A 72,089-nucleotide genomic window follows, 5' to 3' on the forward strand; every position below is an offset into this window, starting at 1 on the left:
TGAAAATAACAACAGGAAAAAGAAATCCTCAAGCATAGGAAGTGGAAGCATCATCCTCAGACTCAGACTCAGACTCATAGCTACAGTATCGTGCATAGAAGTCACGGGCACCCCTAGCCCTCTTGGAGTCCCTCATAAGCAACCTATCTTTCTCTTCAATTTCTTTCCGAGCTTTAGCCAGCTCTTTCTTCAGTGTCAAGACCTCATGAGTCTGCTATTCATCCTTTCCATCCAAAGTCATAATCAAGTTCTCAGCCTCATAGTATCTAGTCCTCCACTGATGTTTCTCCCGACCCTCCATAGCTAGATGCTCCTGATACGTCTCCTGAGTAGGTGGTAGTAGAGGCAAAGGCATGGTAGGAATAGATGCATACACATATCTCATGGAGGGGTAAGGCATGCCAATCTCCTCAGCTTGGTTTATCACCCACTGTGTATAGGCCTCATGAGCAACACCGGACCTTACACCCATATGCTTCACCTCTTTCTTCCGAAGTTTAGACCAAGCTTCCATGAAATCCTCTCTTATTCCTGTGGGTGCATTGGAGTAGTGGAAGAAGTAAGGAGATGTAGCGAGATTGATGGGCTTTTCTTTCATCGGGAAACCAAATTGTCGCAAGGCGAGCTCCGGGTTATAGTTGATTCCACCCCGGGTACCAAGAAGAGGTACATTAAGAAACTTCCCACCACCAAAGATGATTTCCTTGACTCTAGAAGTTGGAGTGAGCCAAACCACTTCATTAGGAGTGAGAGCCATGATCCTCTATGAAATAGACCAATTCTCTGGATTATCATGGAAGGACTTCGGAAGGTGCGAAATAAACCACCTATAGAGGAGAGGCACACAGCAAAGAATGTATCCGCGACCCTTGCCGGATCGATCGTGAATAGCATGGTATGTGTCAGCTAGCAAAGTAGGAACCGGATTCTTGGAGTGGAAGATCATAATAGCATTCATGTCCACGAAGTCATCAAGATTTGGAAAGAGAATAAGCCCATAGATGAGGAGTGCAAGAATAGCCTCAAGAGTGTCCTAACAAGTGGTGTTGAGGTTAGCTTTCTCAAGTAGATACTTTGAGGTGAACCCTCGGATGTGAGCCTTAGTGACAAGATTCTTGGAAACATCGGTGGTCTTAAGATAGAGATCTTTAGCAATAACCAATGGAGTAGGAGGATTGTCAAGTCCCGCGAAGGGTACCCCCTTTGCAATAGATAAACCCATCAAGCAAGAATAAGCCTCTAAAGTAGGCACCAGCTGAAAGTCGGGAAAAGTAAAGCACCGATAGTCCCGATCATAGAATTGCACTAGAGTGTGCACAAGCTTCTCATCCGCATTAGTCTGGAGAATAGTAAGTAAAGCCCCATAACGATGTCGGAAACCAGTCGGATCCTCGACCTTGAGTGCCAAATCTCTCAAACTAGCCAAATCCACTTCCTTGAACTTGTAGGACTTAGTCTTCCCCATTCCTACAATGTTTACAAATTCAATTTGTCTAAGCCTTTCGATAACAATGCATGGAAAAAGGTTTATGCATGTATGCATGTATGCATGAATGCATGATTATGTTCAGGTTCGGAGAAAACATGATGGGTTGAAATTCAAAGTCGAGGAGTCATGGGTGGACACGGTGTCCGGTGAAACTAGGGCTTTAGGAAATGGTAACCGGGTTCTAAAAAGGTTCCCAAGTTGCAACCTCTCCGACGTATATCATGGTGCCACGAGACAAACACTCGCTCCATGATTATCCATAAGAAGGTCTAACTTGAGTGTAGTATCGCGTGACGACTAAAATTCGAGACAACACTCGGTTTAGCCTCCGCACTACATCCTAGAAAATGGCCATGGATGGGTTTGGTTATCTACGGTTCATAGCGTCATAGAACAATTAGAAGTAAAGTGCATAAACGCGACAACACGCGCCGACAACATCACCCCCAAAATGCCTTAGCTATGTGGGATTGATCGCATAATCCAAAACACGAGGCAACCCCCGGAATGAATTGTCGATTATATCCCTCTTAAATCCTAAGTTCACTCAGCCCGGGTGTAGGACTTTTGATATTCTCACCCCACACGTTTGCAAGAATTTAAACATTTATTCACATAAGAAAGCAAAAAGAAGCAAGAAAAAACAAAAGCGCAAGCGTGGAAATAAAGACTAGGCGTAACTCTCGAATCTCCCCAGTGAAGTCGCCAGCTGTTTTATCTTGGTTTTCGGGTGTCAAACATTGATTACGTTTGAACCTTTTAACCGGTGATATCTCATTTTTTCTTGGGAAGGGAAAAAGTAAGAAAAACCCTTGAGAATCGAGGTCCGGGAGTTGTTTTCGCTACGGGAAGGTTTTAGGCACCCATAACGACTATAGTATCCTATAGGAACCATCCTTATTTTCTACGCGCGCGCTTTATTTTTAAATGCTATTTTGAAAATGTTTATTTAAACCTAAGAGTTTACTAAGTCAAGAATTGGAGGGAGAAGAAAGTGTTTGAATTTTTGTTTTATTTGAATTGAAGGAATATTGTCCTTGCCTACGTACCCTTTTAAGGGATCAAATCCACCGTAGTTCTCTTCCAAAAAATGTTTTTGTTTTTGTTGGTTGATTTTAAGTTTGAAAATTGGAATTTGAAGAATGAGAGAGAGAGGCCTCAAGGGCATAAGATTGTGAAATTGTGAAGTTTGATTAGTGATTTTGCAAAAAAGTCAAAGTATGATTAAAATTCATTGAAATTTTGATTAAGAAAATAAAAGAGAAAATCAACGGGATTTTGATCCCAAGGTTTATTTAGAAAATGATTTGAGAGACGTTATTCATGTTTGTTTGAAAAAATGATTTTTTCTAAGTGTAAATCCTAGGCATTCATCTAAACATACAATCCTAAACATACATCTAAACATGCATAACCTAAGCATATACCTAAGGATATCTACGTGATGTGTGTGCATGTGTCGGTGCTTGTGTCGGTGTACATCATTAGAGTCCATTGTCCTTTACATCATGCCCTAGTTTACATTCTATGGTCTTGCAAGAATTTAAAAGCATTAAGAAAATTACAAAATTCCTAGGCCAAGAAATAAGAGATGAAAATAAGATGTGAAATGCTATGGAAATGAGGCATGAAACAAGAAAGGTTAGTAGCACACATGAAATAGAAGCTAGTATCAAAATGCATAATAAGCTATTGTAACTTGCAAGGGAAGTAAACTAACAATTTTAGCAAAAAAAAGTGACAAAAGGACTTGAAATTCAATATAATCCTAAAGCAAGCTCAAGACCTAGATTCTCACAACATTAAGACATTTCAAGTGATTCATTCCAAGGGAACAATTATGAGAACCAAGGAAAGTTAACATGCCAAAAATTATAAGATTTTCAAGCTTTTTATGCACTTTTATTTCACAAAAGATTTTCACATTATTTACCAAACACAAGGTCCTCAAGAACTAAACCAAAACAGCAAGCAAACACCACATTAAGAGGCAAATTCACTTTAAAAGTGACATGTTCAAAGCCACAAGTATGCACCAAAACTCAAGAATAAAATCACATCACAATTTTTACACGAAACATAACAAAAAGTACACAAATTAACAAAACACAAACGCATATATTTTGAAGCAAGTTTCAACATGTAATTGCATTCCAAAAACAAGTATCAAGTGCCAAAAATTGATCACAACAACTTCACAAAACTTTAGAAATTCTTATCAAGATTTGAACAAAAATTAACACATGGAATTAATAAAAGACCAAAATATTTTTCACATGTTGTGATCAAGATTTAACATGCAAGATACATTAAAAATTCATCAAATGACGCAAGAAAATTATTAGATTTTTTGTGAAATTTTCAAGAGGTTTTGAACATAAGCAGGGGTGTAGAGAACAAACTTGCAGCATACGAATAGCAAAGAAATCCTCAAAAATGAAATCAACAACACACAAGGGCCCAAGCCCAATCCTAAGAGAAAATCTGGGTCAAGATTATGGGTATGGATCGGTCTAAAGAAACTGGAGCAGGTCAACTAAGCTGGATCGGTTTAGAGAGGGAGTATAAAAGTCATATTGCTGGTTTTTTCCTTCATTTTCACTCATCGTTTCTCTCTCTAAGCCGATCTCTCTCTAAGCTCTCTCTACAAGAACACAACACCAGAAAAACATAAACACGCCGGAAAGCTCATAGTTCGCCGGAAACTTCATCTTCTCCGTCGAGAAGTGCAGTTTTCCGGCGAACACCAAACTTGTCCGACCTCAAAACTTTTTAACGATTTCCAAATCCTTTTTCAATTTTAAGCACAAATCCGATTTCGAAACTTCAAAAAAGAATCACATACTCTCCAAATCTAACATTTAAGTTTAGAGAAACACAATTATTGAGTAGATCTACGACTGTGCATCACAAATCGTTCAAGAATAATATCTCAAATTGAATTGGAGACAAAGTGATTTCCAGAACGGAAAATTTCTTATTCTTCTTCTTGATTCCACGCGATTCTGCTTCGTTCTTGTTTCTTCCTCTTGCTGCTGCGATTCTGATTTCCAGTTCAGTTTTGGTTTAGAAAATCGTCCCCAATTTGTTCTACAAAGAGCTTCTCATGATCAAAATCGTGAATTTGCCGCATGAATCTTAGTGTTCGAGATTCAACAACTGAATCGCAATGACTTGGGAGCAGAATTGAGCAATGTCGATTGATTAGGATTCAGATTGCTCGAGGAATCGATTGAATAAAAATGCGAAACGAATCGGATCGAAGGAATTGGGAGAATTACGGTTTTGGTGAGTGAGATTGGAGATTGAGAAAGAAAATGTGAATGGTGGTTATGGAGGTCGTTGTGGTGGTTTGTTTGGAGGTTGTAGGTTGTTATGGTGGTTTTGGTGGTGGTTACGGTTAGGGAAGAAAAGAGAGAAAAAAGAAATTGATTTTTTTGTTATTTTTGTGTATTTTGTGAAAAATGATTGAAAAAAATTGGTGTTGACCCTTGACCAATGGGACCCTATTTATAAGATGCCATGTGTAATGCTTGCCCAATGATGTGATGCCATGTGGCACTTGGACTTGTAACAAACTTTGACCAACTTTGAACTGCAAAAACAACAAACTAAAAGGACCAAAATGCAAATAACAAAACTTTAAGGGCTAAAATGCAATTAGTAAAAATTTTAGGACTAAAACGAAAATAAAAATAAAATTGAATTAAAATTGGTAAAATGGAAAATAACGTAAAGTGAAACGATTAAAAATGACAAAACGGACTAAAACGAACCAATTACTTAAATGAGGTACTTCAAAGTAACCTCTCTTTGTCGAAATTTCGTGTGAAATGACCAAAATGCCCCTAGGGACTAAAATGACTCAAAATGACTCAAATGCAATTTTAAAATGGTTTTTTAACAGGGAATAAAGCAAGAGTTTATACAAGCAAATTAAAAGACTCAGAGACAATTTTTTAGGGATTAGAAGGAATTTTAACACAGGAAATGACGAAAATGCCCCTAGGGGCTAAACTGACTCAAAACGACTCAGATGCAATATTTTGAAATGGATTTTGACATGACATTAAACAAAAACTCATTCAAACCGATTGAAATGACCCATGGACAATTTCTCAAGGATTGAAAGAAGTTTTAACATGGGAAATGACTAAAATGCCCCTAGGGGCTAAATTGACTCAAAATGACTTTAATGCGATTTTTGCAATGGATTTTGACATGAGATTGAAACAGAGACTTATTCAAACCAAATGAAAAGACTCAAACAATTTTTCAAAGATTGAAAGAAATTTTAACATAGGAAATGACTAAAATGCCCTTTTTCATGAACTTTGCAAATAACATTGAAATAAGATGCAGAGGAAGATGCAATTGATCAGAGACAAATTCAAATGACTTGAAATGCAAGAAAAGGAGAATTGAGCTAGTATTTTTAGGTCCAAAATTAGGGTATAACAGGGTTAACAGCTTTAGAGTTCTCACTCCATCTCATCTTCTCCATAGATGAGCATGAGTTCTAGTTTTTAGAGAATTAGAGTAAGATTACTTGGCGATACTTTTAGCTGACCGCTCTCCTTCAAGGATTGTGGTCTTGTACTAGCTATATTCAATCTATTAATTTAGCTTTTCTTGTTTTCATTTATGTTGTATTTCGTCTTTATCTTTGAGGTTCAACTCACCATGAGCCAAACCGTTTCTTGTGGTTTAGACATGGTGAGGTTATGATACTCTTTGTGTACGATTTATAAAGCTATAGTTTCATGCTTCTTTCAAACAAACTGATTTAACTCAATCTTTAAAAGAAAAAATTGATAACTTTTACTTGTAATTCTATAGTTTTTTAAAACTGACATAGTTAATAGAACATGTTTGTTTGATATGAGTTAGTACCTATGCAAACGGAAGGTGAAGGGAACAAGATAGGCTGCTTTGCACGAGTACTAGATCTTGGAAAATGTTTTATAGGTGTCAAGATCTAACTAGGAATCTTGTCATATGCCAAAGGCTTAGTAGAATAACACATATGTGGGAAATGTTGAGATCCTAACCTAGCAACGTTGCATATTTAGTTTTGTGTGATTGAACTTCGACCGATAGTCTTCACGGGCTTAATACGAAGGCTGAGTGCGAAACACTCTCAGTGGCCACCAAGTTGCAAGGAAGCCATAGAAAGCTATAGCTCCGTAGATCATAGTAAAACTCTCTCATAACTGAGCTTTGTTTAAACCACGCTTTTTACTTTGAGAATTTCTAAGTCTTATTAACTGTTTTCTCAAACCATTAAATTTTATTTTTATTGCTGTGACAAATGATTTATTTTATTTTTTTGCAAACAAGTTTTCCGCTAGAAAGCTAGAGAGCTATAGCACCCCAGTCCTTGTGGGATCGATATCTTTTTATACTATAACTTGGATATAGTGTATACTTGCACTAAATCTTTCCATGTTAAAATACTGATAGTATTTTGAGAGACACCAAGAAGCGTGATTGACCTTAGAAATAAGTTATAGAGGTACTTTTAGCTTATATTTTGAATCCTTGCATATGAATTTTATTCTTTCCCCTAATAAGATATGGTTAGGCCTTACCAATTAATCTACTAGTTACAAGGAAGGGTGTGTTGTGAAATTCTAAGATTCATTGGTAAAAGTGGTTCCTTTAGATGACAATTTAAGAATTTCTACTATCCTTATGTTTCAATTTCATGTGAGAGTGAAAGTCTTCGCCTTAAATAACTGAGTGACCACATATGAAACCCTAGATGATTGACGATCTTTTACCATATTGCAAGCACGACCTTTTAGGCGATTAAGGATCAACTTGACATTTGGAGGAACATTATATCCCACCAAACTAATCACTTAAATAGAAATCTTATTCCATAACTAATAATTGTTTTCATTAATCCAACAAGGGGATAGAGGGGGTTTTTAAAAATCGTAATCGCCGTTAAACTCTCCGATATCAAACCATTAATTTTCCGCAATCAACTCAACTGCTTTGAGAAATTAAATCAAACTTACAAACTCCCCCTATTTTATTTCTTTTATTTACTAGCTTAATAAGCTTAGCTAGTTGACTAGTTGAAACAACAATCCCTTTCGTGATGATTTTACTTACTACATCATCATTAAAAGTAAAGTATTGTCACACACACTTTAGAGATCTTGCAAAGTTATAAGTTGACATAAGTTAAGAGTGAATATATTTAGAAAAGTAGCCTTAAAAAAGAATTTGAGTTGAATACAAGTTACGAATTCTTCAACATTAAATTACCACCAACCTTCAATCTCTTTGTGAAAATAAAACAAGTACTAGTAGAACTACATATTCATTTTTTCCTTATTTGTTAACTCATGTTTTTTCTTTTTGTAGAGCAATTTTTACTAGAAACATCAGGGGATTATCATTTTACTACTTTATTCATCTATTTTAAATAAATAGGTAATATAATAGATATTTGGAGCATTGGTGCCAAAAAGGTGCTAGAAACTTTAAAGGATTAAAGTTTTGTTAATCAAGCCACAAGACCTAGGGCAATCAAAATCATTTTCAATGAACAAGAAGTGGGAAATCATTCAGAAACACTTCGTATTTTACATCATCAAGCCCAAAAAATGTCACCTAATTAATGATGGGAGAAGCCAAATGATCAATACATTACAGGTTAAAACAGAGTCTGTTACGACCAACCATAATGGAAGGCTACGACCGTAAGAGCTATATATACTTCTGCTTTGTGGTTATTCTTTTGGCACTTGAATAATCCTTGTGTAATTTATATTTAATCTAAGATTGTGTTGGAATATGTGTGGAAATTGAGTAAAAAGACTAAACACAAATTCCCATGTTGGGTAGAACTAGTGTTGTGTGAATTGAAAAAAGTGGAAGTCCCACATCGGATGGAACACACACATTAGTAGTGTTTATATAGTGGGGGTGTACCTCTAATTAATATAAGCACTAGAGAAAAATATATATTGATATATATTTTATTATTTGGAAATGATAAATTAAATAATTAATTTAATCATTATTAGAAATTTAATCATTATTAGAAAGTGCTTTCTTAGTCCCCATTATAATCATTATTAGAAAGTGCTTTCTTAGTCCCCAAGTTTTGCTAAAATATTTTTTTACTAAATATAATATATTTTGGTACTCAATTGAGATATTTTTGTACTAGATCTAATATGTGAATTACTTAATGACAAAGTAATGTATTACTTGTTCCCAAAGTTTCTCACTTATTAGTTGTGAATTTTTTCTATAAATAGAGAGCTCACACAGTACATTCCACACACCAAAGAGTTTCATTGAGTTGTCGGGAACTCTTTCTCTCTTCTCCCTTTTTTGACTTGTGTTGACGAGTCTTTCATCTCTTCTCCCTCCTTCGACTTGTTTGACAAGTCCTTCTCCTTTTTCTACTCCTTTCTGTCCCTTCGGAATTAAGAGTGTTCTTAAGACCATAGTCCCTTTTCGGTTTAATGTCCCTTCGGAATTAAGAATGGTCTTAAGTTCATAGTTCTTAAGTTCATAGTCCCTTCGGTAATATATGTCCCTTCGGAATAAAGAGTACTTTTAAGATCATAGTCCCTATTTGGAATAATAATGTCCCGTCGGAATAAAGAATGATCTTAACGGTATATAAATATTATAACAATATTTTCTATTTGAGGAGAAATGGTGGTAACACCATATTTGAGTGGTCATAGTACCATATTGATAGTTTGGAGAGCTTAAGGGTTAGAATGGTGGAAACACCATATTTGAGTGGTCTTAGCACCATATAGAATGGTAATAATACCATATTAAAGTGGTTTCAGTATTAAAGAGTGGTCTTAGTACCATATTTGAAGGTGTAATTCTCGAACGATTTTCTACAGTGCAGTAGTTAATCGAACAGTTGTAGCTGGGCTTGTTTTATCCTGGAGGCGGCGTGGTTGATCGTCTACCTTGCACAATTTTGGGTAGTGCCACGAAACGTCTTAAAGAGAGCGACCTGGTTGTGACTCAACCTAGTAACAACTTCGGTAGATAATAGAATTTGGAAATCCAAATACAACAGTTTGGAAATCCAAAAACAACAATTTTAAGACGTTTCGATATGCTATGTCTACCGAAGAAGTTACTTTATTGAGGTTTAATTGTCCCTAAATACATTAAGGATAAATCAAGCTATAGAAATACAACAGTTTGGAAATCCAAAAACAACAGATTGTATTCCACGAACATTGTAATGTTTATCCATTACAATCATGTTTTGAAATGGATGAATCACATATATCTCTTATATTTCCTTCGTCTCAGAATAAGTGTCGCATTTGAGCATATTAGCCAAATTTTAAAAAGAAGATAAATGAAATAGAGAAATAGTAATTTCACTAAATTATCCTTATAAGCTATTGGTGTATAATTATCATAAATACAAAATCTAGGAGTGATTCACACAATATTTAGTAGATGGTACATTTAAAAGAAAGACAAAAAAAGGAAATTAAAATTGCATTGGAACAAAATGGACTAAGGACATCAACTTCTTTTTTTTACCAGATTTTGTTTATATTTTGAGACTGATGAAATATGTCCATCTATTCTCATTTCTATCGTGGTTAACTATATATATCAAATATTTTTTAGCAAATAAGATAAAAATATGTTCATTTTTGTGCCCAAAAAAAAATATATATGTTCATTTTATAGTGTTAAATATTGTTTATATCATAGTGGATTATTTCTGTTTCACTGAGATTTAACTAATTGTTAATAATTCAATTAATGTTATAAAAGGATAAAAATGGAAGAAGAAAAGACGTATCAAAACCATATATCCTCATTATATATAGATATAAATAATAAACAGAAGACTTTCACATTCCTAAAAAAAGACTTTCATAAAGAAATAGAGTCAATAGATCATTTAGATTTAAACATCATAGCAAATCCTTTTATGTAATCCAATTACTAAGTTTTCTTAATTTAATTATGCAAAGTCAGAATTCAGTGTATATAAATAAAGGGAAATGTTAACTTGTGCCCTTGTGGCATAAGTTAAGGAACCAAAAGTAGAAGTTTTTCATTGAAAATTGTGCGTTCAATGTCTTGAAAGTTTCAAAGGTTATCTTTTCAACATAAACTTTATTACTTAATTCTATTTTAAGTTCCTTAACTTGTGCCCTTAGGGCACAAGTTAACATGACCCATAAATAAAAGACTTCATCAAGAAAAGGTTAAAATTAGAGTCAGTGCGTCATTTAAATTATGCTTTATTGGGATGACAGTTGAACAAAATTTAATGGCACCAAAGTCTCCGAAGCATGTGATAGTGTGATAAGCTAACTTGTAACATAGGTGTACGAATTTGGACTCTAAGCCGCATCCAACATTCTTACAAGAAGCAAAAAGAAATAAAATGCACAAGGTCAACCAAAATGCACCCCAAAGCACAAGTTATCTACTATATATCTACTATATATCTACTCTATCTATCTACTATCTACTATATATATATAAAAAGAATCTACTACCAAAATTATTTAACTGTCCTTTTCTCTAACTTTTTTTACTTCACATTTTTACAACTTACTAAGGTTATAATTGGTAATTCAAGTTCCAAGAATGCCTCACAATTCTTTTGTCAATTTGGACTAACAATACCCCTATCACAAACACTAACATTACTAAAGCAAAATCAACTTTCTAAGGCTATTTTGGATATTTTGCAACTAAAATCAACTTTTCCTCTTTTACGAATTCAACTTTATACCTTTTGAAGGTTTGAATTTGAATTTCAAATTCAAACTTCACTTACTAAAAATTTCCCTCTCTTCTTTTTCTTTATAATTTCATCTTTCCATAACATTTTATCATTAACTCATTTTCAAAAGTCTCAACTATGCTCTTTCTCATTCATTTCTTTCCTGCATATTTCTTTACCAAAACATCATTCATTTTTATTGTTCAAAACTCATATATGCTAACATCATTTTTCCTGCATATTTCTTTTTGTAGATTTAACAGGTTACAAAAGATCTACAAATATGGTGACATTCTATCTTCAAATAAATGGTAGTGTTACTAACTTTATTTCTTTCTTCAATTATGAATAATTTTCAGATTTTGTTTATTTTCCGTAGGAATACATGAGTATAATTATGAGATAACTCTCCAAGAAAAAATATATTGGTAAGTGTATGAAATTCATCTCATTCTCAGCTATCAACTATGTTACTTTCTTTTTCCTTACACAACTCTATTTTGATCAAAAGTGTGTTCTAACATTTCATTGATTTATTTTGCAGAAAACTTGAAAGTTGTTCATTCTTCAACTAAACAAGTAGCTAGAGTCCTATAAAAACAAGTTGTTCATTCTTCAACTACAATTTTTTGCAGGAAAGTATGTTGCTAATATAATTGAAAAATATTATATTTTGCAGGAAAAGATGAATGATGTTCTTATCACTTCAACAATCTACCAAAAAGACATGCTTCAACCAAAAGAAAGTAGATGAAGTTTATAGAATAAAATCAATGACAACAATTGTGTTATAAATGTTAAAAAAATAGTTTTTCTGCTCATTGTCCTTTATTGAGAGGTTTATGTTGGTTGTCTATCTTATTTGCTATAAAAATTCATGAACATATCAGAATATATACTACAATTTTTTTATTACAAACATTATACAATTTTATTATAATAAACTTTATACTATTATTGTTAAATCATAAATGTCACTAATTTTTTAACTTAGAAAATAACATAATCTCCTTGCATTTGTCAAAAATTATTTTTTAATGTCTCTAATCAATAAATCTTACTCTAAATCATGTAAGAGAATACAGTACTGTCAAATTTACATTCAAGCATGTAAAAAAAATACATTTCTGCATTAAAAAATTACAAAATACAAACAATAAAATAAAAACAGATATGCAGATCCAAAGGAAAAAAAAAGTTGTCTTAAATCAAATGGATCATTAAAAAGTTTGTTTTCTATATCAACATAATTAGTTTTAAAGACTTTTATTGTTGAAAAAACTCAAAGTTTTTGTACAAACTTACCAGAAGAAAAAAAAAAACACAATAGAAGAGTTTTTTTTTTTGTATTGAAGATGCACCGATTGCCATTATTTTTTGTGGCTTCTGTAGAGGAAAATGAAAGGGAAGGAATTGTTGTTTTGATTTTGATGTGTGGTGGTCGGAGTTGGTCGGAAATGAAGAGAGAAGGTGGTGGTTAATTGATGAGAAATGTTGTGTTGAAGAAGAAAAAAACAGAGAGAGAGAGAGAGAGAGAGAGAGAGAGAGAGAGAGAGAGAGAGAGAGTGTGTGTGTATTTGCCTGCGGCGGCTACTATTGGAGAAAAGAAGAGGACGTGTTGTTTTAAGGGTTTTATCCTTGAGTTGGGTTATTTGTGGGTTGACCCATTGAGCAAAGCCCAAATAGACATATGTTCTCATGGCAGACAATTTTATAATTTTTTTTAAATAATATATTTTACAATGAAATTAGATGTTTGATATAGATTAAAATTAATATAATCTTATTATTCCTCTCTAATAAGTCAAAATATTTTTTTTAACAATAATAATCTATAAAAAATTGTGTACACTTTAATTTTCCCCTTTTTATAGATTTTTTTTTAGAGATCCTTTTTTAGATTATTATTGTTAAATATTTTGACTTAACAAAAATTAGTAGAAAAGAATATTTTTATTAACAAATAAATTTATTAAAATGATCCTTAGAACCACTTATTTTCCCTATATACTAAGCAGAACATAAGTAGTAAACATGAAACTGAACCAAGTTAGGAGAAAAGAATCATTCCCATGGAGAAACATTATGAGCCTTCCAATTGATTTCCAAAAGGTTGGGAATCAGAGACAAATATAAAAGGTTCAAGGCTAGGAAGCTAATAACTCCAAATATGTTTATCTAATTCATGAGTCAAACTAACATATATAGGGGAATTCACTTTTTCTCATGCATGTCTCAACATTATTTCCTAAACAATTTCAGCCCATTAGTAAAATTAAGGGGGACACTAATAGTAATTATCAACTCATGCTCAGCTAATATAGGGGAATTCACTTTTTCTCATGCATGTCTCAACATTATTTCCTAAACAATTTCAGCCCATTAGTAAAATTAAGGGGGACACTAATAGTAATTATCAACTCATGCTCAGCTAATTATTGAATTAAACTAATTTAACATGAGAATTCCCATCACTATCTAATTTCATCATTCATACTAATCACAATATCTATTAATCTCACCTAAAATTTCAAGTTTAACTAATTAAATTCAAGCCTAAGAAAGGAAACCCACCTCAAAAGCTAATTTTCCACTTGATGCATCTTCTTCAAAGCTTCTTTGCTCCCTAACAAGTCCTCACTCCAGCTTATAACAACCCAACATCTATCTTCGATATAGAATTCTACATGCAAATAGCTTATTACTCAACTCAATTTGATTGAAAGGTGAATTTGGGTAAAAGGGGTTGGACGAAGATTGAGGGAAAAAGAGAGGAATTGAGTTTGTTCCAATTAACTTTGTTTCCTACTACTTTCAACTTCAAAGACTGTGGTTGGGTTCAACACATGCAAGCTTGAAGATTGACAAAAATGGAGGATTAGTGAATGAGGGTTGGAGAGAGCTTCACGAGAGAGAAGGAAGATCTCAATTTTTCTTCCTCATTTGTCTATTTCTTCCACTAATACAGCCACATAAAAATTAACATTATGCCATTGCCACTCATCAGTTTATATTTTACTATTTTGCCATTAGATTGTTGTATTGACCACTTTATCCTTCACTTTGGTGGTATTGATCCAATTTTTTTTTTTTTTTGATCCAAATATTTGTTAGGCTTTAGATAATTCTAATTTATTCCTTCTCCACTAAAATTTAGAATTGGGTTGTTACATATTTTCTACGGAAATATAAGTGACCTTATTTGTTTTCCTAAAAGAAAGTAAACCTATTTGAAATATTATAAAATTAGTATATTCTAAATTATAAATTTGTATCATTTGTAATATAATGCAAACTATATATTAATAAGATGCTTATGCTTGAATTACAACTCTTCCGTTAATAATTAAATATGCACTACACTTTAATCTATTTTAACATAAATAATTTTTTTATGATATATACTAATTTTGAACTACCATTTAAGAAAAAAAATTCATTTCTTTATAATTTTTTTGAAGGATCATTTCTTTATAATTTAAATGTCATTGATAATTAAATTAAAATATTTTGCTATTCATTTTATAATTTAAAGTATAAAATTAAATTTTAAATAACCATGATTTATTGTCTTTAGTAATTTTCACATATTTTAATTTTATTTTGTGTTGTTTCATATTTTATTATAGGATTTAAAACTACACGATAATGAAATTGCGAATAAAGAATAGCGTAAAATAAGTATTCAAATTATGTTTATATTAGAATAGACCTGCAGTATTTTTTTCCAAAGTGTGTTGGATATTTTTTATTGCTAGATTATTAGAAATAAAAAAAAATATTGAGGGAGTAAAGTGTAGATTTTAACATAAGAGGGGAAGAGAAATGTAATTCAGGCTTCTCTTAGGAGGGTGGAGTAAAAAAATTCTAATATGTTTTGAATAAGAGGGGAGGGGAGATGATTGTATATTTTAACATAAGAGTGGAGAGGAGGGTAATTCAAGCATCTTCGAGAAGAGAGTAAGAGTAGTGTAATTTACTCTATTTTATATTGGATGGTTATTTCATAAGATAGAAATAGTAGATGAGAAAAATTGGTAGATACATCGATATAATTCATCAATAGATAACATTAATGAATAAAATCTATTCAAAAGACATAAACGTATAAAATATCACTCTTATTTACAAAGATGTATAGATACAATTCATCAATAGATAACATAAATATATAAATATTTTAATGATATATACTAATTTTAAACTACCATTTAAGAAAATATATCACTATATGAGGAATATGTTCTTTTTTTTTTATAAATATGTCACTATATTTATTTATGAAATTCAATGTGAACCATATATCAATAAAGTAAATGTGAATGGATAAACTATACATCAAGAAAATATGGGATATGTATAAGATATATTTTAATAATACATATACTAAAATATGGGATAAATAATTTGTTAATAAATGAACTGAGTTTATAAAAATACTATATAAAAAAATATGAAAAAAATTCCATATGAAATTTCCACTACCAAAATTATCCAAAGAATGTATAATTGTTACACGGGACCCAGTTTGAACACTGATCTAATGTGTACATATACATAAGAATCTTTACGACTGACAAAGTTATTATATTGTCATAACCTAATACTTTGGTTTACTTTGATAACTCAGTTTTGAGGATTAATCGCGATATTTGCTAATAAAATAAACGAAAAGTTTATGAAAATACTATATAATTTTTTTTTAAAAAAAAAACTTCATATAAAATTTCCACCACCAAAATTATCGAAAGAGTTTATAATTTGTTACACGGGACCCAATTTCACCACTAATCTAATGTATAGATATACATAAGAAACTTAACGATTGCCAAAGTTATCGTATTGTCATAACCTAATACTTTGGTTTGCTTTGATAACTCAGTTTTGAGGATTAATTCTGATATTTGCTAATAAAATAAACAAAGAGTTTATGAAAATACTATATACTTTTTTTTTTTAAAAACTTCATATAAAATTTCCACTACCAAAATTATCCAAAGAGTGTATAATTGTTACACGGGACCCAATTTGACCACTAATCTAATGTATAGATATACATAAAAAAACTTAACGATTGCCAAAGTTATAGTATTGTCCTAACCTAATACTTTGGTTTGTTTTGATAACTCTGTTTTGAGGATTAATTATGATATTTTCTTATAAAATGAACTAAAAGTTTATAAAAAAAATACTATATAAAAAATAGTTTTAAAAAAAAAACTCCATATAAAATTTATACTGACAAAATTATCCAAAGCGTGTATAATTGATACACGGGACTCAATTTAAACACTAATCTAATGCATACATATACATAAGAAACTTAACAACTGCCAAAGTTGCCTGATACTTTAGTTACTCTGCAAAATTTAACTTCTTATCATATCTACCAAACTATTTACATAAAATTGGCTAATATACAAATTTCTATGTCCACTTAACAATCTAACAATTATCAAAAAAAGTACTTGCGTGGCGCTTGCGCCGCGCTACCCGTGCTATAGCACGGGTATCTCGACTAGTGCTAGAGTTAAGAAAGACAGTCATGAAATAGCTGTATCCAACTAAATTTACACAAGGTCAACCAAAAGAAACTAAATTTAAAGCTTGAATAAAAATTTAAGGTGTGAATCGTGCACTACTATACACACTAGATATAAAAGACTTTCATTAAAGAAAATAGAGTCAATGGATCTTTTAAATTTAAACATTGCAGTAAATCCTTCCATGTGATCCAATTACTTAAGTTTTCTTAATTTATGACGTGCAATGACTTCTGTAATATGATTTATTTAAATATTTTTATAGTGAACACGCAAGATTAATTAAATGAAAAATAAGGTCATCCAACTACTTCCGGTGACCTTGTGCCCTCCGGCGTACTTCCATTTTAGCTTTTGTGAGCTGTTTCCATGGGTTTTCTTCAGTGCGTTTTCTTCTCCACTCTCCTCTTCGTGTTTTTTCACCTTTTGTTTGGAGCTCGGATCTAGCTTATTCCGGCAACCTGGGCGATTTCCGGCGTAGTTCCGGTGACGCCTCTCTTTTCTGGGTTTGCTTGCAGTTAACCTGTTTGAAGTTTTCCTGGGTTTGATTCAGCAGTTCCTTCTTCCTGGATTTGTTCGAATCGCTAATGGGTTTGCTTGAAGTTTTCCTAATTGATTAATGTGTTTTGGGTTTCGGTAGAAGTTTTCCTGGGTTTGATTGAAGTTTTCCTTCGTAATTGAAGTTTTCCTGGGTTTGATTTTGTCTCTAATTCAGAGTTTGGCTTGGTATTTTACTGTTGCGAGCTAGTTCTTTGGATGTGTACTCATGGTATGCCCTTGGCCATTTATTGCTTCATTGGATTCCGGGGTAGCGTCGGCGAAGCCCCCGGAATCTGGAAAATCGTATGCTCAGGCACTATCTGGTCCGAAAGATTACCAGCTTACTCAACTTCCTCCGAAAGTTGTGATGGGGAAATCCGTTCGAGTCAAAATCACACAAGCTGAATACGAATCTAGGCTCATTGATAGTAGCAGCAATATTCATGGCCGCTTGACACTTCGCAGAGGTGATACTCATTTATCTATTATGGCTTTGAAGCTGAAATTGAGCAATTTGTGGCCAAATATACATAATTGGGACATAACTCCACTAGGAAAGGGCTTTTTTGAGTTTCATTTCAATACTGTTGAGGATATGCGAAGAGTTTAGGCAATGGAGGTCGTGAATTTGAACCCTGATCTGATGCGATTCTATCGTTGGTCTACTGATTTTTCAACACAGGCACAGGCTCAAACACACGCCCAAATATGGGTCCGTTTCTTACACTTGCCTCAGGAGTATTGGCGTAAGCAGACCTTATTGGAAATAGCATCCGGACTCGGCACACCTTTGATAATTGATGATACAACTTTATACAGGCGTTTAGGGATATATGCTAGAGTCTTGATTGATGTTGATCTATCCGAACAACTGTTTGAATATGTTATTGCGGAAAGAGAGGGACATGTTTTGTTTGTTAAGGTGCAATACAAAAGACAACCCTCATTTTGCGCTCACTGTAAAATGTTGGGACATGAAGTTCATAATTGCATAAAACTGAGCAATCTTAACATGGCAGAAGGCACACATCAAAGGTACTGAAGGCACAAACATGTTCACACCCTGTCAAGAAGCTACCTGCACACAATGGGAAAGGCAAGAAACCTGCTGTGACATCTGATAACAGGCATGCTGTCACTGCTACCACTGTCAAACCCGTTTACATGTCTGCAGCCAGTCATAATCAGCGCCCAGACACAGTGGATTTAGACAATTCTGATCAAGAAGAGACCGCTAAGGAAGGAGATAGGGGGGATGTGGCTGAGATTGCAGCAATCCTGATGATTGGGACATCTTCAACTCTATCTCTTCACAATTGATTTGAACTTTTAAATGAAGATGGTGAATTTTCTATAGGGGAGGCTAGGCAAGCTGGATTGGAGGAAAATCACAATCCTAATGGTGAGTTTATTGAAAAACCTGCAATGATCGATAATGTCCCCGAGGAGTTAGTTAATTTGACTCATTCACTCGAAGCTCAATGTTGATTGGGAAAAAGAGCTTCAGTCTGACACTTTGAGTACAAAACTAACAACTCCTGCACAGTGCAGCAAAGCAGGGATGCTGATAGGCTCCTTTTCTGCATCTGTTTCAGCTAGCCAGGCTATGGACCCATCACATGACTATCACTTTTTTACTGGTGAGTGCATTGGAAGACATGGTACGACAGGACACTCTGAGTCTCATGATTTGATAAATGCACCTCAGTTTAACACTTTGAGATCACACAATTCTGTACCTCTAACATCACCAGAAACCTGTAGCATGTCTGAGAAACTGCAGCATCTTGATAACACCCAAGTTGCAGATAATCACCCTTTGAACACAACTTCTGATAATACTGTCCACTGCCATGCTACTTCTGTTGCAAATCAATTGCCTCACATTGGTCACTCTGAGCAGTACAGCAAGACTGGGAGGCAATTTCTCCTCAGTACTGATACTGTGTCAGCTAACATTGATAGAGATTCTATTATTAATTTGCAAGCTGTCTTAACTGAAAATGTCACTTATGGTACACCCATCGTCATGCCTGTTACCACTTCTGATGAAGTGTTGAGGCCTGACAAAGGGAGGATTTCCAAACCTGTTAACAATACTAATAATTCTGAAGCTTGCAGAGGAAAAGTGAAAAAATTTTAAGCAAGTTCTGGGCCGATGATTTGGACACAGATCAAGCTTCTGATAGCACTCTTGAGCCTGACATAAATGTTGAGATTGAAGGGGATATTGAGGATGGGAGTTTATTTACTCCTTTTATGTCAAGAAGGCAGAAGAAGTGTAATAAGAAGAAACATGGCAATAAGCTAAATGATACAATGGTTCATAGCACAAGGAGTGATCACATACAAACTCGTTCCAAGAAGGGTGTGATCAAAAGCAATCCAAAATATTTGTAAAAGTATATCCAAAGCTTTTCAAAGTTGTTGTTATAGAATAGAATTCTAATTTGCTACTGTTTGTCTTGCCTTAGTTTGGCTTTGGTGTAATACTCTTGTGTACATGGGTTCAGGTCCCAAAATCTTGACTTTTTAGTGTTTTTGTGCCTTATCAAGAAAAAAATGAAAAATAACTACCCATGTCACTTTCCCTAAAAAAAATAAAAAAAATACCCATGCCAACAAAGAATGGATCTACCGTCTAACAAGGCGTAGAGTAAAATACCAGATAAACCAAATAGCTAAATCAACTAAATATAGCAGACTAAATTGGGCAGGATAATGCTCATATATATAACTCAAAGTGAAACTTCCATCACAGGTTATATTTGCAAGCACATCGACACAAGCATTAGTCTGTGAAAATGACAAATTTAGACCTCTCAATTTATACCCAACAACGGTCTAATATGTTGCAATAAACTCCAACATGTTGTCGTTCCCAGTTTCGAGGGAGAGAGAGAGTAGTAACCATTACCCAAGAATCAACATGAAGCTCGACTCTATTAAAACGCGTGCACTAGCCAACTTCAAATCTTTAAACACACCCTAAAGCTCATTTACATACACTTCACAACTCCCTAATCCCTTTCAAAAACCACAAATCCATTCGCCATTATCAACCCGCAATACTCCTCCACAACCTACTATAGATCTCCCTTTAGACTCGCCATCAATATTGAGATAGATCCATCCTATGCCAGGTGGCTTTGTTTCCAAAAAATATTCTCCACGATCAAATTGTATTGATTGTCCATCTAACAATTAACCCTCCTTGTGATCTCGATATATGTGTCAAGATGCATCGTAACTTCACTATCATGGGTCAACTTGTTTCTCCGTGACCACAAGGCATGACACGTTGTCGCCCAATACTCAGCCCAACAAGCTGTATCTTCCATGCCCAGTTCCATGTTCGTATTTAAGTCCATCCAATTATGCAAATCAACTTAAAAAAAGCCCTTCCTTTGGTTAATATTCAACCACGTACCGACTTCATGCGGAAAATCTTGAAAGACATGCATCGTATTTTAAACATCTCTACAGTGATAACAATAAGGATGTCATATTCGCATGTAGTTCAACCTACAATTCATCATGAGACGATCATGTTGTAACAACCATACCAAACAAAGAATTAGTTATTCAACCCGGAACTACTTATATACATGTGACCAGCGATGAACTATTAAAATCTTACTTAAAATCTATTATATTACAAGATACATTAATTGCTTTTACATGTGACCAAAATTGAAGAGATGTAAATTAATTGCTTTTACAATGATTGTTTTATAGGCCAGAATACGCTCTATTCTAACACCAATACTTTAAATTTTAATATTAGCATTATTAATATTGGCGTCATGTACCCGTCTGTCCGCTTTTTCTATTGCGCTAACGTGTGCAACTCATGAACATTATGTTTTTTTTGTTAAATGTTTTTTTATATATATTTCTTGAACAAAATCTATAACTATTAATAACGGCAAAACTTTTCTTTGGTGGAGCCTATTTTACATTTTAATAATATTACCCTTGACACAAAAAAATAACTTCCATTAGTTTTATTTTTTATATTTACAACTTACAAAAACTGTAATAGAGCACCGACCTGCCATGTGTAGAGTATTTGTTTCTCATATTTTCTACTGGCCTTTGTTGTACGTTATGGTAGAGGAGAAGGCCGAAGGCTTCAATTTTTTGCATTGCAAAATGGTAATTTGCATTATTTTTTTCTCTAAAATTTATTTTCAAATATTTTATTGTTCCTCAAGCGCTTTTTTATAATTCATTTGCTGAATTTTTTTTTTGAAAGAATTCATCTGCTAATGTTAATATATAACTAACAATTGCTGATATTAATTCATCTTATTTTTCAAAATAATAAATCTTGTGAACGTGCAGAGAAGAGACATACCATTGAAAATTTCAAAATAATAGAGAAAACAAATGTGTTTAATAAACAATGTACAATGAAATTCCCTAACATATTCAATGCCTAATTATCCTTACCTATCATTATCTCCCGATCGATGTTCTAAAAATTGTTCTAATTATTGCACCATTGTGATCCCAAAAAAGAAATGTCTTATACTATTCACCATTGGATAAAATATAATTGGGTGTCTTCAAACTTAGAAACTATTGTGGGATCTACCACAATATATTAATTGTTCTTAAAATATTTACACAAATCTACCATATGAATCAACACAAATTCTCTCATTTTTTAACAACACTCCTACTTTTCTTTAACAAAAAAAAAACTCCTATTTTAATATAAATTTAATATTAACATAATCATATCACATATAAATTCACTAGTACAAAAAATCCTCTTTAAGTCAGTTCAAAAGGGCTTTTTAAGTCGGGCACACGTCCGACCTAATAGCAGCCGTAGTAAGAAGTTTTTGCCTTTTAAGTTGGATTTAGCAACCGACTTAAGGCCTCATCATTTAAGTCGGTTATCTGGGAGCCGACTTAGGAAGTAAGGGTCTCCAAGTATAGAATGGCATATTAACCCGACCTAAGAAACCAATTTCTTAAGTCATCTAAATTTTAACCGACTTAAGAAGTTACTCTTTTTTTTGCATTACCTATATACAGAATATGCATCCTATTTTTCCCTGCATAAATGTAGAATATCCCGTACCATTACCTTGGCTAATAAAAAATACATCTACTAATGAAAAGTAGTACCAAAATACACATTAACTAATCAAAACAAAATCATATATTGAACTATAATGTTATAGAAAACTAAAACATAGTCACTGCACTACAAGGGTAAGAGTTATACTAACATGCAAATAGATAAAACACCTAGAATAAAAGAGCTACAACCTAAAATACTTCTTCAGTTGTTCTTGTGTCTCATCAGCAGTTAGTACCTCAAACTTTGGCTGCAGCAAACAAGCAAGAAATTATGGTTATCTAACATCCTCCATTAACTTCGAAAAAACTCCAGAGTAGTCAATTTCATTTATTTTTTGTTAAATGATTAACGCGTCCATCAACATCAACACAAATGAGCATTACAAATTAATCTATGCTCATGCACGAAAACCAAAGTTTGCTAATAGCCACTCTCATGAACAAAACATTGCCAATTATCAATTAATCAAAACAGATGAGTTATATTGCAAAAACTGTAAAGTGCAGCAAATTAAATTACCCATAGAAACAAAAAAATACTACTTACCCTAACTTTATATTGCAATTCAATACAACGTGCAAACTTGAGCTTATATGCATAATATGATTGACTAAGCATACACCTAAGGTCCAAGATAGCAAGGAATCCAAAACCAGAACAAGGCCGCAAACTAAAAGGGAACATGCCGATGTGTGTAAAAAAATTGATTTCCAAAGCCACAACAACACAGAAAAGACACAACACCCACACATTAAGAAATATTTTGTCACGATAATAAAGTTCTTTTAGTTAAACTAGTTTCTAGATGAGACCTTGGATTACTCATGTTTATGAGTGGGAGGTGTAATATATCATCTATTTGAACTGATAGTCGCTTGTGGTGTGGGTCGGTATAGTTCAAGCATGTGGTTGTTGGAGGACTGTTGGTGAGGTGAATGTTAGTGTTGGTTCTGGAGGCTTTTGTATTTTATTTTGTTGGTTTATTTTATCAACTCTTATACATGGACCACCATAAGTGGCCACACCACTTCTACCACCACACACAAATGTAACACGTGGCCATGTGGCCATCGTCCACGCCCTCCGTCTTCATCAGCCATAACCACCACAACCTTCTCCACGCCACCCACTGTCGTCCACGTCCTCCGTCCTCATTAGTCACAACCACCATCGCCGTTTCCATTCAGATCTGAGTTCCAATAACATTAAACAATATATTTCAGTTATTGATATGTGTTCCAAAAAATGTTATTGAAATGTTTTAAATCAGTTTTTCAGATCAATGCCGGAATGGAAAACGAAGGATCATATGGTTAGAGGAGAGAGCAGTGAAGGGGAGATAACTGGAGTGGACAGTGGTGATTGTTATGGACTCTTGGAGAGAAGAAGAGGTGGTGGTTATGGTGGTGTTAGGGTCAAAGACGGGAGAGAAGATGGGAGAGGGTAAGAGGCGCGAGGATGAGGGCGACAGAGCGAGAGGATGAGGGCGACAGTGGTGGTGAGGGAAGGATAAGGTGGTATGTGGGGATAGAACATTTATTAAGACCGAGAGAGAAAATAGTTAGTGATCTGAAATTACCAAAATACCCCTTATGCCATATGGTGGTCTCTATTGATGGTATGGAAAAAAATGGTGTCGACCAATAATTCTTCTTATTTTGTTCAATTGTTTTCTTCTTTTGTTGTCGCGGATTCCTCTGTGGTTCCTTTTTTGTACTGGGCAGCGTACCACCCTTTATACTTTTTCTTATGTAATATATAATTTGCTGCATAAAAAACTCTCATATTCATCTTTATTATATATATATATATATATATATATATATATATATGAGAAAATAAAACAGAATAAAATTCAATGATATCAAATGATGTGACTAAATTTTTTTTGTTTTAATTTTTTTCATTTCATTTGAATGTGCCTACCCAAATCAAATGATTTACACACACACATAAAATAAAAAAATTAAAAGAAAAATAATTTAGTCACATCAATTAATATCACTGAATGTTATTCTCTTTTAATTCATTCTATTTTGTGTGAGTGTTTCTAAATTTTTTTGATCTGGAGTTGTGACCATAGAAGACTTTCTCGTGAACATAGTAGACTCTCTCTCTCTCTGTATATATATATATATATATATATATATATATATATATATATATATATATATATATATATATATATATATAGCAAGAAACCTTTTTTCCTTTTGAAAAGACCAAAATATAATGTATTAAACAACACAATCACAACACAAGTAGTGCTAAGATTGAAAAATTATAATACTCAGAGAAAACAGAAAAGACACCAAAACAATAGTGCCACCCAATCAAAATCAAAATGAAAGAAATTATAATCAATTAGTAGGTAAAAACTGTAATATACCGCTAAATTCTAAATAGACTGCTGTATCAGTTGAGCATGTTAGAACGGAAATAATTTCTAAAGGGTTAATTAATTATTGTGAAATGCGAAGATGTTCGGTAGATATCTCGCATTATCCCAACGGGCTTGAGAAATTATATGGTTTCGAGTAACGGATGGAAATTGTCTTTTCCCTTGAAGGGCATTTTGGTAACTTGGAACTTGAGATTTTTTTAGGGTTATTTCAGTTATCAGAAAATCAGTTTAGTTATGATCCTCTAACTCCCCATTAGTAGTGGAGTTGAGGTTAATTTATATTTTTAAGAAATCAGTTCGGTTTATAATATTAAAACATGTTTAAGTCGTGGCTTTCGCTATCCCGCCAGTTGGATACGAAAGGTTCCCGCCAGTTGGAACGGGCACTATTCGTAAGGATGACTCCCATGACGACAAGAGGAGTCTGGTATCCCCGTCAGTTGGGTTCCCGCCAGTTGGAATTATTACCGGTTAGCAGTGGAATAAATTCCGGGGTTACTCCACCTGGGTTTATTCCGTAAATTCAATTCAGATAATATTGTTTGTTCAACGCTAACATTTCTAACATAATATGACAAACATTTTGAATATGGTTATGATTATGATTATGATTTTGGTATTAGTGTCAGAATTATATCAGTTGTTCAGACAGCGATCCTAGTTATCCCACGATCGCTCAGCTATGCATTAAAATACTGTATAAACCTGAAATGGGTTGAGTTTAGAAACAGATGGCAATCCTAGGTTCCCCGAGATTGCCTACAGCCTAGGATAGGTGGAACTCACTGAGACATCCTGTCTCACCCCAATCCCTTTTATTTTATTTCAGATGCACAAGTGGCTCACAAACAGGACGGTTCGTGATGAAGTAGCGGAAGTAGCTGGACATTTATGCTTACTTGTCTTGTACAATAAATGATTTATCATTCGTTTGTATAAAGTACACGTCAGTGGTACTATTTCAGAGGTATAAGACAAGAATGTTTATAACTGTGCGGAGAAAATTTTTATTATTGTAATTTTTAATGTATCCAGTGCCAAATAACGCACATACTAGATATCCTAGGTAATTTCTAGTATGGGTGTTACAAAAACACTCTTACACATATGAGCGGTTGAATGCTCCATTAATAGTAATCATAAGAAAACACTTAACCTTAACCTTAATCCATGACCATACCAATAGTTTAACCATGTTAAAAGATGAACTTGTTATCTTGAGCAGCAAGCTAACGGTACCAATTATAAGAATTAATTGTTCATAAGCAAATTCTTCACACGAGCCAAATTAAAATACAGCTGAAGACACACAAAAACAAGTGAATGCTTATAAGAAAAGCTATTGGCTCTCTCTGAGGAAGTGCTTGTTCTTCTTACAGTAGAATTATCATCGTTTGCATGGATGCATTCTCTTCTTTCTTCTTCAGAAATCCTGAAAATGAAGAAATTAATACAATGGTGCAATGTCGGTACCAATATGAAATGAATTACGATAAAAAAAAAAAAAATTGAGACAAACAAACTTATATCGGATATTATTAGAAATAACTTGATCAATGCAACGAATAATGAAACAAGAACTTTTAGGCTAGTGATACTTGGGCCACACAAGTTAAGTTGTGAAGCATTGCATGCATTAGTTTACCACCCTTAAAAAATTCAATGAATTTGGACCATAAAGTGACTTAAATGTATACATGATTTAGATATTAGATATATACAATTGTTAATTGTAAAATCAAAAAGATGACACATAAATATTACATGGATGATTGAACTTTTTTATTAACTGAAAAATTTATTAAAAAGCAAGTCATTGTTCAAGACGAACAAAGATATGTAAGACAGAAACAACATAGTAAGAGCGTCATATATAGGTTTAACTCCCAAAAGAACACCCATACATCTCATACATCAAATACAAATTCCGACAAACAAACCAAAGACACCCCTCATAAAGGGTAACCACCAAAACCATAAAACAATTAAACACCAAAACCAAAGCCAACTCCAAAAACAAAAACTAAACATGTGCACAACAACAACAACAAAAAACACCACTATTGATACTATATCATAACATGAATTGAGCAAAATAATAATAAAAAGAGAACTTGAATTAATATCAACCGACCTTTTGATTATATGGAACATATCTTGGCTTGATTTCTCGAAGTCCTAAATGTATGGATTAGTTTTCATGACCTGTTTATTTTTTATATGCTTAATTTGTGGCCAATCATCACCGGTATCTGGCTGACATCTTGGCAACAACAAGGTGCAATCCAAAATGATCAAAGTATGCAGATCCTCCAAATTTTTCAATGCTTTAGGAAGCGAAGCCAACTTGTCACATTCAGAAATAACCAATTTCTCAAGTGATTTGAGGTTGTCTATGGTTTCAGACAAAGAAGTCATTTGAGGACAGTTATGAAGCTGAAGATCTTGGAGAGATGTTGCTTTGTAAACACCCAATGGAAGAGTCTTCAGTTTTGAATTTTCCCTTATGGTTAAAGAACGCAGGTTTTTCAGACCTTCCCATTTAATACTTGAGAGGTGAAGATCAAGTTCTTGACAGTTTTCAATGTTAAGACTTTGGAGTGAGGTCAGATGATCGAAACCTTTGGGAAGAGACTTTAGATCCTTCCAATCTTTAATGACAAGTTTCTCAAGAGAATTGAAGTATTTGATCCAATACTCTGGTGGTGATCGACTGTCCTCGATGTTGGCAATTTTCATTGACTTGAGTTTAGAAAACTTATTACCCTTTCTCCTGCCATGACGTATTGTTTCAAGTAGTGGCTGCACACTTGAACCCGTGAGAACTAGCTCTTCATCAAGACCAGGAAAAAGTGGCATGCAAGTTAGGTCAGGGCAGTAATATACATGAAGTTTTGAAAGGCAAGCAAAAACAGGTAAATCTTTTTCGGTTTTATGCATTTTCCACCATTTCCTGAGGTTAGGACAATCTGAGATTGTGAGTTCCTCCAAGGATGGAAAGTAAACTGCAGCATCTTGTAAATTGTCATTGTCGTTGTCATTGTCGCCATCTTTTTCATCAGCAATATATTGCAGTTTCTCCAACCTTAGAAGTTCGAGAAATTTGAGGTTTGGAAGTTCATCAAGGTGTGGGAGAAATATGCAACTTGTACAGTCATACAAGCTTAACTTAACAAGCGATTCCATGTAAGGAAACCAATACGGAAGTGTTTTACCTATGTACCCCACAATAGAAATTGCTCTCAGTTCAGAGGGAGGAGCAAGACAAGCAAGTGTATATTCGTCTGCATTCTCTTCCTCCTCATCATAGTCATCCTCGTGGTTCCATCTTAACGTAAGACCCTGAAGTTGATTTTTACCTGTGAGATAATTATCATCATCGTCGTCCAAGCTGGATCTTTCAAGATGTGAAATTTCCAAGTGGCCTCGTAAGTTGTTGAGCCTTGCAAGTCCGCTAAGGTCACCCACGCTGTACCCCTCACTAACCACAAAGAGAGAAAGCGTTTGTAGAGAATTTTCCAGCTTGTATAGTTTGCGAGGCATGTGAATGAGAGCCAAGCATCCATCTAGCTCAAGATGCTTCAAGTTAATTAGTTCATCAATGTTCTTGGGTAATTCCTCGAGTAGATAACATTGAGACAATTTCAACGTTTGCAAATTGGTTAGCTTGATAATGGAATTTGGTAACTTGTCTATAGTATTAAGGGACAAGTCAATATACCTCAAATTATTCATATCCCCAATAGATTTTGGCAATGTCTTGATTCCCATGTCATGGAGATCCAGCATTCGGAGAGTGGTCTTGAAGGTTTTGAATATTTGACTATAAGTGGAAGTGCTCGTGTTCATGTCCTTCGGAAGCAACGTTTGCATCTTCCAAAAGAGAATGGCCCTTAGCTTCTTTGCCTTTTGAAACAAAGAAGGTGGAATTCCATGTGAAACATCCAAGCTAAAATCAAAAGAAGCTCTTAGGACTCCTTCACGAACATTTTCCCCTTCTGGATCCACCGTAACATTCTCCATTTGATCTGATACGAATCGTGCTAGGTCGTGCATTAAGGGTTGCATTCTACATCTTCTTACAGCGCCACATTCGTCTTCTTCCATGTCTTTGAAAATAGGCATCCCAACAAAGTCGTTGAAATACTCGCGTAAGTTTTCTTCTGTGGTTGAGTTTTCTAAATTCAATTGAAATCCTTCTGCTGTCCAGAGATGAATTAATCTCTCGACATCGATTAAATGATCCCGAGGAAACAATGAACAAAATGAAAAACACAACTTTTGATTCCTCGGAAGTTCATTGTAGTATCTAACCTTAAGATATTCTAGAAACTCCTCCTTAGTCAGATCTTTAACGACACGATTGTTCAGAAACATTGCTGTGAATGATATCAAGAAAGGAACTCCATTCCAATCCATCATAATTTTCTGTTCAATTTCCTCCTTCACATCAAACTTTGAAATACTTTCTCCACGAATTTTTGAAAACAATGACCAAGATTCCACTTCATTAAGCATGGGAAAGACATGTGGCTGAAACGTGGTAAAAATAGTATCTGGTGTTGTTTCAGTTTCACGCATGGAAGAAGAAGAAGCAAACAAGGGTTGTGGTGGTGTTTTTGTGGAAGTTAAGGAAATGTTACGCAACCTAACAGTAATATTGTTGGCAAGAATTTTACTACGCGTGGTTATGAGTATTGCACTTGAACCATTAGATGTCATTAATATCTTGTCCAAATCACCAAGCACCTCGTCAGTAACTATCTCAGTTTTCAAATTGTCCAGTACAACAAGGTTGCCTTTTCCTTCAACAGAAGTAGATGACTTGTGTGCAGCACGGTCTTTGAGGGTTCCCACATCATCAATCCAAATTTGCAAGCCAAAGTTATCTTTGATTTGCTTATCCTCGAAGATGAGACGGGCGAGTTTTGTCTTCCCGATTCCTGCAAATCCAACAATGGTAACCACAGAAACTTTTCCAGGTCCAGGATCTGTGTTGAACAAGATAAGTTGATCTATGATTTCATCTTTTCTCCCAATTATAGATGGGGCCAACTCTGTCTCCACCTCTGTCTTCTCCGATACTTCTTTAGGCGGACTACTGGTGGTAGTGTTCTTGGGCAGTTTAGTTGAAACTTCTTGGATGCCCTCTATGACATTTTTTATTTTTAAGTTGACGGCTTTGAGGCGACTATTATGATGACTGGTCTTTAAGAAAGAGAGACCACTTCTATGAGGCGTGGCATAATCCTCGGAGAGTTCCTCCACCAAATCATTCAGATCATTGACAGCAGTCTTAAGGTTTCGCAGCCAGACTGGCGGAACCTTTTGACCTGGGACGTGGTTCTTGACCGCGGTTTGAATTTTTATGAGAGGAGTATTAAGGTTGTTGGTGTCAGTTTTCGACAGCCCGATACGGGAGTTTTTCTTTTCAAGGGAAGGTATCCTTGCAAGGATTTCATCAATGGTTTCTTTCAGAACAACTATATCCATGGAATTTGGCTGATGGGTGAGACTTGAAATGGAATTGGAGGAGGAATAGTTAGAAGCAGACAAATTTAAACTGTTTGATGAAATGAGATTCAACGAGGTACTCACTTTCAGCTGGAGTACTTGTTATATAAAAAAGAAAAGAAAACAACAGGGTAAGGGTAATTATTAGTTAATTAGCAATAGGCTAATAGTTTAGTGGTGTGGCACATTGCCACTTGCGTGCACTCAAGCTTTATCTTAAATATAGAAAGACCTCATTAAATAAATGGTTAAAATACAGAGTCAATGGCCGTTTATAAATATAAGTTAAACTAACATCACAATAAAGTTACAAGTCTGACACAAGAAACTTTGTACATAAACAATGAAAAATATTAGATAGAGAGACTTTGTACATAAACAAATAGAAAATATTAGATAGAGATCTAAAATTCAATTTACATCTCGTGAGAAAAAAAATAATAAAGAGAATGATATGATCCTATAGGAAGTGGGAAAAAAAGATATTGAATGAGTGTATGATCGAACAAATGGCCACTACAACTTGTCAAAAAAAAAAAATGGCCAATACAAATTACATTAATTATATTTTGTGGGCGTTAGAATTTAAAAAAAAAATAAAAAATACACAAAACTGCGTCATCTAGTACAAAAAGTGGGATTTCGATTGATGAAACATTTGTTCAAAATCTTCCTAAATTTGATTGTTTTGCTTATCCGGTTTTTCTCCACAACTTTGTATATGAACAATGCTTAGCATGATCGTAGAGATAAAAGACACATGATTTTAGAAGATACATACTTATATAGCAGAAATAAATTATTTCTTCCCTCATTTTAAAGATCAGACATACTTATAAATTGACGAAACTCTTCGGAAGAGATTTTTTCACTATAAGAAAACAAAAGAGAATCAAAATCTTGATAGAGTAATTGGTAAAGGCTTGCGATTATCATTGGCAACTTCTGTATGAGAAATGGATTAATTTTTTTGAATCTGCACAATATGTTGGAAAGCCAAAAGGAGAAACTTATGGTTGGCCTTGTCCTGAAAAGTTGTAAGATTAATTTTGTAGTAAAAAATTCTCATAACAAAACGAGCCTTTATATGTCATAACAAAGAGTAATTGCTTTTCTCATCACGGCTAAGTTTTTAATTGGAGAGTATCCTCAGAACTTTATCATGTATGTAACTATATATATGCTAAAACAAAATAAACTTTCACTCAATAGCTAGATGAAATACTATTGTGAACTAATAAAGATTAAAATGGTACCTTATAATTGATTAATTGTTCATAATTGCTACCAATCTTCCGTCATTCTGTGTTTTATGCACTACTAATTTTTTCTATCAGGACAAATATTTACTGAATAATTCAGATACAAGGAAATTACGATGGACCAGTCATTCAAATGGTTCGTTACTGTCATGGAAAGTGTGATTTTAACACATTTATTTGCATAACATGTGATAGGGGAAATAATTATCACATAATGTAACCACCAATTTTTAACAGATTTATCTGCTCAAAAAAAAAAAAACCACCAATTTTTATTGTTTAAAATTATAACCAAAACAAATGTTATATATATAATAATAATTGAAGAAATCCCGTGAGCTTAGCTCAGTTGGTAAGGACAATGCATAATATATGCATAGTCCGGGGTTCGAATCCCGGACACCACCAAAAAAAAAAAAATTAATTGAAGAAGACATTATAGATTAATTGGCATGGCAGAATTAATTGGCATGGCAGAAGATATAAGGAGATGAAACAATATTAGATTAGACAAAGCTAGTAGAAGGTTAACCACCGATAGGCAGAGACGGACCAGAACAAATTGGCATGGCAGAAGATATAAGGAGATGAAACAATATTAGATTAGACAAAGCTAGTAGAAGGTTAACCACCGATAGGCAGAGACGGACCAGAACAAATTTTCACTCACTAGTCACTACAAGAAAGAAACTGAATGTTTAGTGACAGCAAAAAACGTAGTTCACTCACTAGTCACTACAAGAAAGAAACTGAATGTTTAGTGACAGCAAAAAACGTAGTAAATGTCATTTTACCATAGGTATGGCACCAAACACCTATGCCTACAGTAGCTTTTTTCGCGGTCAAAAGTTTGCATATACCTCTACATCTTATAGTGAAGGAATTTCTCCCGTCAAACAAAGCAATTTGGTTTTACCTACGGATATTGGCCGATGGTATATAGTTTATTCAGAACAAAAAATTTAAAAAGTACTTATGGCTCTTTTCCGTCACTACACACTTTAGCGATACCCAATACATTCATGGCACAATCCTGATGCTTAATTAATTAAAATCTTATTGATAAAATCAATTTAATTAAAGATTAAGTTGATGAATTTATGAAACAATAAAATAAAACTTCAACTATATTAAATATGTCAAGTCTTACCCGCATGCCAAATTACAAAATAGCTAAAAATTACAACATAAGAGTATCATAATTGTAATTTTATTGGAGTTTGTACTAGATTTTTTTAAGAGCAACAAACTGGCTCTTCTAATCATAAGCTTCTTGTTTCTTCTTTTTTTAAGGCATGCTTCTAGCTATTATTGGAGTTTGTACTAGATTTTTTTAATTGAGCCATCTCATCCTTCGACACACATTTCTGGTACGGGTTGATCCTAACACCACCTTAAAACCATAGCTCAAGGGAGAGGATTGTCCAATCCCATATATATCCTCATGTCAGATTCATGACTTTCGGAGTGGTACTCCAATTTGGGTTCATGGAGTCCTACTTGCACATCTGGGAATCAGTGACAAATCAATGCCCTAAACAACTGGCATCCTGATGATTTCATTCTTCCCCTTTATTTATTGGGTTCATTCCTCCAGATCAGTTGTAACGCCCAAGGATCGAACCTGCTCTTAATCTAATTGATACAGATTGAACCTAACTCTGCATGGCTAAAACAAGAGTATTTTCCAATTCTATATAAATCCTCACACCGAGTTCATGACTTCCGATGTGGTACTCCAAGTTGGGTCCATGAAGTCCTCCTTGCACATGGAAATCGGTAACATTTTTCCTAAACTATATGAGTTTAAAATACATTTCCAATTTATTTAAATATTTTCTCTTTGTTTTGACACGTGTTTTGCTTGATTTTGCTCTATTTTACATTTGGAAATTTACACCTTGAATCAAGAACAAGAGAGCAGGAAGTTTCAAGATTCAGAATATTTGCAAGTTATGATCAAATTCTATTTGGTTAAAAGGAAATCTTAAATCATTATACTTTGTACGATGTGGTTTACTACTATTTATAGTTGCAAAATATGAAGATACTTTTATCCAAAGAGAGACTCGTATCAAATGTGACTTTTCTAATTTGCTGAAATGGATGCCACATATTCCCCCATATCTCTTGGACTTTGGTTGGGGTGTTAAACCAGCATAGTATGCAATATTTTTTTGCTAAAGAAAAAAAAAACAAGGGCTTTTGCAATGAGAAGTACAAGATTATTCATTCTTTTAGTGAAAAATTACAGATGCATGAAACAATGGAAGGAAATAGGTGCATTAACAATGATAAGTACAAGATTATTTGATAAAATCTCTATCTTTCTCATAAGTAATATATACCTTTTATTGAGGCAAGTATGAATCGTTTGAAGCTGTTAAACTATTCATTATTATTAAATAAATAAATATTATATTTTATAATAGCAGTTATGGCGGTTATTGTGTAAGTTATTATGTAACAAGTAGTTATTAAGATAGTTATGTATTGTGTGTGAATAAAAGGGTAACCACAGGCTGTTGTGGATTATTCTGAAAAGTAGAAAAGGGTTATTTGGAAGGGAGAGACCAAGCTCTCTAATTCTTGGAGGGGAGAGAACCAAGACTCTCGAATTTCTTGGGATTCTATTGTAATCTTACTATTAATTTATATATTTTGATATCAGTTTCTATCAACTGGTATCAGAGCCTGGTTATTTGGAAGGGAGAGACCAAGCTCTCTAATTCTTGGAGGGGAGAGAACCAAGACTCTCGAATTTCTTGGGATTCTATTGTAATCTTACTATTAATTTATATATTTTGATATCAGTTTCTATCAACTGGTATCAGAGCAGTTCCGATCCAGGGCAAGAAATTCACTGTAGGGGAAGTTAATGGCGGTTTCCCGAGGAACAATGGAATCACGCATTGTTGCACTGGAACGTGGGTTTGAAAGTCTGTTAGAAATGAGACAAACCATGGAAGAAGAACGGATTGAAGGCATTGAAATGCGCAGACAAATGAATGATTTAATGGAAACTATGCGTGCAATAGTGGAACGATCTGCACAACATGATTCACACATGGATGATGATTCAACGTTGGATGGGGATAGTCCGCAACAGTACTATGGTGTTCGAACTAGAGAAAAACACTCGAGAAACACGGAAGTTACAGTTTTTAATGGTGAAGACGTATTCGGGTGGACCAACCAAGTTGAGCGCCATTTTCAATCGAAAGAAATGAATGATACAGAGAAGTTACAGGCAGTTATGGTAGCCATGGAAGGGAAGGCTTTGACATGGTATAAATGGTGGAAGTTTTGTGCACAAAATCCAACATGGGATGACTTCAAATCTGCAGTCATACAAAGGTTTCAACCGTCGATGCTGCATAGTCCCTTTGAATTACTGCTCAATCTCAAACAGACAGGAACGGTGAAAGAATACATAGAGCAGTTTGAATTATATGGAAGCCCTCTGAAATATACTGAACCGGCCTATTTGAAGGTAATTTTTTTGAATGGTCTTAAAGAAGGCATAAGGGCTGAATTAAAACTTCATCCACTGGAAGGATTATCTGAAATGATGGATTATGCACAAAGGATTGATGGAAAGAACATTGCAGCGAACAAGGGAAGTGTTGGACTAAGTTCTATCGGAAAACCCATTAGAACCTGTAATAATTCCAGTACTGTCACTTGGGAATCTGGAAATAAAAGTCGTGTATCATCCACCAATAGGGCTGCATGTATTATGGATGAGACCAGTAGCACAAAAATTTCTGGATCTTTTAGAGAAAAGGGATTTAGAGGATTATCTTATGCAGAAAGTGCACTTACCATTATCACAATGGTGAAGATGAAGCATGGACGTACAATCTATTGCTCTAATAATGATGAAATTGTCCCACTTCCACAACAAATTGATGCTTCAATTAGGCTGCAATGGGACCCTGGGGGGCACTTCATGTTCACCTTGAGGACAAGGTGAAACTTTAGGGGGGGAGTATTGTTAGACTATTCATTATTATTAAATAAATAAATATTATATTTTATAATAGCAGTTATGGCGGTTATTGTGTAAGTTATTATGTAACAAGTAGTTATTAAGATAGTTATGTATTGTGTGTGAATAAAAGGGTAACCACAGGCTGTTGTGGATTATTCTGAAAAGTAGAAAAGGGTTATTTGGAAGGGAGAGACCAAGCTCTCTAATTCTTGGAGGGGAGAGAACCAAGACTCTCGAATTTCTTGGGATTCTATTGTAATCTTACTATTAATTTATATATTTTGATATCAGTTTCTATCAGAAGCATACATATTACTGTCGTCATTTGTTTATTGAACGGATGGGATTTTTCCATGTTGAGCGGAAGATTTCATACATGAAGCTCACCTGTGATATTACAAGAACGATAATCGGAATACTCCCAAGTGCCATGATTGGTACTACAATGAACCACTTATGGGTTTCATATCCCTTTAAGATCATGTCGATAATGGCAGCGCTAAATGCAACTATCATAGAACAAACAGAGAGAAAAAGGAGCAAAAGACCAAACAATAACTTCCAAGGTAAGCTCTTGAGAAAGTCTGTCTCAGCATAACGCGATGTGAGTATACCAATGAAAATCAAGACGGAAGTCGCAGATGCGAAGAGAGATACTGCGTCTGCCATGAGAAATGCAGTGAATATGTTGTCATGTAAGAAGATGGGCAAACCAGTTTTGTCGTCGTTTCCACCTGGCACTGTAAAGGCTGCAGCAAACATGATGGTGGTGATGAGAGTACCTACAATTGTATAAGATGTTGCTGTGTCTTTTGCCCATTTCTCTCCATCTTTCACTAGCTCCTCATGGCTTTCAATGAATATCTCATAAGGCTTCTTACCATCATCATTTTCGGCTTCCTTAAACTTGGGATGTAAAACTTTCTCAACCGCCTGCAGTGGTATCATAAACAACTTATAAAGAAGCAAGAGACATGCATATACTGTAAATTAAATAGATTGGTGGAATTATGTGGTTTTGAAGCTTCTTTAAAATCACAATGTTGAAACACATGAATCTTGGTTCATTTGGAGGCTTTGTAACAACATCTGTAACGAAATATAAGCAAAAGTTGGTTAACGAAAGTTTGATGTATTTGGTCCAAAAAAACTAACTCATTTTTACTTATATTTCGTAACAGAAGGGGTGTTTCGTACCTAATACTGTTGGAGTGTAATTTTAGAGTACTGAACATATGGTGTTTCAACAACATTTATTAGGAAATGCTTAAGATGTATTTATAACATGTAATCTAAAAGGATTTTCCTATACCATGTTTTGTAAAATGGCCAACAAAGCTAGTATACGTTGATTATTTTGCACTTCTAATATTGAATTAAAATATGGAATATGTATCTTCAAGCAATTGTATATTTAAGACAATTAATTTAGATGGGTGACCTTAAACCATTGAATCTCTCTTTGCATTTGCAGAGCAGCACCGGATCTGCTATGACGATCAGATGAAGGACCTAAATGTGCTGCCAGGTGCAACAAATTATTGCCAAACGAGTCTATACGATGTCTAAGTATCTCCTTCCGTCCATTGACAGAATGTATGAGTTGAAACACATTTTGTTTGCGATGCAAGATTGCATACGAAAATATGCCTCTATGGCAGCTATCAACGGCTGAAAGAAAATTAGGATTAGCATCCCTCATGGCATTTATGAACTCGATTATTCCGTGTTGGGATGCATGCAACATTGCTTCATACGCGGAAGCCTCTTTGAGCTTTGAACTATTAAATTTTCCAACACTTCGGCAGAAGTAACTCAATATTCCTATAACTTCATAATGTGTGTATTTCTGATCATATATCTTCCTGATTCCTGACATAATTGAAGGGACCTAATCAGTCTTGGAGTTGTTAAAAAAAATCAATTCGAATTAAGCATATAAGGAAAGCTTTACATGCAACATCAATATCAAAAAATTTTCTTAACTATCAATCATAATGATTTTTTTAACCAATATTTTAAATGCTAAGACATCACTATGATCTGTTGACGTTCCAACTATATTAGTAATTATATTGTAGGAGGGATTATGTTTTAAATATGGTTCAATATTTTGCGGTTCGATCGATTTGTTGACTGGTGTATGGTTTATAGTGTATAATTGTATTCGTGTCTATTGCAAATTAGTATATCAATTGTTATTAGTATTGGTGCAAAGCGAATTGACTCGTGTGATAGCTGATGTTACATGTTTTCCTACTGATATAGGTTTCCGCATGAGTTGCAGACAGTTTTGCAGGTTGGAACATTGAAGTTTTCTAATTAGTGAAACCAATATTTGATCGTATATACAAAATTTCATGAATCAAAGTAATTTTTTTCAATTATTTAAACAACTTTTTAATTTGAGAGTAAAAGATAACTTTAAATTCGTCATGATGTGATTTATGAGTCGGCATCTTCCATGCTAACACGTTTTTTGAATTGATTTTTCAAAGCAGCTTGCAAAAGATAATGAAATTGATTTTAAACTCCCTTGTTCCAAATTTTGCCGACTTCACTCTTAGTGGCATGAGAAAGCTTTTATGTCAAGTTTGTTATATTTTTTATTTTTTAGTTTAATCTAGTTCTTTTTTCAAAGAAACGAGGGGAAATTACACATTTTTTTTTTATATCAATTTGCACTTCGTGAATTTTCGTATAAAAATCAGTCGTACTTTTTAACCGCTCCCCTAATTCATCACATATTTGAAATGTGAGGGAATAATTAATGAGTTTTTTTTACTGGATGATTATTGGAATGAATCAAACTTTTGCATTTGAATTTACGTACCATTACTATCTAGGTAATGGAAAACTTGAACCAACAAATATGCAACTCCACGGAATATCTTACAAAGTAGTTGACCTGAACAAATCAACAAAATCAGTGTAGAAATAGTAAAAAGAAATCCTTAAAAAAAAAATAATAAAAAGAAAAAATATCAGAGAAGAAATAAAAAATGATTAAAGCATGATATTGCAAACTGAGACAGTACACGACATACCCAAAAGCTTTACTGGCCAAAAGAGAAATATTGATACCAGCAGTTTGCAGAAGCGCCAACCTAAATGAAAGCTTTGAGCCATTTATATATATTCATGTAGGTAATAAAAAACAGGTTTCGCTAACTTGTGTCATAAAAGTACCGGATAAAAGGCATAGGTCTTGATTATTAATATGTGATGTTCGAAGACTGAAATAGTTAAAGAGAAAAAACATAGCGTACCGGAAAGCATTATTCGAACAACGAAATTCAAAACCTTTTTGCCTATGCCACATTGGACTGCGGAAGAAATCTTTTGTGGTCTTTCATTAGCAGCATCAGCAACACATGTTACCTTTCGGACGAAGTTCCCAATTTCGGCAATATCATACTCAATGTTGAAACTCCTTTCCACGCTCAAATCTGCAATGCAAATTATGTTCAAATATTTTCTTTTTAAAAGAGGTTTATTCAAATGGAGAAAGATAAATGGTGCGAGAGAGGAGTTGACGAATAACGACGAATGCACACCAGCCCTTTAGTTTTGCTTTAAGTGGTGTTTTACTTTATTTATTTTAAAAGTGTGAAAGCATTGCCCACGTTTTGTCGTATCCAGGTCGTGCATCATTTCCTTCGCAGCATATAGCAATCCTCCTCTATTCAAATATTTTATTACATTGTTTCTTTCTTTCTTTTATGATCTAATATTTAACTATCATTATATGGATAAATATCTACATACTCTCCTTTCGGTACTTTTTTATAAGAGAAAAATGGATCAACGAAAATTGATGTATTTAGTCAATATTATAAACTAAATACATCAACTTTTGTTGACACATTTATCTTTTATAAAAAGAACCGGAAGGAATAATGTAAAGTTAATCACTAATGTTGATAAAGAACTGGTAAATTTTAAATGATCATCGTCATGGATATACTAACATATCCCTTTACTTATCTTTTTTTTTTATTTTTGTTAATCCTTTAGATCTCAGGAAAAAGAGTCCCCCTAGTAATCTGTAGTTTGGTTGTGAGATTTTAATTGTTTCATCCAAAAATCCAACTTGTTCTCCGGAACGATTCATCATTTGATGAAGTTCATTAATCACTTGAGTTGAATCACTCGGTTACCTTTTTCTTATACTTGTTCCATATCCTTTTTAAATAACTTATTAATACGCGATAAATGTACAAATTACCATAACCATTGTATCATATTATATTTATGTATCTATTCTATTATTATAAATGTCTCTTAAATTATGCTCAACCCTAATCCCCTCTTAAGCCTAATTCCCACCCATAATCTCAGTAATTGCACCACATCACCAAAACCGTAAAAACTCACAACCCGCTTCTTATTATATTAATTGATGCTCATTATTTTTATGCGACGCCATTGCATACCAGTTGAACCTCAATCTCACATGCTCATGGAAAATCTCAGTGTTGAGGACGCTCATGCTTTACAATATTTGACATGTATCTTATTATTCTATCATCTTTCATAATCTCCATCATCAATTCGTTATTATCATATTACTAACTTAGGTTTTATGTATTTTTCTATTGCAGCCACATTGAACCCACATGTTTTAACTCAAAGAGATAAGTTTATCAACACAATCAAAATCAATTACATGACATATTATCTTGAGTTTAATCTGAATAGTATCTATTGGGTTTGTTGTTGCCGTTATATGTATTAACCATCTAACTTGATTTAAACTATTTTTCTTTTACAATATGTATTTCAGGGTATTGGAATGTTGCCTGGTTATCACTATTACCAATAAAGAAAGAATAGTGTGAAAACTTACTTTCATAAATAATTTGGCCTAGAAATCCCAATCGGGTGCCACTTGGAAAAGATGTAGGCATTTTTGCCAATGCAACTAAGGCCGAGAATTTATCAGGTAAGGATTGCTGGAGAGGATCTGATTCTGATATTTTGCTAGGTAGTGATAATGATTCCCTCAACAACGTAGGGACGGAGAAGTTATATATTGATAATGATTGCTCGGGCAAATCTTTGAAACGCCTGAGTAATCTCAAAGCCACATCTGATCATGGATCAAATCAAACCACACATTTGAATAAAACAAGTATTACATCAAAATACCAAAAATAAATTAACAACATACAAAAACTATAAATTTACTTACCAAATATTTCAGCAGTGATACATAGTGAAAGAAGCAAAACTCGATTCTGTGAATTGGATTTGTCAAACACTTTGGATTTGGTGGGGGTTTTGGAGTAAAGATAGGAAGTCAATTCTTTGTGTCCATTAGCAGCAGCTAGAAGAATAGGGATTACATTGTCATTGTTCTCCTTTTCTAGCAACGTTTCTGGGAGTCCCTTTATTTCCTCTACCATGCACTTTGCTATTTCGGTATTTCCAGTATAACGTGCAACAAGCGCAAGAGCTGTGTCACCGTGTTCGTCTTGCATGCATATTAACGTGTCTTTCCCTACTTTCACCAACAATTCCACATTTTCCACATTTCCAGCAATCACTGCTGCGTGAAGTAGCGAAGACCTGGAAGCCGATGTCATATATACATTCGAGTCCATACCGATATTTCCAATAGGCGTACCTCTCATCACCTTCCAGAACAATTCTTTATTCTTTGGAGAGTGGCTATCATCCACATCTGCCATTATCATTCAAGAGTTTGATGAGGCACATTCATTGTCATAAAAATCAGTTTATGAAACTTTTAAATCAGTTAATGGTACCTTGTTCATGATCTGCACCGGCTGTTAAATCTTTGCCATATAATGAGCCTAAATGATTCCAGGCGCTTTTGGCTGTTTTAAAATGACTAATCTCATCAGCAATCTCTCGTCCACATGATAGTTGAATGATATGCAAAGCTTTCACATCCTTTATTTTCCATGAAGCATCAGTTTCGAATTCTGAAACAGTCTGGATAACGCCTAAAAGGCCTTGCCCTAACATATTCATAGAGGGAAATATCAAAAATATTTAGAGGGAAACATAAACATATACATTAATGTTTGAATTTGTAATTCCACATAAAATATTCTTACAGCTAAACACTTAAAATGTAACAACGAGGACCAGATGTGCAATATAAAGTTAATTAAACACAAATATAACAAGTTGTTGGTCCTATTAATATTTGAGTCAGACACAATGACTCAAGTAAGTTTAAAAGTTGCAGCTTGTTTAAGCAAGTCCTTAGTTAAAAGTTAAAGTCCTTCGTTTGATTAAAAAAAGTAAGTCGTCCTTGTTGTTTTGTTTAAGTTTCTATCAAATTTATTTATATTAAATTGATTTATGTAATATACTAACGATAAAACGAACACTCACGTGTCCGTCTTTCCGCTCTTTTTATTGCCCTGACCCATGTAAATTATGGACGGTATTTCATATGAAATTTTAATTTTGATTCAAATTATAAATACAAATATTTCTTGTAAAAAAAAAGTACAAATATTTGTGACTTTTAAATTGTAACAAACCGAAAAAATCATCTTTATCTTTTTCAATAATAACAGTAATTTAATAAATATAATATAAATTCTTATCTTTTTTAATACCACCAACAATATAACATTAATATAGGATAATTTGTTTAAATATTGTTCTTATTGTAGTGGGATATTTCCTATTTTAATGGGTTTTAAATTTTTTAATTAAATTTTAAAATAATATTATTAAAGGATAAAATAGTAAATAAAATAGTTTAAATGAAGGGTAAAATAGGTAATGAAAAAGTTAGTTCACTGCAAATGTATATTTGAAAGAGATAAAGATAAAAGAGAGTGAATGTGATAGAATCATGATGTGCTATGAAGAGAGATATAGAGAAAATGAATTGTTGAATGGTTGTAGAAAAATTGGGTGTGTCTAGATATATACCATTATTGAAAAAAAATAGATTATGTTATTTGAACAATCATTTTTTTGGACAACTTATCACACAATCAAATATATACAAATAAAGTCTTCGTGAGTTTAACTTAGTTGGTATGGACAATGCATAATATATGTAAGGCCAGAGGCTCATACCCCGGCCACCACCAAAAATATTTACAAGTAAACTTAGATATTGCCATGATTAATAAAAGGCTTAATTAATGATGTGGTCCCTTAAGTTATTTGTTGGTTACATTTTAGTCTCATAAGTTATTAATGTTACAATTTGGTCCCATTAAGTCATCTTCCGTCAACCAAATAGATTCTCACCGTCAAAACCGTTAAGCCAATGTTTAAGGTGGATACACATTGCAAGTTGTCAAGTCACCGTTCACATGTGCATATTTAACGTTTTGGCAAAAGACTGACGGTGAGGATTTATTTGGCTAACAGTACTAACTTAAGGGACCAAATGGTAACGTTAATAACTTATGGGATCAAAATGTAACCAAAAAAATAACTAAAGCGACCAAATCATTAATTAAGCCTTAATAAAACAATAGAGAAAGCGAGTAATAGTATCACAGTGAGGAGTTGTTCTAAAAAAATATGGATATGACATATGAGTATACAAATACTAACCTTGCTCCAAATCTGGGGTAGCTCTTGAATGTGGGTCATTTTGGTTGGTGAAGTTATTCCTGTAACAGCCCGATTTTCGCTAGTTTTTATTTTAATTATTTATTTGTGTTTGTTATATGTGCTCTTATGTGATTATTTGCATCTGTGTGTATTTTCGGTTGGGATTTGTAGAATTCGGTGTTAGAAGGGTATTTTAGTCATTTTGGACTTAGGGGTAGTTTGGTCATTTTGAGAGTAGGGGTAATTTTGTAATTTTGAACGAGGATTATTTTTAATGTTTAGTAGGAGTATTATTTTACCGAGTTACTAGAGAGGGTGTAGTAATTATTTTAATTACCATTAAGTGACCGTTAGTGTTATAATTTACCATTAAGTGAGTAGTGACATTTGGGTGTTAGAATAGAAATGGGTTAGGCCCATTAAGGTTTAAGAGATAAGCCCAATTGAGTAGAGCTAGTATATAAAACTCTAGTTGTTGGTGAAACTAGGTTTTACAAACATTTTATCATTTCATTTCATTTGAGAGAAGAGATAGAGATAGAGAGAAGAAAGGGTTTGAAGAGATTGAAGAGGAAGGCTAGAGCTAGAAGAGGGATTCATCATCTAGGAGCTAAATTGAGGCTTGGGTTAGAGAATCTTGGTGCTAGAGGTAAGAGGGTTAGAATTCAACCATAATTCATAACTTTTTCTTTCTTACCCATTTTTGTGAAATTGATGAATTGAATCTAATTGTTATAAAATTTGTGCATGATTGCTGTTGTTATGTTTGAGAACATGATTCATATGATGATTGCATGTTAGTATGTGAATTAACATGTTTAAATGCATAGTTGTTGGTGCTTTGTGTTCTTGAGCAAGTTTGATGAGAATTGAAGTTGTAGTGTTGAATTGTGCAATGAATTTATGTTCAAATGTTGTTGTTGTTATCTTGACATATGTTGTTGTTGAATTGATGCAATGGGTATCATTGAAATGGTGAATTGGGGATGAATATGTTGCTGTTGTTGAAAGTTGTGGAAAATTGATGAATTGGTGAATTTTGATGAGATTAAGTGGAATTGTAGTGTCGATGATTTTAATGAATGAAACAAGTTGATTATGATGAGTTATGGTATAATGATTTCCTATTTTTGGTTGTTGTTTGGTAATGAGGAATGGTTTGGGAGAGAATTGGGATTTTGAGAAAAACAGATTTTAAGTGCTTTGGGGCCAATTCCGGACTTCCAAAACTGATTCTTTCGATGTTTTCACTATTTTCTAGACTTTCTAAACCTATGGAAACATCAAAAGAATTGAGTTGAACTTGACTCCTTGGATTTAATCAAGCTTTTTGTTGATTGTTCAAGGAATGTTCAAGAACGCTGATTTTTCTGAAAACTTGTTTTCTCAAAAGAATGAAGTAGGGTTAAGTATGTATGATGTTTATATGACTTCTAAAAATGGTTGTGAATGGTTCCATTAAGTTTGGACTTGTTTTGATTGGAAATGGAAATTTTTTTGAAAAGTGATAAAGTGAGACGAACCTTGTGATTTTTATGAATTCGTCGGATTTGGCCGATGAAATGCTTACGTATCCTCTACTGCACACACATGTGGACTGTGAGCATACAAGGCATAGGCTATTGAGCTTGTTTACTTGGTTTTGGCTTAGGTGCTCAATTATTTTCAATATTGTGATTTATGAGACGAACTTGATTGAAAATGATCATTGAGGGCCAATTGCTTATGAACCCTCTATGATTAGATTGATATGATTATGAGATGATGTATGAATGGTTGTTAAGTGATGAATATGATGTTTGTGATCATATGTTGTGATTGTTCTTTTATTTGGAATGTAAGGAACTATGTGGAGATATGAACTATATGATATAGTTGGATGATGATTATAGCCGTTGACTTATAGCCGTTGATTATAGCCGTTGAATTGTTGTGAACATATGCATAGTGAATTGAGTCATATGTTCATGCATCATATGTCGTGTCGGATGTTATATCCATATTGCCGTTGACTATAGCCGTTGATAATGATGTTTTTGTTGCATCATGGGTGACGACCTTGAGGAGAATTGGTACCACATGCATCTAGATGAGTCTAGAGTCATTGCATACTTGTTGGTGAACTGAAATACATTTGAGTTGCGAATGATGATTGAATTTGTTAATTGTTGATTAAGATGGTTGATCTTGTGATGTGTGTATGATACACTTGTGGATATGAATTTGAGATGTTGATATTGAATGATGTGAATGTTAAGAATACTTGTGAATACGTGTGTAGTTTGTTATTCATCGTTCTTAAATGTATCTTTCATTCTCAAAGTTTCTTGTTAATTTTAAGTGGATTATGATGATGTAATGCTAACCCTCAGTGGTTTACCACCTACCTTTCCGTATGGACGGGTAGATGGAGTGCAGGATGCTTAGTTGTTGCTTGTTGATGCCGAGGAGTGGAGTTCCTCTTTTTCATGCAAGTGTCTAGATTAGGGCTCTGATCTAGGATAGTCTTTGCATGTTGTTTATTTGACTTTGTATTTTGGAGTTGTTGAGATATTCTGTTATTTGAGATTTGGATGATACATTTGTATTTAGTTTGGAGATCCGGAGTGTTTATGAATTATATATTGTTCCGCTGCTATGTGGTATAACATGATCCTTATGCATGTATGAATTGTGGTTATTCGGAGACGTAGCATCTATTTCTAGAATATTTCTGATGTATTCGCGCGTTTTACCGCTTAATAGAAATAGAGTGTTACAAGTTGGTATCAGAGCCGTGGTCGGTCTTGTCCAGACCAAAACCTGTTGAATTCCCTGTTGTATGCGACATGTACGGGAGTACTGTCGGTACTTGTTGTGTTGTTCCGTTCTTTCAGGTGGGTTTGAGCGTAGTGGGGGAGTAGCAGTTTGTTTTAGGTCTGTTAGTCTGGCAAGGGAAGGTATCTTTGGCTGTCGAGGCTCAGTTGGTTGTGGTTTGTGTTAAGGTTCCTGTTGATTTTGAGTTGGATCTTGTGTGTCTTCCGTTGAAGCATATGGACGTGATTTTTGGCATGGATTGGATGTTGACTTTTGGTGTTAACATTAATTGTTTGACCAAGAGTGTGCGTTTTCTAAGCCGGTAGCTGAGGAAGGTGGGAAGTTCTTGACCGCGGAGCAAGTGAAGAAGTCTTTGGACGGTGAAGCTAGTGTGTTCATGATGTTTGCTTCCTTGAAGGAGAGTGGTGAGAAAGGAGTTGGTGATTTGCCGGTAGTGCAAGAGTTTCCAGAAGTTTTTCTGGACGACATTACCGAATTACCGCCGGAGAGGGAAGTTGAGTTTGCAATTGATTTGGTACCTGGAACGAGTCCTATCTCGATTGCGCCTTATCGGATGTCTGCATCAGAGTTGGATGAATTGAAGAAGCAATTGGAAGAGTTGCTCGAGAAGCAGTTTATCAGGCCGAGTGTTTCTCCGTGGGGTGCTCCAGTGTTGTTGGTTAAGAAGAAGGATGGTAGCATGAGGTTGTGTGTGGATTATCGACAGTTGAATAAGGTGACAATTAAGAATCGGTATCCGCTTCCGAGGATTGATGATTTGATGGATCAGTTGGTTGGTGCAGAAGTGTTCAGTAAGATTGATTTGAGGTCAGGATATCATCAGATTAGAGTAAAGGCGGAAGATATATCCAAAACTGCGTTCACAACGAGGTATGGACACTATGAGTATTCTGTGATGCCATTTGGAGTGTCTAATGCGCCAGGTGTCTTCATGGAGTATATGAATAGAATATTTCATCCTTTTCTGGACCGTTTTGTGGTGGTGTTCATAGATGATATTTTGGTGTATTCGAAATCTGAAGAAGAGCATGCTGAGCATTTGAGGATTGTGTTGGGAGTCTTGAAGGAGAATAAGTTGTTTGCTAAGTTGTCGAAGTGTGAGTTTTGGTTACGGGAAGTGAGTTTCCTTGGTCATGTGATTTCTAAAGGTGGTATTGTCGTGGATCCGTCGAAGGTTGATGCAGTGTTGCAGTGGGAATCACCTAAGTCTGTTTTTGAAGTTAGAAGCTTTCTTGGATTGGCAGGTTATTATCGGAGGTTCATTGAGGGATTCTCTAAGTTGGCGTTGCCATTGACGCAGTTGACTCGGAAAGGGCAAGCGTATGTTTGGGATGCTAAGTGTGAGAAGAGTTTCCAAGAGTTGAAGAAGAGGTTGACTTCAGCTCCAGTGTTGATTTTGCCGAATCCGAAGGAATCTTTTGTTGTGTATTGTGATGCTTCTAAGATGGGTCTTGGTGGTGTGCTTATGCAGAATCGTCAGGTTGTGGCTTATGCTTCGAGGCAGTTGAAAGTGCATGAGAAGAATTATCCGACTCACGATTTGGAATTAGCAGCCGTGGTGTATGTGTTGAAGATTTGGAGGCATTATCTGTATGGTTCTAAGTTTGAAGTGTTCAATGACCATAAGAGTTTGAAGTACTTGTTTGACCAGAAAGAGTTGAATATGAGGCAGAGAAGGTGGTTGGAGTATCTTAAGGATTTTGATTTTCAGCTGAGTTATCACCCTGGAAAGGCCAATGTTGTTGCTGATGCGTTGAGTAGGAAGTCGTTGCATATGTCTGCTTTGATGGTAAAAGAGTTAGAGTTGATTGAACAGTTTCGAGATTTGAGTTTGGTTAGTGAGTTGACACCGGATGGTGTGAGGTTGGGAATGTTGAAGCTGACAAGTAATATTCTGGAGGAGATCAAGAATGGTCAGAAGGAAGATTTGGAACTTGTTGATCGAGTGGTGTTGGTTAATCAAGGTAAGGGTGGAGACTTCAGGTTGGATGAGAACGGTGTTTTGATGTTTCGTGATCGTGTCTGTGTACCAAGTGTTCTTGAGCTTAAGAGGCAGATTTTGGAAGAAGGTCACAGGAGTAGTTTGAGTATTCATCCAGGAGCGACTAAGATGTACCAAGATTTGAAGAGGTTGTTTTGGTGGCCTGGAATGAAGAAGGAGATCGCAGAGTTTGTGTATGCTTGTTTGGTTTGTCAGAAGTCCAAGATTGAACATCAGAGACCGTCAGGTTTGATGCAACCGTTGTTTGTGCCAGAGTGGAAGTGGGATAGTATATCAATGGACTTTGTGGGAGCGTTGCCGAAGACTGTTAATGGTTTTGATTCAATTTGGGTGATTGTTGATCGGTTGACGAAGTCGGCACATTTTGTTCCTATTAAGACCGGTATGTCTGTGGCGAAGTTGGCTGAGATCTACATTGAGCAGATTGTTAGATTGCATGGTATTCCTTCTAGTATTGTGTCGGATCGGGATCCGAGGTTTACTTCTAAGTTTTGGGAGAGTTTGCAAGATGCTTTGGGGACTAAGTTGAGGTTGAGTTCCGCTTATCATCCCCAGACTGATGGTCAGACGGAGAGGACTATTAAGAGTTTGGAAGATTTGTTGAGGGCTTGTGTTTTGGAGCAAGGTGTCAGTTGGGTTGAATGTTTACCGTTGATTGAGTTTACTTACAACAACAGTTTTCATTCTAGTATTGGAATGGCACCGTTTGAGGCTTTGTATGGTCGGAGGTGTAGAACTCCTTTGTGTTGGTATGAGTCGGGAGAGGGTGCTTTGTTAGGACCGGATGTTGTGCAAGAGACTACGGAAAAGGTTAAGATGATCCAAGAGAAGATGAAAGCGTCTCAGAGTAGGCAGAAGAGTTATCATGATAAGAGGAGGAAAGACCTTGAGTTTCAGGTTGGTGATCATGTGTTTTTGAGGGTGAATCCTGTAACCGGTGTTGGACGTGCTTTGAAGTGTCGGAAGTTAACTCCTCGTTTCGTTGGACCTTTTGAGATTGTTGAGAAGGTTGGGGTTATAGCGTATCGGATTGCGTTACCACCATCTTTGTCGAATCTTCATGATGTGTTTCATGTGTCTCAGTTGCGGAAGTATGTGTATGATGCGTCTCATGTGATTCAAGTGGATGATTTGGAAGTAAGGGATAATTTGACTGTTGAGACTTGGCCAGTTAGGATTGAGGATCGTGAAGTGAAGCGTTTGCGTGGCAAGGAGATCGTTTTGGTTAAAGTGATTTGGGTTGGACCGACGGGTGAGAGTGCCACTTGGGAATCGGAGAGTAGGATGAAGGTTTCGTATCCGGAGTTGTTTCCTTCAGGTAATTTTCGAGGGCGAAAATTCTTTTTAGTGGGGGAGAGTTGTAACAGCCCGATTTTCGCTAGTTTTTATTTTAATTATTTATTTGTGTTTGTTATATGTGCTCTTATGTGATTATTTGCATCTGTGTGTATTTTCGGTTGGGATTTGTAGAATTCGGTGTTAGAAGGGTATTTTAGTCATTTTGGACTTAGGGGTAGTTTGGTCATTTTGAGAGTAGGGGTAATTTTGTAATTTTGAACGAGGATTATTTTTAATGTTTAGTAGGAGTATTATTTTACCGAGTTACTAGAGAGGGTGTAGTAATTATTTTAATTACCATTAAGTGACCGTTAGTGTTATAATTTACCATTAAGTGAGTAGTGACATTTGGGTGTTAGAATAGAAATGGGTTAGGCCCATTAAGGTTTAAGAGATAAGCCCAATTGAGTAGAGCTAGTATATAAAACTCTAGTTGTTGGTGAAACTAGGTTTTACAAACATTTTATCATTTCATTTCATTTGAGAGAAGAGATAGAGATAGAGAGAAGAAAGGGTTTGAAGAGATTGAAGAGGAAGGCTAGAGCTAGAAGAGGGATTCATCATCTAGGAGCTAAATTGAGGCTTGGGTTAGAGAATCTTGGTGCTAGAGGTAAGAGGGTTAGAATTCAACCATAATTCATAACTTTTTCTTTCTTACCCATTTTTGTGAAATTGATGAATTGAATCTAATTGTTATAAAATTTGTGCATGATTGCTGTTGTTATGTTTGAGAACATGATTCATATGATGATTGCATGTTAGTATGTGAATTAACATGTTTAAATGCATAGTTGTTGGTGCTTTGTGTTCTTGAGCAAGTTTGATGAGAATTGAAGTTGTAGTGTTGAATTGTGCAATGAATTTATGTTCAAATGTTGTTGTTGTTATCTTGACATATGTTGTTGTTGAATTGATGCAATGGGTATCATTGAAATGGTGAATTGGGGATGAATATGTTGCTGTTGTTGAAAGTTGTGGAAAATTGATGAATTGGTGAATTTTGATGAGATTAAGTGGAATTGTAGTGTCGATGATTTTAATGAATGAAACAAGTTGATTATGATGAGTTATGGTATAATGATTTCCTATTTTTGGTTGTTGTTTGGTAATGAGGAATGGTTTGGGAGAGAATTGGGATTTTGAGAAAAACAGATTTTAAGTGCTTTGGGGCCAATTCCGGACTTCCAAAACTGATTCTTTCGATGTTTTCACTATTTTCTAGACTTTCTAAACCTATGGAAACATCAAAAGAATTGAGTTGAACTTGACTCCTTGGATTTAATCAAGCTTTTTGTTGATTGTTCAAGGAATGTTCAAGAACGCTGATTTTTCTGAAAACTTGTTTTCTCAAAAGAATGAAGTAGGGTTAAGTATGTATGATGTTTATATGACTTCTAAAAATGGTTGTGAATGGTTCCATTAAGTTTGGACTTGTTTTGATTGGAAATGGAAATTTTTTTGAAAAGTGATAAAGTGAGACGAACCTTGTGATTTTTATGAATTCGTCGGATTTGGCCGATGAAATGCTTACGTATCCTCTACTGCACACACATGTGGACTGTGAGCATACAAGGCATAGGCTATTGAGCTTGTTTACTTGGTTTTGGCTTAGGTGCTCAATTATTTTCAATATTGTGATTTATGAGACGAACTTGATTGAAAATGATCATTGAGGGCCAATTGCTTATGAACCCTCTATGATTAGATTGATATGATTATGAGATGATGTATGAATGGTTGTTAAGTGATGAATATGATGTTTGTGATCATATGTTGTGATTGTTCTTTTATTTGGAATGTAAGGAACTATGTGGAGATATGAACTATATGATATAGTTGGATGATGATTATAGCCGTTGACTTATAGCCGTTGATTATAGCCGTTGAATTGTTGTGAACATATGCATAGTGAATTGAGTCATATGTTCATGCATCATATGTCGTGTCGGATGTTATATCCATATTGCCGTTGACTATAGCCGTTGATAATGATGTTTTTGTTGCATCATGGGTGACGACCTTGAGGAGAATTGGTACCACATGCATCTAGATGAGTCTAGAGTCATTGCATACTTGTTGGTGAACTGAAATACATTTGAGTTGCGAATGATGATTGAATTTGTTAATTGTTGATTAAGATGGTTGATCTTGTGATGTGTGTATGATACACTTGTGGATATGAATTTGAGATGTTGATATTGAATGATGTGAATGTTAAGAATACTTGTGAATACGTGTGTAGTTTGTTATTCATCGTTCTTAAATGTATCTTTCATTCTCAAAGTTTCTTGTTAATTTTAAGTGGATTATGATGATGTAATGCTAACCCTCAGTGGTTTACCACCTACCTTTCCGTATGGACGGGTAGATGGAGTGCAGGATGCTTAGTTGTTGCTTGTTGATGCCGAGGAGTGGAGTTCCTCTTTTTCATGCAAGTGTCTAGATTAGGGCTCTGATCTAGGATAGTCTTTGCATGTTGTTTATTTGACTTTGTATTTTGGAGTTGTTGAGATATTCTGTTATTTGAGATTTGGATGATACATTTGTATTTAGTTTGGAGATCCGGAGTGTTTATGAATTATATATTGTTCCGCTGCTATGTGGTATAACATGATCCTTATGCATGTATGAATTGTGGTTATTCGGAGACGTAGCATCTATTTCTAGAATATTTCTGATGTATTCGCGCGTTTTACCGCTTAATAGAAATAGAGTGTTACAATTCCAGCCTGATTTTTTGACTGTTTCAAGAAAATCTCGTTTACATGATGATAGTTGAAAGAAGTGTAAAGCTTGTTGCCCATCCTTCATCTTCTTGGAAGCCTGATCAGTACGAGTGTCAGCATTCTGGATGAAAACGTCCCAGAGACCTTGTCCCTGAAGATAGTTTTGCATAACAATTTTCCATCTTTCATAGTTGTCTTTGGTGAGTACTTGATGAACTATTCCATCAGAGGCAACACCTGTTGATTTCATCATTCTACTTCCTCTTTTATCCAAATCTGAAATACACCAAACAATTTAATCAGTCAAAAAAAATTGAATGTTGATGTTCAGTTTAATATATAATTGGTTCAGAACTATAATCACTATACCTAGCTGGGAAAGTTAGATTAATTGGAACTCGGAACTCGCTGGTCACTAGACAGAATCAGACTTTGCACGTTAAAAGTTTATGCAAAACAATATTTATAAAGAAGCTCGATGTAGACACCATAATGTTTATTATTTTAGATCTATATTCTTAATTAATATGACTTGTATTTTTAAAGAATTGACTACAGAACTTCATTTAATAAAATTCTATAATATATTAGATCCTCCAAGATTTTCCTTATTATGAGAGTATGAAAACACCGATCACATAAACTTCAAATAAAAGGACTTACGTTATCTTTCATCTCGTATTTTTTATTCTTTCAGAGCACATTATATCATTCTAAAAATCCATCCATCTGATATATTTATTCAATCTAATCCAATATATTATCATCGCTGCTATATATGTTAGCGGATGATAATTTATTTTAAATTTTTTTGGATTAATAGATGTGTTCAAGACTAAGTAAAGATCCAATTCGGCCAAGAAACATGACCCAACTCGCAAATGATCTATATCTAGCTACACATATCTGACCATGTTTAGCAGCAACATGATCAAACACCGCGTTATCAAATTACGATCCTTGTCGTCAGTGGCATATCTAGGACCCTGGACCCGGGGGCCGGGGGGGGGGGGGGGGGGGGGGGGGGAACATTTTCGCCTTATAAAATTTTAATTTTTTTTATTCTTATTAAAATGTTTGCATATTTTAGTCCTCCTTCGTCTACACAAATGAATTATTTATGTCAATGTTACCAATTAAACTTATTCTTTTTTTTTTATACAAATTATTTCACTTATTCTAATATTCACCACTTAAAATTTGAATGAATAATATTATCAAGAATAGATAGATACACATTGATCACGTGCATAATCTCTAAAGATATAGAGAAAAAAAAAACAATGAGAAAAGAAGAAAACATAATAGAAATGATGAGGAAAAAATAAGACAAAAGAAAAATAAAATTACAAATGAAGTAATACAATATATATGACATTTGTACTAAATTAATATAGAAGTTACATTGATCCAGCGGTGGAAGCATGATTAAAACATGCTGGCTTCACAGGTAGGATACACTGTTGGGTTACTTAATTGTCCTTCGTTTGTACGTGTATTAAATTTGATTTTTCATATTTTAAGATAAGTTAGTAGTATTAATTAGAAGTATGTTTAGGAAAAAAATAATAAATAGATCTTTGAACTTAAGGTGCAAAACTAAAAATTTAGGGTGTGCAAAATGCGAAAAGAATAAGGAAGGATATTAGTGCAAATTTTCAAAGTTGAGTGTGCAGGTGCACACCCTGAGTACACACTGGATTCTCCCCTGCTTGTCGTATTATTCACTTGGAGTTCTCCTCTTCCCCGTCACATGCACACAACTTTCTCTGTCGTCTTCAAGTACACTTCAAATCATTGACGCTATTTGTGGAAATCTTTCATGAGATTCTTATATTTCTTTCAAGACACTTCCATCTTCCCCCACCACCTTTAACAATCTTTTTGGCCTAATCCAACAACAATCAAAATCATTGTTTTACTAGGGATAACGGCAATCAGAATCAAATTTCGACAATCACTGCGACTCATCTTGAGTCACAACACGTTTAAGTGTCCTCAGTAAAAAGAAACATTTATATATGTATGCCAATTGTGTGATGAATTTCTCTGGTGTAAAATCATTCTCCGTCAACCTGTCCTCTTTGCGGCCACAACAACCCGTCCTCCAGTGTAAAATTATATTGAAATTTTTCTTCGAAACTTTCTCCACATATAATCAATATAAAAAACTCAGATAAAATATCTTTAACTCAATATTGATATATCATATCTTTCAAAACTATATTAGTTTTACAAAGTTAATTTGTTTCACTTTCAACCATCCATAAAATTGCACCTTAAAGTTTTTCAAACAAGTGATGGATACAATCATATTTATTCTTCAAGATTCTTGCATTTCTTCTTTCAATAACACTCAAACTAATGAAAACCAAATTAATTGAATAATCGCTCCATTATTAAAATCATAACAAGCTGAAAAGTCATGAAACATCTGTACTCCCTCCATCCCAAAATATAAGCAAAAATTGGTCAACGAAAATTAATGTATTTGGTACAAATTTTTAACCAGATACATAAACTTTTGTTGACCAATTTTTGCTTATATTTTGGGACGGAGGGAGTATTTTAATATCATTCTTCACAAGATTAAAGTATTAGAAGTTCAATGACAAAAAATGTACAAAAATATCAAAAGAGAACTAAAACATCATTTTTAGGAGTTGGCATTCTTTTTCTGAACTTGTAAAAATAATGCCCACTTTGATTGGTTAGATTGAGCTCGGAATCAAACTACTGTAAATGGACTTACAATCCCTTCATTTTTAGTTGTTCTGTGCATGTTACATTACCCGGATCTCTGTTAAATAATTTTACTAAATTCTTTCAAAAAGATATATTTATTAAATCGATGATTTAATTAAATATGTTGACTATTTTTAAGGAATATTTATTTATTCTTTTTTTGACAGGGTATCGATACTTCTTTTTGTAACAATAAAAAAAGATAGATCGATGACTTAAATAGTACTGGTCGTCTTTTATACCACAAAATAATTATGCCGAATAGTTACTATCAATGACATTTTTTTTAAAATAATAGATCGATGACTTGATTAGTTTTTGTCTTTTTTTTACCATAAATTATTATTATTAATGTTATAATTGTTACGAAATCAATACAAAGTGAGAACAAAAGAGTATGTTGTATTACTTCTCAAGTGTATCTTTACATCAAAAAGTGAGTCCTATTTATAGGATACAAATAAGCAAGTGAATGATTCTTGCAATCAAAGAGCATTAACAATTCATTCACTAATGAGAGTTATAAGAATTTGGAAGATCAAGAATGGACATCCACCAACTTTATTATTCATAACACTCCCAATTGGATGTCCATCATGGATATGCTTCATTAAAACCTTCCTAGAGAAAAATCCGATGGGAAAAAAAATCTAGTGAAAGAAAAAAAGTACAACATCCTTTTGTGTCATAATCTGCATCGTTAAAAACCTTATCAGGATAATCCAATGAGATAAAATCATGGTTAAGGGAAAAAGAGTGCAGAACACATTTGTGTCAAGACAATTTTATGTGAGACGAAGAATGTCAAATAATCATTTATGCTAGTTACCCAAAATATTTACTTGACGGTGACTATATAGAAAGATATGGTATATCTCCATGCTCTTCTCCAAATTAGCAGTTCTTGAGATATTGTCTTCATATTGAGTTGTAGAAAGAGTCTCCTTATAAAATCAGAAAATCACAAGTTTCTTGCATGTTTGAAATCATAATCCTTGACAAAGAGCATTTTCTACTTGCTAACATTTTCAAATAATCGGATGATATTGTTGTTTCTTTAAGATGCATATTTTATGTTTGACTTTGCTGCAATATCTGACCAATTCAAATTGTTCACAATTTTTTTAAGGACATGATATTTACTCACATCAAGTGACATCACAATCATTCTATTACATAATCAACTAGATTTGTTCATATCGACCTTTATATAAGAAATTTTAGAATCCTTAAAATGGACAAATGTTGTCATCTTTTCAATAATTTTGATAGTATGTCCTAAACATATGAAATCCTTCAGGGAGTTTCATATAATCATCACTATCAAGTGAGCCAAATAAATTGTAACACATCTTTCATATAATTTGAGTCTTCAATGTGCTACTAAACTTAATCAAGTATGAAAAAGTTCTTGAATTCACTTCAGGTGAGTGTTTATCTACACAATATATGTCTCTTAAAAATAAATGGTAGATATTTACCAATTCACTTCAGGTGAAAATATCAAACTTTATATATATGTATTTTACGGTACTAATTCCCTTTTCGCGGAAAAAATCATATATATCCATTTAACTTCACACCTTCAAGTCTGCGGACTACAATTTCAAATCTGCTTTATGAAACGAGTTAGATTTAACTAGAATTGTCTCTTTTCATTTGAAAATATTTTCATTATCTATAACTTTAATAGACTTTAACTCATGATCCTCATTATTACTTATCACATATAGCGCTATATTATATGCAAAAACAAGTCAACATTGACTTTATTTCGGTTCCATCTCATTCCATTGAGATTTTTCATTCATGACATAATTTATTAATATTTCATAAGTTTCAGGTACCTGTTTACTTCTTCTGGAACCAAAAAAGCAAGTATGTCAGAAAACTCTTTTAGAATTTTTATATCCTCGTTTGGTTTATCTTTCCTTTAAGATCCTTTTCTTATTCAAGGCCTTTTATATTTGGAACCGATTGATCTATCATGCTTTAGGCACGATTGAGACTCATTTGTAGTATTAGATTATCCGACATAGACATATATTTCGTTTGGAGTATTATCAGCTGATATTTGATTTATTTACCTTTGCAAATGAGTTATATCTTGAGGATCAAGACGAGACAATAATTTTTCCTTTCAAATAATTTATTTGAACATCAGGTTCACATTTTCAGGTGCTTATTATCTCCCCATAATATTAGAAAATCTAATCCATCAATTGATAATCAACCTACTGGGCTGTAAATATGTTGGTTTAGCACAATTAATGATAGATGGAGATTCATATCAAATATACTTTCCCAATATTCTTTCCAGATTTATCTTAGTGCATTATATTGGAGCAATTGTGATATACACAACAAATCCAAAATTCACTTGGATGAGAAATATTAGGTTGTTAACATAAAACCAATGATAGATTAAAGAGAAGACTTATATATAGTAATGTGTTGGCTTGATACAAATCAATATCTCAACATACAAGATTATTGAGTCCCAAAATAGATTTTATAAGATATGGTCTCATAACCAAACTAGAGTTTATACGGTATGGTCTCATAAGTATCAATCACACAATTAACTTTAGACGCTAAAGAATGGATCTTCAAGTCCATTTTTATGAGCATATGCTACCAGCTGTTCAATGTCAATTTCAAATGACAAATGATACTTATCAAATGCTTTCTGAAAATTTCAGAAAATAAACTCTTAGTCAAATTGTTGACATAATAATCTCGCAAACTTCTGGTTTTGAATATACATGTGATCATTTAGTTAATACATTGATTCAAATCATATAATATTCAAGTGATTCACATGATCAATGTATTAATTTAAATATCACCTTACATAAGTGAGAGACTCATTCTTTTATATTGTCAACTTTCTCTGGGAGCTAGTAACACACGATAGTTACTAGATTGAAGAATCTTCTGACTCTTCAATATATATCCATTTTTTCAAATAGTTTCTGCATCAAAATAAATCTGGGATATCCCAACTAGTCTTGCCAACGATAAATTAATATAATTTGTAACTTCTAGTTTACAATAATACGTGCTTCCACTGCACTAATAATATAATATGTAAACTTCAGGTTTACAATAATATGTGTTTCCATTGCACTAATATAAGTGTAATATAAATCAGAGATAAAAATATTTTTTTCACTACACTTATTTTCTCGAGAGTATATCTCGTAATATAGAGATATTTAACATTTTTTTTCTTTCAATATGATGTCAATTTATAATGATATCCTTGAAACATAATAAATTTCTATGAGACCTGGAGGAATATAATGTATTCTCAGTGCGTAATTCTATTACTCCATATAGCATTATATTTGCTCTTATGGAGCATTCAATATTTTTTATTTATTTTTTACCATCAAAGGTAATAATAAAATTAGTTTCTTTTTATCACTCATCTAAACATTTTTATAGTCTTTTGCATAAGAAATCTTTCATTTACAAACAATATCCAACAAAATATACATAAAATTATTGTGCTCCTTAGTGAATCCAAGTTCTAGGAGCAATACTTGCATGAAACCTTGAAATAGTTTATGCATACTTTTTAGTAGGAATCATTTACACAAATCTAATTTATAGTTGTTCTGTCAACTAACAAGAATCTCATTTCAAAACAATATAGTTCGTAAATCTTAATTTTTTCAGAAGTAACAATATACTTATTATTTCAAAAGTAGCACAATACCTATTATTTTATTAGAAAAGAAATTATGTGGAACACTCTACCCAAAAAAATAAAAAATAGGCGGAGCACAAATTATAAGTATTGAATATGTAAAGAGATGATATTACCTCTAATTCCTGTAGAAACTCATATATAGTAAAAATCATAATTATAATCATAGAATTTTACTATCATCACATGTTCAAAGCCTAGATGAATGAAAATCTCTACTATATCATTTACCATATTACATCGATTATACAAAACAAATAGTATGGATGATTTAATCTAAAAAAATAAGGTTTAATTTATCAGACGAGACTTCATCATTTCAATCAATGACCACTCTTGTATTCAATCACAAATATAATTTATATTTTAAAATATTCTTGATATTGTTTTCTCAATTTTGCTACTTCAAGAGTACATTCAAAAGGCATAAAATAATAATTTTGCAATCCTTCAAGGATGATTTAATATTAAAATTTAGTTCTTCATGAACTATATTCCAAATCTTCATAACAATGATCAAGAAATTTATTAATAACCAGTAAGGGTCATGTAAAGTTTTTTTGAAAGAAAGGGTCATGTAAAGTTAACTACTGCGATAAAGTTAACTACTATGATTAATTTTAGCAAGGGTCATGTAAAGAACTAAAAAAGGAATTATTAAATAAATATTGTATTTGAAAAGAAAAATATTATATACTTTTTTTTTTTTTTTTTGGCTTTCGCACCGGTTTCCGACCCACCAAAGGTGGGCGACTAATCCGGCTCATGCGTAGAGGCATGCGCACTGGCCAAGCGTTGTTCCCCCTGGGAATCGAACCCGGTATTCCCCGGGTACGTCCTTGCAAGGAGCTCCTTGCCACTGGAGCCCAATCAACTTGGTTAATATTATATACTTTTAAAACATTAAATAAAAAATTTAAAGAAAATGTTTCTATCTTTAGCCCCTAAACTTGTGTATTCTATCTTTAGTCTTCTTCTTCTTCTTCTACTGAAACAAGTCCATCAAAATAAAAGATGGTGACTATGACTGAGCTTCTATCTTGATCAGGATGGATATGTGAGTGTGAAGGATGATGGAGAAATCTACACATTAATATGGCAGTGGTTTGCGGAAGGGATTTTCAAAGATAGTTGTGCATGTGTTATGAAGAAGATTGATGATTAAGAAGGAATATGGCAAGAAAAAATTGGAAAAAAATGAAATTGAATATGAAAAAATTTGAAAATGAAAAGGAATTAGTGGATATGGCGAGATGAAATTGAATATGGTAAGAAACAATTTGTTGATCTGCACAAATTGAAATTGAAAAAGTTGTCTCTGCTTCTTGAACTTGTCTCACCATTTCTCTATTTCTCATAGCCTAACGAGAAGAATGGAAATATCAATTTTTTCCAAACCAATAAACCAGAACTGAGAAGCCGAACTGACAACTCAAACTCGACAAAATCGAGAATGAAAATGGTTGGGAACGAGCCTTTATACTCCACCCGTGGGTTGTCTTAGACAGAGGGTTTGGGCCCGAACCCGAACTGACCCAAACTAGTGCTCACCCCTAATAGAGTTGCATTACGCTTTAATAATGTCTTTGGTTATAATCCAAGTATGATATATTGCAAGTAGCATCTACAAATGTCTCTACCCATGTCCCTTACAAATGAAATCTATGTCTAACAAGGTGTGTAACGATCCGATTTTTAAGATATTATATGATTAATTGTTTTATTATTTATTTAATTGGTTGATGTGTTTTAATTGTTGGGTTAATTGGATTTTGTTAGATATAGAGAAAATAAGGGTATTTTGGTAATTTGAGTGAAAGGCGTTTAAATAAATTATGGATGAAGGTTATTTTATGAGGTTAATGGTAACTTTGTAGAATTATTAGAGTAGAGGTTAATGGTAAAAAGGGAGAATTAAGTGAATTAGAAAGATGAGAGTTATTTGTTTGTAGGAATAGTTGATCCCAATAGATGTTAAATGAGTTAAGCTCAATAGGATGAGTATATAAGGCTAGAGGATAGTCATAACCCTAGTTTTGGGATTCGTTTGCCAAGTTCATTAGAAAGAGGCAAAGTGAGAATATAGAGAAAATTGAGAGAGAAGAAAGATGAAAGAGACCCAAGAGGAGAAAGAGGTAGAACAAGTTTGAAGATCAAGTAGTGGGTAAGAATTGGGAGCTAGGAAGCTTAAAGATTGAAGTCTAAAGTATGGGCATGAGGATTACTTTTCATATAATTGATTGAGGATATATGGGTAGAAACTTGGTTGTTGTCGTCGTCGTTGTGTTTCATGAAAAATGGATTAATTATGTTAATTTTTGTGCTCCCTTAATTAAACTAATTTTGAATATGATAAAAGTTGGGAAATGTTGTTGTTGTTGTGCTTAAACCATGGTTGATTATATGGAATAAGTGCTTTTGAGATTTTTGCTTAATTATGTGAAAACCATGATATTGTTGATGATTATTTCTCAAACCATGTTCTAATTACTTGTCATGTTATTAGGTATGTTTGTATGTTAAAATTCTTGGAAATGATTATGTTAAATGTGTTGTTTTGATTAAGTTGTAGTTGTCATGAATCGTGTGAAAATTGGGTCAAAATCACGGAATTTGATGTTTTGTTGAATTGGGGTACATGAATAAATTGAGAAGGTTGTTATTATGTTGAGGTGATTATGATATTGTGTTGTTATTGTTAACTTGCTTGTTGTGGAGTTAAATTAGTGAAAATGGATTTTGAGCTATAAGTGGTTTTAAGAGAATAATTAAGTTTAAAAGATGTTTTGGTGTGTGTTAAATATTTATGATGGGGTATTTGACCTAATGTATTATTTTTGAAAAGTTAGAAGGTGTTGGGGTTGAAGTAGGAATTTTGGAAGTGATGAAATGGTGATAAACGCATAGAAAAAATGATTTTCTGCATTTTTTAACAGTGGTAATCAATTACTGTCATACCCCAATTTTTGACCTAAGGATCCTACATTCATACACTGACACGTGCCCCTCGTTCCTGATCGGTCCCTGACTTTTCAGTTAAAAATTCGGCAGAGAGGTATTTTAAAATACCTCATGTTTGTTTCCGAGTCGGGCCCTCTTCTCTCATTATTCTTTTATTTTACAGTTATTTCCATCTTTTATATAAATATTTTAACTAATTTTTAATTTTAAACTTTTAATCTTTTATTTTGATTTTTATTTTAATTGGTCATTATCTCTTTGTATTTATTTCATTACTTTTTTTTTATATAATTATTATTATTATTATTGTTATTTGTCCAAAACGTGTAAATGAGTCTGATAAGTCCAAATCTGTTCACATCCAAAGTTTGCCCATATCCCAAATTGTCCAAAGCCAAACCCAGCCTGTCATGTATTCAGTTCAGATCAGCGTCAGTTATTTATTTTTAGTAAAAGGATAATCACAATTTGTTCCTTCTGATCCATTTACAAACACAAGATTCTGCATACTCTAACAAACCCTAAACTCAAAAATCCAGCACTATAAATCAAGGCTGCAGACACACATTCAAAGGGGGGATTGATCGAAGCCACATGAACAAAGGGGGGCGAAAATTCACCAATTACCTGCAAAAACAAAACCGCACAAAAAACCTGAAGGAATATACATAGAGGTCGAACCAATCCCTCACAGAACAACATCGACGAAATCCTCAATCAACGTACACAAAGACCAACAAACCCAATCGACCAATCTCCAATTCACGACACCAACCCATATTCCAATTCACAACGACTCCTCACTCGTTCGAACCTCAACCGCGCGGAACCAATCGCATAATACACTCCAAAAAGCCTGCAACCTCAATTCAATCCAAAACCGTCATCAATCAAACAACAAACTCAATCGTCGAAACATTTAACCCTCATCCTCGTCATCAGTACCAAAAACGTTGCTCAACACAGAAGCTCATCGAACCCATCAGCCATCAAACCAACATCAAATTTCAAACCAATCCAACAATCAACCCTCAACACGAACCTGACGCACACGGACGGTGACCCACGCACAACACAGGCAGTGGCGACGACGCACAACAACCGCACCAACACAGCAGAGGCATACGCGTCTCAGAATCAAGACGGACGACACCAAATCGGACTACACAACCAGAACAGATCCAGAGCCGCCACCGCAACGGGGACAAGATCGTAACGAAAGCCGATTCAAATCAAAAGGTAGGTTCTCATTCCTTTATTTGTTTAGATCGAGTGCTGTTGCTAGGACTTTTAAAATTTCTAGCAGTAGAAATAGAACAAGAATAGAAGTAGAAGAAGGAAATCGCAAAAAAAAAAATAAATAAAAAGGTGACCTTTTGAATCCGACGCGGTGGCGCCGCCACTCCAGGCCGGCCAACCACCGCGTCGGTGAACTCTATCTCGCCGGAAAGTTGAGAGAAGAAGAAGACATAGAGAGAGAGAGCCGAGATAGAGAGAGAAAGAGAACTAAAAATGAGTGAAAATCCTGATTACTGCCTATTTATAGGCCTTGTGATCGCATGTGTGTGGTTACATAGCCTTACCGTGCGCCCACGCATCCTTGACCGTTAGATACGATCCATTGGCCCATGTGAGATCCCTCTAATCATCCTCAAGACCGTCTGATCTCAATCAGACGGTCTGAATCCAGTATTTAAAGCCCAGCGCCTGCAGCTTTCCTAAGGCCCAATTTCACTTATTTTAAGTTCTGCATCCCCTTGATCACTGTTTACCCCCCTGCTGTATTTTATTTCACTCACTTTAGTCTTTTCGTTAGCATTGCATTTCTAATTCTCATGCATTTTAATCTAGTACTAGGTTTATTGTTCTACAAATTTACTATCATTCATGCATATTTTCTTTTGTCATTTATTTTATCGCATAGGTTTTTTTAGAATGTAAATAGGCTTAATGTAATTTATTTATTTTCTCGCAGACCATAGAATGTATTAATAGGTTTTTTTGTAATAGTTTAGGTGCATGTGTGCGTCGTGTGTGTATGCCTCTATTTTTCTTTCTAGATTAGGTTAGCGGCCCTTGTGGTGGTCCAACGCCGCCATAAGGCACCTACGCTTTTATTTTTTATGCTCCGTTAGATTAACTTCATTCCAATTATTTGAAAACAACAAAAAAAATGCATATAACAAAATCACAAAAATATTTTTTAAATAAACCTTGATCTTAAATCAAGTGCCGTCTTTTTTTTCTTTTATTTTCTTAATCAAACATTAATCAATTTAATTCTACTTTGAGTCTCTTTTTAAATATAAAAAACACAAACAAATTCTCATTTGCCACTTTGGCTTTTCCATTTTAAAACCTTTTTCAAACTAATAAAAAACACACAACCAATCAAACGTCAATTTTTTAACCCCGAACTACGAGGTTTTGATCCCTCACGGGTACGTAGGCAGAGGACACTCGTCCTTCCAAATCAATAAAATGTAGATAAACTAGGTCTCCTTTCTTTTATCGTTTTAAACTCCATTTTTTCAAAACAAGCAAGTTATAGCACATTATTTAAATAAAACCAAAAGGTTCCCGTAGAGTACTACGGACATAAAGGGTGCTAACACCTTCCCTTTATGTAACCAACCCCCGGACCCCCAATTTAAATAAATTTTTTTCAAAGTCGTGAAATAATTAGTGAGTCAATAAGCTAATCAAATAGCCTTGATCTCCGAAAAATGACGCGACAGAAATGGCGACTTCACTGGGGACCCCCTAAGAGGGTTGAGCCTAACTTGGTCTTATTTAAATTTTTGTGCTATAACTTGCTTAAAAAAATCAAAAAAATAAAAGATGGAAATACGTGTATATCTGTTCATCCTTCTTCTTTCTCCTTTCTAACGTGAGTGGTGAGATAAGTCCTACACCCGGACTTGAGAGAAATTTAAGATAGGACGGTGGTATAATCATAGTGCCTTGCCAAGAGTGAATTTTGGTTTGTGACACATGTGATAACCCCACTCAACTGAGGGATCTTGGAAGTATACTATGTTGGCATGAGTATTCGTGTTGGCATGTTATTTTCAGGTGACTGTCGAAAGTTGAGGACCTTTAGTTACCTTTAACCCCTCTTGGCCTTTTAGGACGTGGTGCGGTGGCTAATCATGAGTAATCTTGGTTTAGTTGATACGCGATACCACACTCAGACGAGACTTTCTTACGAATATTATTGGAACGGAAGTATTTCCGTAACCTGATGGTGTTCGGAAGTGGTTGATAACTCTGGGAACTTGGTAGAACCCGTGATACAGGTACATTTGAAAACCATAGTCCTTACCAATGGCGTTTTTTCCCTTGACTCCATCATTATGGGCCTAACCTCACTGTGTTTTCACCGTTTGTGTAGCATATTCATGCATACATGCATTCATTCATAAAATTTTCTTTTTCATCATCAAAATATCGAAGGACTTATATAAACTTTTTTCTTTTGTAAACATCATAGATGGAAATTCCTACAAGAAACACTAGGAAGTATACTTTCCAGAAGCCATATGTGGCTAAATTAAGGGAGCTAGGGAGGAAGGTAGCTAGCCAGGATGATTTTCGCGAACTTCATGGGAAACTGCTGGATATCCTCAAGGTAGATGTTACAAAAGGCGTCTTGGAGACTTTGGTTCAATTTTATGACCGTCATTGTCACTGTTTTACCTTCCCAGACTATCAGCTTGTCCCTACACTAGAAGAGTACTCTCATTTGATCGGTATAACCGTGCTTGACAAAGTACCTTTCAGCGGCCTTGAACCCAATCCCAAAGCCACAACCATTGCTAAAGCCCTCCATCTTGAAACCTCCATTTTAAGAGATAATCTTATTGGCCAAACCAAAGGGGGTCCCTTAGGTTTCTCCACTGATTTCCTCTACGATCAGGCTTCCATTTTTGAACAGTCTGGCGCCAACCATGCCTTTTACTCTATCTTAGCCTTACTTATCTATGGTCTTGTGCTTTTCCCGAACATTCCTAATTTTGTTGACATCCGTGCCATCCAAGTTTTTCTTACCAAAAACCCCGTCCCTACTCTTCTAGCAAACACCTACCATTCCATCCATGATCGAACTCTTGCAACTCGTGGAGCTATCCTTTGTTGTGCACCTTTACTCTACAAATGGTTCGTCTCTCATCTACCTCAACCCCGCTCTTTCATAGCCAACCTTGAAGGTACCCCCTGGTCTAAAAAAATCATGGCCTTGACAACAGCTGATATAGTTTGGTACCATCCAACCTGGGATGACGGGACAGTCATTATCAGGTGTGGTGACTATCCCAATGTACCTCTCATTGGTATGGAGGGAGGAATTAGCTACAATCCCGTCCTTGCCCGACATCAATTGGGATACCCGATGAAGACACAACCAAGTAACCTTGCTTTAACCAATGAGTTCTACTGCAATGACAGTAATCACCTAGGTACAAGGGAGAAATTTGTGCAAGCTTGGCGGAGTATTCACAGACTTAACAGGAACCAACTGGGAAAAAGGGACAGTTTTCTGCATGGATCTTACACTCAGTGGGTCATCAGTAAAGCTATCCAGAATCAGATGCCTTACACGGTACCGAGGCTCGTATCCGCAACAATCCCATCTTCATCATTACCTTTACCCTCTAAGACTCTGGGAGAGCACCAAGAACGATTGGCTGATAAAGACCGAGAAATTGCCACTTGGAAAAGGAAATATGACGAGGCTATGCTCATGATGGAAGATAAAAATGAGGAAATAAGGAAGCAGGAAAGTGTGATTCTCAAATTAGGGCAACAAATGATCGAGAGAGATGATCTACTCCAAGAGAAGGACAGGCTGCTTAAAAAGCATATCACTAAGAAGCAGTGCATGGATTCCATGGATTTGTTTGACGGTCCGCACCCAGATTTCGAGGAGTAGTCTACTATAAGAGCTCAAGAGTTTCCCCGATGTTTCACCACTTTATGTTATTTTCTAGCTTTTTGTGATGTACTTTGGAGTCTATCTCTTGGCTCAGTTTTGTTAAAAGGGAATTATCTTGTAGTACTTTAATTAGTAAATGAAATTTTCAATTATGATGTTTACAAATTTGCTTTCATAAGTCCTTCGATAAAAAAAAAATGTCTATTTTTGCATAAGCATCATGCATCATTTTGCATTTCATAGTCTCGATCCCGAGTCTCACAAAATTTCTTTTCCATAAAAGGTCAATCTGTCTCAAAAGTGGTCCGACTGTCCTCATCCAAAGTCGACTCGCAGCTACAACACTCGTGCAAACAAAAAGAGTGAACGTATCAATTTGAACAAGAGATCACAACGCTCCAGGCCGAATCAAAGCAGCCGCAGTTCCAGCAAAGGCCCGAACGCCAACATCAACAATAGCCTCGACAACAGGCTCCAAAGATGCAGTTTGACCCAATCCCAATGACGTATGCGGAGCTGCTGCCCATCCTGCTCGTGAAGAACCTTGTCAAAACTAGAAAGCCTCCTCGAGTGCCTAACGAGTTGCCGGTTGGGTATCAACCTGACCTCTCATGTGCCTTTCATCAAGGAGCACCCGGCCATGACATTGAGCACTGTCTCTCTTTGAAGATTGAAGTCCGGAAGCTGATTGAAGCCAATATATTGCTCTTCGAAGATTGAATTCGTACTTGCAACCCACATTCGGGTCGTCTTTGATGTTCCTTCTACTACTTATCTGTTCAAATAATGCGTTGGTTTGTTGTTTGCTGCTTTTCAAAAAAACCCTTTCGTTCTGCCCGAAACGAAAGTGAACTGGTGTAGGGCTTTTTGCTTTAAGCATTTTCATCATTAATAAAAAGGTCGTTTTGATCCCGACTTTGTTTTTTATTTTGTGCTTTGTTCTGGAAAAATGGTAATACAAAAAACCAAAAAATATAATCATTCTCAAATATCTGCATAATCATAACTTACGCTTGTCAAAGTCAATAATCAAATCATGCATTAATAAACCCGTTGAACACATTAACCATGTACTCTCTTCCAACTTTGAGTTACCTGTGTCTGAAGCTGAAGAAGGAAAATGAAGAGATTCCTGACGAGATCTCTCACATATTGGGGCATCTTAGCCAGTGAAGCTGCAAACAAAATATCAAGGAGATTGTCCAGAAGATGACATTCAATTACAAAGACTGGCTTAGCGTGCTACCATTCGCTTTGCTCAAATACCGTATTTCAGTACACATTTCAACAGGGGCAGCCCCCCCTCCTTCCCCAATATGCAACATGGAGGTCGTGCTTTCCGTGAAGGTCGAAGTCCCGTCAATAGGAGTTCTGATAAAGTCCAAGCTTGATCGAATTTAAAAGCATGACGACCTTGTACAAATATATCAAAAGAGGTTTGAAACAAGCTTCTAACAAAAAGGTTTGTCCCCATGAATTTCAAGAAGGGAACTTTGTACTACTTTTCAATCAGACTCCAGGGGCAAGTGGATGCCTAATTACGAAGATTTGTGTTCAATGACTCTTACAATCATGGATGGTGACAAACTCACACGTTTTAAGAATGCTGGTGCAGTCAAGAAATACTCTGTCAAAAAATAACAGCTCGGTAAGTCGCAAATCTTAAAAAAAGCGACTTAGGCAAAAATGAGCGTCTCGGTGGACTGAAAACCCGAAAGGGCGGTCCAGGCAAAAAAATTAGAGACCTGAACAAAAATGATGATTATCCTGATAGGTTGAAACCCGAAAAGGGCGATCTATGCAAAAGTTAAGGATCATGACAAAGTAACTGCATCCAGTCAAGCACCATCCACTTGGGGGTATCCAGCTATCAAAAGACCTCTGATTCGAAGCATCTGCAGATCAAAGACTCGGAACTGGGGCATTCAAAGTTGTCAGGGAGCATAACGGTTATTGTGTTCAATGTACCTTCCAATATATTTACCATTTTCCAAATTTTTCAAAGATCCGTGGAGCCATGCCATTGGCAGGTCCCCCACTCGATTCATCAAATTTGAGCCTGTGCCCAATTATTTGGAACTCTCATTTATTCTATTTGCAAAATTTCTTCTATTTTTGATGGCAATACTCGAAGCAAAACTTTTCAAAATACGAAAAAATTTACATCTTTTGAAAAGTGTAACAACAAACACACTCTCTTTGAACCCGTGAGTAGTTGAAGCATATATCAACATCCGCCTCGAGAACGGTTACATTCCGAAAGAGAAACATGGCTAAGCATAAAGAAGAGGACCTCTGCTTCGAGCAAGATGCTTTCACAGTAAAAAAAAAAAACAAAAAAATATATACAAAAATAAAAGCTCGCTAAGTCGCAAACCTGAAAAGGCGGCTTAGGCAATAGAGAGCGTCCCGGTGGACTGAAAACCCGAAAGGGCGGTCCAGGCAAAAATTAGGGGCACAGAAAAGGAATATACTCCCGGTGGACTGAAAACCCGAAAGGGCGGTCCAGGCAAAAGTTAGGGGTTTTCAAAAAAAAAAAATACAAAAATGACTGTCGAAGCATGCCAGGGGAAAAGCACTCCGCGTTGGTTTACAAATGGCGACTTCTTCCAGATTTTTGGTCAACAATGAGCTTTATCCCCAGGGGCATCAATTGCTACCTTGTGCCAGACTCCACCCCGTCAACGGCTTGATTTGTTCACAATAACATCATCACCAAGGAAGTTTGCCGAGTGTTTGTACTGCGATGTCAATCCGCTTCCCATCTTACCTGCCTTGTCTCGTCTCATCAAATTCATTTATCACAATCCAGTCTATACACTCATTATATTCATTCATCCATTCACACATTCACGCATTATTACTTTCATTCATACACATCATACACAACATCATTCATGCATGGTCGTATTTATCACGACGTCACTAATCAATTTCAAATTTCAATTTCAAGTTCAAAAGCGTCATCCCCAGCGTTAACTGTTCTAGTGATGTCTCTAATCAATTTCAATTTCAATTTCAATCAATTTCAATTTCAAATTTCAAGTTCAAAAGTGTCATCCCCAGCGTTAGCTGTTCTAGTGATGTCGCTAATCAATTATATTGCAATTTCAATTTCAATTTCAATTTCAATTTCAATTTCAATCAATTTCAATTTCAAATTTCAAATTTCAATAGTGTCATCCCCAGCGTTGGCTGTCCTAGTGATGTCACTAATCAATTTCCATTTCAATTTCAATTTCAATCAATTTCAATTTCAATTTCAATTTCAATAGTGTCATCCCCAACGTTGGCTGTCCTAGTGATGTCACTAATCAATTTCCATTTCAATTTCAATTTCAATCAATTTCAATTTCAATTTCAATTTCAATGGTGTCATCCCCAGCGTTAGCTGTTCTAGTGATGTCACTAATCAATTTCCATTTCAATTTCAATTTCAATCAATTTCAATTTCAATTTCAATTTCAATGGTGTCATCCCCAGCGTGAGCTGTTCCAGTGATGTCACTAATCAAATTCAATATCAATTTCAATTCTAGCAGTGTCCTCCACAGCGTTAGCTGTTCTAGAGATGTCGCTAAGAGTCTCGTCTTCATTAAGCTATCATACCAAACCAATACGGTAGTAGACAATCTTTCCCCAGTGAAACTACATTCCCCCTAGCGGAGTCGGATCCCTTTTTCTTCAACGAATTTGGGTATCCCGTTGTTGTTTCTCGTCTCAGTCAAATCAACTTTGTCGTCCTGCATTCATACAAGCATTTCACAAGCATTCATAGCATCTTAGGTCCAAAATTGGTGTACTTTGTATTTAAGTCTCTTCGCTCCGATCGAATCAAAGATTCCATCTTCAAATCTCCGGACGAAGAAACTTAAATAGGGGCATCTGTCATACCCCAATTTTTGACCTAAGGATCCTACATTCATACACTGACACGTGCCCCTCGTTCCTGATCGGTCCCTGACTTTTCAGTTAAAAATTCGGCAGAGAGGTATTTTAAAATACCTCATGTTTGTTTCCGAGTCGGGCCCTCTTCTCTCATTATTCTTTTATTTTACAGTTATTTCCATCTTTTATCTAAATATTTTAACTAATTTTTAATTTTAAACTTTTAATCTTTTATTTTGATTTTTATTTTAATTGGTCATTATCTCTTTGTATTTATTTCATTACTTTTTTTTTATATAATTATTATTATTATTGTTATTTGTCCAAAACGTGTAAATGAGTCTGATAAGTCCAAATCTGTTCACATCCAAAGTTTGCCCATATCCCAAATTGTCCAAAGCCAAACCCAGCCTGTCATGTATTCAGTTCAGATCAGCGTCAGTTATTTATTTTTAGTAAAAGGATAATCACAATTTGTTCCTTCTGATCCATTTACAAACACAAGATTCTGCATACTCTAACAAACCCTAAACTCAAAAATCCAGCACTATAAATCAAGGCTGCAGACACACATTCAAAGGGGGGATTGATCGAAGCCACATGAACAAAGGGGGGCGAAAATTCACCAATTACCTGCAAAAACAAAACCGCACAAAAAACCTGAAGGAATATACATAGAGGTCGAACCAATCCCTCACAGAACAACATCGACGAAATCCTCAATCAACGTACACAAAGACCAACAAACCCAATCGACCAATCTCCAATTCACGACACCAACCCATATTCCAATTCACAACGACTCCTCACTCGTTCGAACCTCAACCGCGTGGAACCAATCGCATAATACACTCCAAAAAGCCTGCAACCTCAATTCAATCCAAAACCGTCATCAATCAAACAACAAACTCAATCGTCGAAACATTTAACCCTCATCCTCGTCATCAGTACCAAAAACGTTGCTCAACACAGAAGCTCATCGAACCCATCAGCCATCAAACCAACATCAAATTTCAAACCAATCCAACAATCAACCCTCAACACGAACCTGACGCACACGGACGGTGACCCACGCACAACACAGGCAGTGGCGACGACGCACAACAACCGCACCAACACAGCAGAGGCATACGCGTCTCAGAATCAAGACGGACGACACCAAATCGGACTACACAACCAGAACAGATCCAGAGCCGCCACCGCAACGGGGACAAGATCGTAACGAAAGCCGATTCAAATCAAAAGGTAGGTTCTCATTCCTTTATTTGTTTAGATCGAGTGCTGTTGCTAGGACTTTTAAAATTTCTAGCAGTAGAAATAGAACAAGAATAGAAGTAGAAGAAGGAAATCGCAAAAAAAAATAAAAATAAAAAGGTGACCTTTTGAATCCGACGCGGTGGCGCCGCCACTCCAGGCCGGCCAACCACCGCGTCGGTGAACTCTATCTCGCCGGAAAGTTGAGAGAAGAAGAAGACATAGAGAGAGAGAGAGCCGAGATAGAGAGAGAAAGAGAACTAAAAATGAGTGAAAATCCTGATTACTGCCTATTTATAGGCCTTGTGATCGCATGTGTGTGGTTACATAGCCTTACCGTGCGCCCACGCATCCTTGACCGTTAGATACGATCCATTGGCCCATGTGAGATCCCTCTAATCATCCTCAAGACCGTCTGATCTCAATCAGACGGTCTGAATCCAGTATTTAAAGCCCAGCGCCTGCAGCTTTCCTAAGGCCCAATTTCACTTATTTTAAGTTCTGCATCCCCTTGATCACTGTTTACCCCCCTGCTGTATTTTATTTC

The 72,089-nt window shown here is 34.7% G+C and overlaps 3 protein-coding genes, 3 long non-coding RNA genes and 1 pseudogene across 7 annotated transcripts; 5 read left to right on the forward strand and 2 right to left on the reverse strand.

Annotated features, from left to right (window-relative positions):
* The first annotated feature begins 10,979 nt into the window (after nt 1-10,979).
* On the forward strand, nt 10,980-12,143 carry LOC146920652 (uncharacterized). 2 transcript variants are annotated; one of them, XR_015011864.1, is made up of 3 exons: nt 10,980-11,677; nt 11,794-11,828; nt 11,929-12,143. It is a non-coding gene; the product is annotated as an uncharacterized LOC146920652 (long non-coding RNA). The 2 variants fall into 2 exon arrangements; XR_015011863.1 differs by lacking the exon at nt 11,929-12,143 and having other exon boundaries at nt 11,794-11,829.
* Nucleotides 12,144-16,995: 4,852 nt separating this feature from the next.
* LOC146920653 (uncharacterized) lies at nt 16,996-19,902 on the forward strand (annotated as a pseudogene).
* Nucleotides 19,903-25,817: 5,915 nt separating this feature from the next.
* LOC146920654 (disease resistance protein RGA2-like) lies at nt 25,818-30,430 on the reverse strand. The gene is made up of 2 exons (XM_085714093.1): nt 26,969-30,430; nt 25,818-26,266 (listed from the first exon to the last, which is right to left on the reverse strand). Exon 1 carries the CDS (start codon nt 30,325-30,327, stop codon nt 27,013-27,015), a length of 3,315 nt encoding a protein of 1,104 aa, XP_085570219.1. The 5' UTR covers nt 30,328-30,430; the 3' UTR covers nt 25,818-26,266; nt 26,969-27,012.
* A 5,412-nt stretch (nt 30,431-35,842) lies between these two features.
* LOC146920655 (uncharacterized) lies at nt 35,843-52,346 on the reverse strand. Its single transcript, XM_085714094.1, has 10 exons — nt 52,043-52,346; nt 43,165-43,219; nt 41,376-41,591; nt 40,799-41,290; nt 40,454-40,696; nt 38,874-39,053; nt 38,652-38,711; nt 38,438-38,512; nt 37,046-37,476; nt 35,843-36,537 (listed from the first exon to the last, which is right to left on the reverse strand). The coding sequence occupies exons 1-10, from the start codon at nt 52,298-52,300 to the stop codon at nt 35,926-35,928; spliced, it is 2,622 nt and encodes an 873-aa protein (XP_085570220.1). The 5' UTR covers nt 52,301-52,346; the 3' UTR covers nt 35,843-35,925.
* LOC146920656 (uncharacterized) lies at nt 43,352-45,762 on the forward strand. Its single transcript, XR_015011867.1, has 2 exons — nt 43,352-43,813; nt 45,572-45,762. It is a non-coding gene; the product is annotated as an uncharacterized LOC146920656 (long non-coding RNA).
* LOC146920657 (uncharacterized) lies at nt 49,066-51,880 on the forward strand. The gene is made up of 2 exons (XR_015011868.1): nt 49,066-49,931; nt 51,690-51,880. It is a non-coding gene; the product is annotated as an uncharacterized LOC146920657 (long non-coding RNA).
* Nucleotides 52,347-64,961: 12,615 nt separating the features above from the next.
* Nucleotides 64,962-66,398, forward strand: LOC146920658 (uncharacterized). Its single transcript, XM_085711182.1, has one exon. It carries the CDS (start codon nt 64,962-64,964, stop codon nt 66,396-66,398), a length of 1,437 nt encoding a protein of 478 aa, XP_085567308.1.
* The last annotated feature ends 5,691 nt before the right edge of the window (nt 66,399-72,089 follow it).

The sequence above is a fragment of the Medicago sativa genome, chromosome 5 (genome assembly GCF_051527215.1).
Source record: "Medicago sativa cultivar Bolivia chromosome 5, Bolivia_mono, whole genome shotgun sequence".
Lineage (NCBI taxonomy): Eukaryota > Viridiplantae > Streptophyta > Magnoliopsida > Fabales > Fabaceae > Medicago > Medicago sativa.

Bases quoted from the DNA above. Each gene is read 5' to 3' on its own strand.
- LOC146920654 (XM_085714093.1), bottom strand. From the start codon at position 30,327: ATGGATATAGTTGTTCTGAAAGAAACCATTGATGAAATCCTTGCAAGG.
- LOC146920658 (XM_085711182.1), top strand. From the start codon at position 64,962: ATGGAAATTCCTACAAGAAACACTAGGAAGTATACTTTCCAGAAGCCA.
- LOC146920655 (XM_085714094.1), bottom strand. From the start codon at position 52,300: ATGATGAAATCAACAGGTGTTGCCTCTGATGGAATAGTTCATCAAGTA. The intron at 43,220-52,042 runs TGTAACACTCTA...TGTTACAGGAAT, and splicing joins TCAAAAAATCAGGCTGGAAT to AACTTCACCAACCAAAATGA. The intron at 39,054-40,453 runs GTAAGTTTTCAC...TTTGCATTGCAG, and splicing joins AGGCCAAATTATTTATGAAA to ATTTGAGCGTGGAAAGGAGT.